This window comes from Octopus sinensis, linkage group LG2 (assembly GCF_006345805.1).
Source record: "Octopus sinensis linkage group LG2, ASM634580v1, whole genome shotgun sequence".
Lineage (NCBI taxonomy): Eukaryota > Metazoa > Mollusca > Cephalopoda > Octopoda > Octopodidae > Octopus > Octopus sinensis.
In genome coordinates this window covers 32,578,638-32,650,726 of record NC_042998.1, presented here as the reverse complement: position 1 = coordinate 32,650,726, position 72,089 = coordinate 32,578,638, and the positions used below count along the sequence as shown (strand labels likewise).

Genomic DNA, 72,089 nt, shown 5'->3' with positions numbered 1-72,089 from the left:
GTAGATAAATTTTAGTTACCTGCCAAACTAAATGATAGAAATTCTAAAATCGTCTTTGTAAAGTTCATCCAATATTTTGCACAAAAAACATTATTTAATCAATAATGTATTCTTTTACAGTATTTTCCTTTGTATTTCTATTTTCTTTTTTTTTCACAAAACAACAACAACATCATCATCATCATCATCGTTTAACATCCGTTTTCCGTGCTAGCATGGGTTGGACGGTTCAACCGGGGTCTGGGAGGCCAGGAGGCTGCACCAGGCTCCAGTCTGATCTGGCAGTGTTTCTATACCTGGATGCCCTTCCTAACGCCAACCACTCCGTGAGTGTAGTGGGTGCTTTTCACGTGCCACCGGCACAGGTGCCAGGGGAAGCTGGCAACGGTCATGATTGGTTGGTGCTTTTTACGTGCCACTGGCACAGAAACCAGTCAAGGCGCCACTGGGCTTGGCCACGTTCGGATGGTGCTTTTTACGTGCCACTAGCACAGAAACCAGTCGAGGTGCCGCTGGCCTTGACCACGTTTGGATGGTGCTTTTTACGTGCCACTGGCACAGGTATCACAACTACAATTTCCATTTGATATTTATTTTGACGTTGATGTACGGCAGGTCATCTGCCACCAGCAAAGAAGCCAGTCAAGGTGGCGCTGGCATCGGCTACATTCGGATGTTGCTTAAAAAATAAGAATTTCAATGAGAAAGTTTTGATTTCTTTGCAGTATAGAAAGTCGTATGGACATTTCTTGTATACATTTCTGAATCTTGTATCCAGGCTGAATATTCTCTTTTATGCGTTCCATTTCTGATTCTAGAACGGAGCATTCTTCTCAGTCTTCAACACCCAAAAACGTGTGCAGATTTTGATTTCTGATAGCATTCTATGTGCCAAAGATTAATTCTGACCGGACATGCTTTGAGAAGGCTTGATATAACAATGGCTATCCTTATGAATCATGGAAATAGAGCCCCAGGGAGAGCTTTGCAAGACACGTTCATTTCTCAATGTAGATGCCATGCTGGATTTCATGAAACTGCTGAACCTGCCATGGGTAAGATCCAATGGTGAAGCAGATTGTTTTGTGTTAGATGTATTACCTCATTCTATGTTTCCACCATGGTCGACTTTCCAATTCTGTCATGCTCAACTTTGCCATTCATCCTTTCGGAATCGATAAATTAAGTACCAGTTGCGTACTGGGGTTGATCTAACCAACTGGTCGCTTCCCCCAAAATTTCAGGCCTTGTACCTAGAGTAGAAACTTTCATGTAGTGAGTTATTTTATGTGGGAACAGAATAAGATGTGAAATGTTGATGCTGAAGAGGAGAAAAAAAAACAGGGTGATGACAAGAAGAAGGTTATCTTTAGTTTAGAAACCTATTTCTTTACTACCCACAAGGGGCTACAAACAGAGGAGACAAACAAGGACAGACAAACAGATTAAGTCGATTATATCGACCCCAGTGTGTAACTGGTACTTATTTAATCCACCCCGAAAGGATGAAAGGCAAAGTCGACCTCAGCGGAATTTGAACTCAGAACGTAGCGGCAGACGATATACCGCTGAGCATTTCGCCTGGCGTGCTAACGATTCTGCTACCAATAATTCATTTATTCTTTGCACTCTGTTCTAAGATATTTTGACATCCTCCTCTTCTTTTTCGTCCTATTTTCAATTATTTGCTGTATTCACAATTTCCATTCTTGTTATTTCTCCTTAGATAAGAAGTCTGATCTTCCCTGTGTAAAACTGCATTGATCTTAGTTCTCTTTCAGCTAATATTAACACTTTTTACTCCAAGTGTGTTATTAGAGCATTTGAACGGCAAAGAAAATAATCCCAGTACAAATCATGCAATTAATATTAAATGGAAAGCAATGCTCGTCTGTGTGTGCCTGTCTGAAGAGAGTGATGACTGTCTGTTGTTAATTTCCTGTTGTGTTCTGGTGTTTCTCTTGCTTTGCTTGTCGCTTGCTGTGTCATGCTGACTCTGCCTGGGAATTAATATAAAGGTAGAAGTTTCTGTGTCAGAATACTAAACCAATTAAAAATTCATTCAATGAGCAGGTAATTTGGCTGATCAAACGATGCGGCTGAAAAATCAGGTTCAGAGATTCTTCACTGGCCAAAACTTTGAAGTCACTGTCAGCAGTATTCTTGATTAAGAATAATAAATTTGTACTCTACACAAATATATAATGCCTCAGATTAATGTAAAATTGTTTTTATAATTAAACATAAAAACAAACATAGGTGCAGGAGTGACTGTGTGGTAAGTAGCTTGCTTGCCAACCACATGGTTCCAGCTTCAGTCCCACTGTGTGGCACCTTGGACAAGTGTCATCTACTATAGCCTCAGGCCAACTAAGCCTTGTGAGTGGATTTGATAGACGAAAACTGAAAGAAGCCCATCATATATATATATGTCTGTGTATGTTTGTGTGTCTGTGTTTGTCCCCCTAACACCGCTTGGCAACTGATGCTGGTGTGTTTACGTCCCTGTCACTTAGTGGTTTGGTAAGAGAGACCGCTAGAATAAGTACTAGGCTTACAAAGAATAAGTCCTGGGGTCGATTTGCTCGACCTAAGGTGGTGCTCCAGCATGGCCGCAGTCTGAAACAAATAAAAGAATATATATAGGCGCAGGAGTGGCTGTGTGGTAAGTAGCTTGCTAACCAACCACATGGTTCCGAGTTCAGTCCCACTGCGTGGCACCTTGGGCAAGTGTCTTCTACTATAGCCCCGGGCCAACCAATGCCTTGTGAGTGGATTTGGTAGATGGAAACTGAAAGAAGCCTGTCCTATATATGTATACATATATATATGTATGTGTTTGTGTGCCTGTGTTTGTCCCCCTAGCATTGCTTGACAACCGATGCTGGTGTGTTTACATCCCCGTCACTTAGCGGTTCGGCAAAAAGAGACCGATAGAATAAGTACTGGGCTTACAAAAAAGAATAAGTCCCGGGGTCGAGTTGCTCGACTAAAGGCGGTGCTCCAGCATGGCCACAGTCAAATGACTGAAACAAGTAAAAGAGAAAAAAAGAGAAAAGAGAATTGTTATAATGGGGCCCCTTGTCCACGTGTATGCTATTGTCAGCACTGTAATATTCTGGTGTAGCACTGGGTCTCCTGCTGGTTGGTTTTTGCATGTGAAACCTTTCCAGTGATTCTTTCTGGGACATTCTTACCACTTATCCATAATATTGGAGCTATGATCTGTCAATTCAGAGAAGCAGGGATTCTACTTGGAGAGCCCCTCTCATCTCTGAGCTATGCACTCTATTGAGAAAAAGTGAATGTCATTAGTATCAAAGTTGTAATCTGTCAATTCAAAGAGGTAGTGACTCTACTTGGAGAGCCCCTATTGAGAAATGTTACTCCAAAGACCCTTCAGAGGAACCCTATTTCTACAGCTTTTATTCACAATTGTATTCTTTCAGTTATTACCCAAGATACCTGACCACAAGTAAAGGTAGGCACAAGCACCAAATTGAAGATTTGGTTCTTACACCTACCTCCCCTCTTCAGATGAGTAAATGCTGAATCTGGTGCATTTCTGAACCAGATACTTCAATTCTTGCACTTAATCCAGCCTCTTACCTTCCATCATTTTTGAGAATATTCCTAGGTTACTTAAACTTTCCCACCTGCTTCAGTGGATCTCCACTTCTATGTACACTCACATTGACATTTCACATCCTTTGAAGCATTCTAGCTTCATCTCTTTCAAGCCTTCACATGACTGCTGCAGTCACAGCTCATGTTTCATTTCTGTGTAGAATGGCTGTTCACACACAGGCATCATATAATCTGCCATTCGCTTGGAGGGAGAGGCCCTTTCTTACCAACAGAGATAGAAGCTCTCTGAACTTTGCCCAGCTTATTTCTATTCTAGCAGCTATGCTCTCAGAGCTTCCACCTCCACTGCTGACTTGGTTACTCAGGTAATAGAAGCTGTCTACTACCTCAATGTATCAGACCTGGCATTTGATGAAGTCTGTTTTCTGTACATTTCTAGTATTTATTGTACCTCTACATCTGCTACACATAAAGACTACTTTCTTTGTTAATATTCTTCTGATATTGCTGCACCTCTTATGTGTGGTTGGAGGGTAGGAGACAGAAAAAATCTTAATGAGAATAAATTGAAGCGTTGACAGCAGGGCGTGGATTTAGTTATCGGCAGGACTTAACAGATCAGATTCCTGGCTTTGAACTACCAGGATGTCATGCAGAGGATCTTGAATAAGATAATGGATGAGACTCTAATATTCCTAGTTAGATGGAAACTACAGGATCACATGGAGCAGTGCTCTGTGGCTCCTATAGTGTGTGCATCCAAAACCCCTGAAAAGGGGCATACTATGGGACAACCTAGATGAGATGATGTAGCACTTCTGAATCCAGCCTTGCCCTCTGCCACATTCCCAAGAAGATCTTTGTGCTTCAGTCACTCCTCTGGCTGCTGGGTTGCTTTTCACTTACCCTCAACTATTACACACATGCACATGCATACACACACATATATGCATGCACATACACACATGCATGCACACAGACACTCACACATGCACGTACACACACATGCATGCACACACACACACACACACACACAGTGAGGAGGATGATGGTAATTTCTGGATGTATTCCTGTATTTTTCTCAGGATTTCACCTCACATCAGAACTAACTCTACCGAGATTTAGAGAAATATTTCAAACAAAAACACATCATACATTAAACTGATGTAAAGCAATGGAACCAGAATACACTATCTTCATATCTACCTGAACGGTTGCTTTTGCATCAATATATTTCGAAACTTCTTTTATTCTTATCACATATCACAATCAATTGTCTCAATATTCCACCCAGGAAATTTTATGCCGTCAATAATTCAACGAGTCTTTCAAGTCTTTCACAGAACCAAGATAAATATATTATGCCATTCTCCATTCACTTATTAACCATAATTTCATTATTTGTTGTTATTTGCATTATAATATACGACTCTTGTTATTAATAACTTTTTTCATAAATCAGTGACGAAGCTTGTTAAAATGCATGGCTAAATCAGAAATCTTGAAATGCTGTCACAATGACTGTAGCGGCTGCACTGAAAGCAGAATGAGCTGCTATCATCCAAACACCATGAATTTCATAAAACAGAACAATGTAGATCCATCAACACCATTTCCATAATCAATGCTGTTGTTATTATTGATGGCAGCAATAATCTTTAACAGTCATATTAATCTTTGACAGTAAATATTAGTTTATTTATCCTAAGCTTCTATAAATTAGATGAACCTATAAAGAATTCCCAAGACACCATTACATTATATATCCTCTATGAGTTGTGATTCCCTATTAGATTCTTCCCCACACAACTAAAGATCAGACTTGCTTCACACTGTAGTCCATGTTTAATAATTTCAGAGTTACCTCCCCCGCCTCTTCTAATCAGAATTAGTCATTTAGTGAGTTGTTCTCATCAATAAAAGCAGAATTCTAATCAACTAACATGCCTTAGCTTGCTACATTAACCCTTTTGTTACCAACCCAGCTGAAACTGGCTCTGGCTCTGTAGTACGAATGTCTTGTTTTCAAAAGTTCTGAATTAAAATCTTCCACCAAACCTTAGTCACAATTTATGTTCCTAACACTAGCTTAATGATAACTAAGTTATTTTACTAAATTCTTTGTTATATTTAAAATTAAGTGAAAGAAACACAGAACATCTCAAAATAAATATGGTAAAAAAAGGGTTAAGAAGAAAAATGCTCAGCAGAACACATAAGAGAAGGAGACATCAATATAGTCACTCTATATGCTAGAAATAATAGCCTAAATTTCCTTCAATCCACATCCTTCCAACTGGTTCTAATGTACATCTGCCCAAATGTAGAGGTGTGTATAACGCTTTTGATATTAACCCAGATGAAACTGCCTCTGGTTCTGTAGTACAAATGTCTTGTTTTGAAAAGTTCTGAATTAAAATCTTCCACCAAACCTTAGTCACAATTATGCTTCTAACACTAGCTCAATGATAACTAAGTTATTTTACTAAATTCTTTGTTACATTTAAAGTAATTGAAAGAAACACAGCGCATCTCAATAGAAATATGGTAACAAAAGGGTTAAGATTACTGGCGCTCACTTTTACTATTAAGTTTTCATTTCATTAGCATCCCAAGGTTTCTCCCTGTCATTTTATAAAACTCCAAGCTTTCTTTACCCAACTAATTTATTAATTACTTTACCCCAACACTCATCCATTCTCATCACATGAGGGTTTTATCATACTTAAAAGAACCAGTGTAAATAATAATTATATAATGAAGACAATTAAAAAAACATCACTTTAGAAATGAGATTATTTGGTTTACTCCCACCAATGCAACTCATTAATATTCAATTATCAAACTAAAAAGATATTTTAGACTTCACAATTTATTATCCTCATCTAAATGCCTAATTATTATTATTATTATTATTATTATTGACTGAGAGAGCAGCTCATGCCATCAAAGTGACACTGGGGTACAAATATATGAAGCCCAGTATATCCATCACGACTACCCATCTGATAAAGGTACACCAGGCACATGCATCACAACCATATGTGTGTGACAAGGTGATCTCAAATCAAGATAAAAAGCACATGACCTTGCAGGTGAGGCCCAGTTAGAATTTTCTTCAGGTCGAATAGCCCATCTCTCTCAAAAGGTCCCTGAATAAGGATTGTTTAAGTATGTTGAACAAAAGACAAATGTTTCCAGAGGTGAATTATTCAAACCCCAAAGAATTTCTCTCAACCCATGGTTATGATGCTCCCCACACTACTTCTGCCCATGATCAAAGATGCACATATTGTCAACCACTAAAGGACATGCTCAACTGGTTATGGTCAAACAACTGACAAGCAAATCTGTTTTCATCGACCACAACTGCCTAACTTCCCAAGCTATATCTTTCGACTTTTCTTTTTTCCTTATCACATACCTTGTTCTCAGCTGGGCATGCTATATCTATTATTATTATTATTATTGTCATTGCCTTTGCACAGCTTCTAACACTGGAGCTGTTCTATAGTGTTAGCTGTTCACTACCAGCGAACTAAGGTGACACTTCTTATTTTTCGAGCATCTTCCAGAGTATTTGAGCTATTCCAAGCAGTGCTGTTTTCTGCAAGTGCTCCACCCTTTTTGCAGCTCCTATTTGTTCCATGTACTTCTCAAGATTTTTACTCACTGTTCCCAGGGCTCCGACAATTATTGATACCACTACCACCTTTTTCATCGACCACAACTGCTTAACTTCCCAAGCTAACCTGTCATATCTCTCGACTTTTCTTTCTTCCTTATCGCATACCTTGTTGTCAGCTGGGCATGCTATATCTATGATCTAACATAGTTTGTTTATTATTATTATTATTATTATTATTATTATTATTATTATTATTATTGTCATTTACTTTTAAACTGCATGTTTGATGCAATCACTTGCCGGGGCACACCCAGTGCCCTAGGGCAAGTGAAGGTTAAGAGTTGTTGAAATATAGCTGAAAGCTTGGGGAGGGGAAGTAGAGAAATATCTCCATGTAATACAACACAAACATTTACATTGATAGGGTTTTTCTAAGGATGTGGGCAGTACTTGTTAGCACAATCTTTTGGATTTCCTTGAGACATGGTTCTCCATGGATATTGTCTAGGTGTTTCTGACATCCCTTTTTTATCATACCTAGGGCACCTACAATAACAGGAACAGTTTTTGTTTTAAGATTCCACATCTTTTGTATTTCGATTTCCAGGTCCTTATATTTACTAAGTTTGTCGAATTCCTTTACAGATATATTGTTATCAGTGGGGACGCTTACCTCTATTAGTCTGCAGGTATTTTCTTCCCTGTCTTTAACAATTATGTCTGGTCGATTAGCCTTGATCGTTCTGTCAGTGTTGACTGGAAAATCCCAGAGGATGGTGACATTTTTACCTTCAACAACTGGCTGAGGATGATGTTCTTACCAGTTAGCAGGAGTGCCGAATTTGTAGTGTTTACATATCTTCCAATGTATATACTCTCCTACCCTATCGTGGCGATTTTTGTATTCGTTTGGTGTCAGCACAGGACATCTGGAAACGAGATGGTCTATTGTTTCGTCAAATGTGTCACAGAATCTGCATTTAGGGTCAGTACCGTTTCGGAGAACGCTAGCCTGGTAATTTCTGGTAAACAAGCTTTGATCTTGTGCTGCCAGTATGAAGCCTTCAGTTTCTGCTTTCAATCCTGAACTCTTCAGCCACTGATGGGTTGTTGCTTGGTCTACATCAGTATTTTGGCTTCGGAGAATATATTATCCATGCAGGGGCTTCTGGCTCCACCGCCTCTCAATTTGATTCTGCCCGTTCTTTTTTGCAGTCTGCTTGATTCGCTTTGCTTGTTTGATAGTAGTGGTTTCCAGTTCTTTATTTGATTCAAGGTTAATGTCTAGTTCCCTTTCAAACTTATAAGCTTCCTTGACAATAGAATGCAGCTTTTTGCTGCTTTCGTGTTCACACACAAGTCGCAGCATCCAGTCCTTTGTCCTAGATAGGTACCTGTTCATTCCTATAGTGGAGGTCTTATAGCACAGCTCTAATTGCATCATTCCTCCTCTCCCCCCGCTGCTTCTAGGTAGGTACAGGTGGTCTACATCTGCCTTAGGGTGGTGCATGTTCTTGGATGTCAGTAATTTTCTTGTCTTCCTGTCCAAGCGTTGGAGTTCCGTAAGGTTCCAGTTAATGATGTTAAAACTGTACTGGACTACTGGAAGTGCCAGGGTGTTAATGGCCTCAATGCAATTTTTGGAGTTGAGTTCAGTCTTCAGTACAAGCCTTATTCTCCTATAGCATTCCTTTCTTATTTTTTCCTTCATAGTAGCATGATGTATACCATCTCCTTCGTTGATTCCTAGGTATCTGTAACTTTCTTGTGGGTCAAGTTCCTTGATGGTAGTGTCAATATCTAATTTAACAGAATCTGTTTGCCTGAGCTTGCCTCTTACAAAAGTTGCTTTAGCACACTTATCAAGGCCAAAATCCATTCTGATATCATTGCTAAACTCTTTAACAGTTGTTAGCAGCCCTTCTAGGTCATGGTCATTCCTGGCAAACAGCTTTAGGTCGTCCATATAGAAAAGGTGGTTTATTGACCTACTAAAAACTTTGTACCCATATCTGGTATTATCCAATTTCTTTGAGAGTGGGATCAGTGCCATGCAAAAAAGTAATGGAGAGAAGGATTATTATTATTATTATTATTACTATTTTTTTTCTTCTTTCAAATTTTCTTCCATTTCTTGCCGAGTGTCTTCCCGACTCCTAGGGCAAAGAAACTCATAGTGTATATTGGTAGGCCATTAAACCAAACTCAGTAGTACGTTCATTTTTTTTTTTTTTTTTTTTTTTTAAAGTTAAATTAAAATACATGAGCAGCAACAGTTCTCACATCGACAATGCTCTTCTCAATACGTGTGATGTACCAGTTAAGACAATCTTTTGCACTTCTTGCAGGGATGGTAAGCCAGGGATCATTCTCGTATAATTTTCGGTTCCCTTCTTGATCATTCCTAGTGCTCCTTTGGAGTTGAGTTCAGTCTTCAGTACAAGCCTTATTCTCCTATAGCATTCCTTTCTTATTTTTTCCTTCATAGTAGCATGATGTATACCATCTCCTTCGTTGATTCCTAGGTATCTGTAACTTTCTTGTGGGTCAAGTTCCTTGATGGTAGTGTCAATATCTAATTTATTATTATTATTATATTATTATTATTATTATTATTATTATTATTATTATTATTTATTATTATTATTATTATTATTTATTATTGTTATTATTATTTATTATTATTGTTATTAACATGAAGTGGGCTGGCACAAGTGTTAGCACACCGAGGAGTATTTTGTCTGTCTTTATGTTCTGAGTTCAAATTCCACCTAAGTCGACTTTGCCTTTCATCCTTTTGGGGCAGATGAATTAAGTACCAGTCAAGCAATGGGACTGAGGGAATCGATTTGTTCCATTCCCCAAAATTTAAGGCCCGGTACCTACAGCACAAAGGATTATTATATTAATGTGCAGAATGAGGTACTAAATAAAGAAAATATGATTTGCTTAGCATATAATTAAAATATATTGAAATTATTTTTATTTGTAATCTTAATAGCAATTTCCGTTTGCTAAATAGCATATTACTTCCAGTATGTATTTCCCCAAGGCCGTTTGTGCTCACACTACAAAGTTATGGCTAACATTTGGCAAATCTTTCAATTCTCTTTTATAACCATGCTTTCTGGCTATTAAGCATCTTCACCTGATATCAACAGCAGTGTAAAAGTTTCATTAAGATTTCACCAGACTCAACACGGATAAGATTTTTACTGTCTTTTGTTGACTAATTTCCCAAGTGATTTCACTGAAGCATGCAGGAAGATATTGCGGTAATTACATGGGCTGGTTGCTGGATCAATCCCCTTTGGATGGGTGGAGGAAATGGGGGAATGGTAAGGAATTCTGAAGATTTGTACAGCTTACTTGAAGGAGGCAGCAGAACTACTAACTCAAAGTAAAGCGGATAATGAATGGATTACCAAGATTAAAAGAATAATAAAGAACTATTCTCCTATAATAATATGTCTATTTGTAAGCTAAATTTTCCAGTTGAATCTCTTTCCTTTACAGAACCTATCCAATGGTATGACTAGTATACTTGAAACTTTTTCACTGATACAAAGCAGTTTTAAGAGATTATTCTAATTATACTAAAGCTAAAAATAATGTATGTTCATAATTTAACCATTTGCTCAATTCCTCGTAGGATTTTCCTATCAATCATATTCTTTTATATTGCATGTTTGTATGGAATTGAATACATTTAGAGAGAAATTTTCTATGTCATTTATTCAGTGTTTAAAAATAGTTTTGTATGTATGTATGTATGTATGTATGCATGTATGTAAGTATGTATGTATTTATATATATATATATATATTTGTTTATATATATATCATATATATATATATATATATATATATATATATATATATATATATATATATATATATATGTATATATGTATATATATATATATATATATATATTATATATATATGGATATGTATATTTATATATGTATATATATATATGTGTATATATGTATATATATATATGTATGTATATATATATAGGTATGTATATATACATATATGTATATATTATATATATATGGATATGTATATTTATATATGTATATATATATATATGTGTATATATGTATATATATATATATATGTATGTATATATATATAGGTATGTATATATACATATATGTATATATACATATGTTTATGTATGTGTGCATATATATATATATTTGTTTATATATATATCATATATATATATATATATTTGCATATATATATATATATGATGATGATGATGATGATATATACACACACATGTATATATACATATCCATATGTTTATATATGTGTATATATATATGTATGTATATATGTATATATTTATGTAGATGCTATCTATATGTAAACATGTATATGTATGTGTGTGCATGTATGTATATGCATGAAAGTGTGTGTGTGTACATATATATGCATATATATATGTGTGTGTGCATGTGTATTTGTGTATGCTTGTGAGTGTGTGTACGTCTGTCTGTGCATGTGTGTTCACGCGCTCCATAAGCTAATCATTTGGGAATTTCTCAAGGCAAAAGATTGCAAAATAGCTTGAAATTGTGAATATAAAGTGGCTGTTTTTCAGAACAAATATTATTTTGCAATTTTCTAAATCTAGATCTATTTGAACATATTAGCTCCATAATTTGATAAAAATAATTATTAGGTCAATTTAGAATTAGGCATTGGGGAAAGATTCAGTTAGAAATTCTGGTGGTTTTAGTGAAAGATTAAAAAAATAATCTATAATCATCATCATCATCATCATCCAGTGTTTTAAATCCAAGTTTTGTCCCCATTAATGAGGATAGGGGCAGATATAGTTCAATGCCATAGCAACTGAGGTAGGCAGGTGCAGCCCACCCCAACCTTTGGGTTGGTTGGTACCCATTCTCCTTTGTTATCATGAGGCTTTTTGGGAGCTGGAATTTCTACGGGGAGCATGCCCTTGCTTACCCTCAACTTCGGTTTCTAGACATGAGTGGTCCCGAGACTAAAGCCTCTACCACAAATTTTAAGAAATGTGATGGAAAACTAGCTCAGGAAGGCGGGAACGCTTCTCCCTGAGACCCCTTTTGAAGCCCCACTACCTATAATCATCATCATCATCATCTTTTAACGTCCGCTTTCTATGCTGGCATGGGTTAGACGGTTTGACTGAGGGCCAGTGAACCAGAAGGCTGCACCAGGCTCCAATCTGATCTGGCAATGCTTCTACAGTTGGATGCCCTTCCTAACACCAACCACTTCAAGAGTGTAGTGGGTGTTTTTACGTGCCACCAGCACGAGGGCCAGTCTGGTGGCACTGGCAACAACCATGCTCGAATTGTGCTTTTTTTATGTGCCACCATCATGGGATCCAGTCAGCAGCCCTGGCAACAATCACACTTGGATGGTGCTTCTAACGTTCCACTGGCATGGGTGCCAATCAGGCGGTACTGTCATCAGCCATGACACCAATTTCACTTGCCTCAACAGGTCCACGCAAGCATAGTTTATTGTCCAATGATTGAAGGGAACTCTTAAATGGGCTGGTTATACAGCATTTGCATAGGCCGCAGTCATGGAAAATAGAAATGGGGCCATAAAGGCTTATGACAAGGTTCTTAATCAGTCCACCACAAGGAGTACCATATTGTACTACAGATTTTCAAAGACATAATCAAAGCTGTTACAAAATTCATTCAAATGCTTAAGTATCTTCAAAACTTGGTATCCATAATTTAGTTATACATAAGTATAACACAAGTATGGCTAAGCACAAGCATGGCTGTGTTGTAATAAGTTTGCTTCCAATTCCATATCATTCTGAGTTCAATCTCACTCTGTGGCACCTTGGCCCAGGGTCTTCTGCTATAGACTCAGGCTAAACAAAGTCTTGTGAGTGGATTTGGAAGACGGAAACTGAAACAAGTCCATCTCATTTTCTTTTATTCTTTTACTTGTTTCAGTTATTTGAGTGTGGCCATGCTGGAGCACCGCCTTTAGTTGGACAAATCGACCCCAGGTCTTATTCTTTGTAAGCCTAGTACTTATTCTATAGGTCTCTTTTGTTGAACTACTAAGTCACTGAGATGTAAACACACCAGCATCTCCTTCTGCCTGGGTTATCATATATCTCCTCTACAGCAACATACTGTTTTTGTCCTCGTTTTTGAACTCTCCTTCTCTCCCCCTTCCCTCTCTTTCTTTCTCTCTCTCTCTCTCTCTCTCTCTGACTGGGATAACCATACTCTTTACTCTTTTACTTGTTTCAGTCATTTGACTGTGGCCATGCTGGAGCACTGCCTTTAGTCGAGCAAATCGACCCCAGGACTTATTCTTTGTAAGCCTAGTACTTATTCTATCGGTCTTTGCTGAACTGCTAAGTTACGAGGATGTAAACACACCAGCATTGGTTGTCAAGCGATGTTGGGGGAACAAACACACAAACATACTCACACACACACAAACACACACACACACACACACACACACACATACACACACACAAACACACACACACACATACATATATATATACATATATATGACGGGCTTCTTTCAGTTTCCGTCTACCAAATCCACTCACAAGGCTTTGGTCGGCCAGGGGCTATAGTAGAAGACACTTGCCCAAGGTGCCACGCAGTGGGACTGAACCCGGAACCATGTGGTTGGTAAACAAGCTACTTACCACACAGCCACTCCTGCGTCTGTTTCACTCCCAACAACAAAACACCTGTTTCGGTCCCTCTGTCACACTCTAGCCTCTCATCACCTGGCACAAGGCCACCTACCCCAATATTCACCCCACTTCTCAAACGATCTTTGTCCACAAGTTACTGGTGACCCCAACCAGTACTGGCACATCCAGTCCACACTGTAAATTGGCTGGAGTTTGGAAGGCCACTGAGCTGTAAAACCTCTCCCAAAGCCTGGTGCAGTCTTCTCCTTGGCCAATCACTGTCAAACCATCGAACCCATACCAGCTTGTTGCTCTTTCTGTTGCCAATACTTACCTGTTTTCAAGCAAGGTAATATTTCCCATGACCAGACATGTTCAAACGGAAAGCTAGGAATGAATGACACTGTTTGTTTGACGACAGCGACTCACATTTACAATTGTCACATGACATCAAGATAAGGAGACATAAACATGCACACACACACACATACACACACACACATGTATATGTACACAATGTGCAACTTTCACTTTCTTTTTATAAAATCCTCTCTTATGGCATTGGTCAGTTCAAGACAATAGCGTGAGACACTTGCCCAAGCTGTATGTATGTGTGTATGTATGTGTGTGTGTGCATGCATATGTATATGTTTGTGTGTGTGTGTTGTTGTACATGTGAGTGCATGTGTATGTGTGTAGCAGTGTGCATAGCAGAGTGTGGTGGTGGTGTGTGGCTTAGTGATTAGGCTATAGAAGTTATGATCTTGAGATTGTAGTTTCAATTCCTGGACCAGGCTTAGGAATAAGCACTGGGGTAATTTGCTCAATTAAAACATTGAAGGCAGTGGCCCAGAGGGCTGCAGTCCAATGACTGAAACAAGTTATGATCTTGAGATTGTAGTTTCAATTCCTGGACTGGGCTTAAGAATAAGCACTGGGGTGATTTGTTTAATTAAAACATTGAAGGCAGTGGCCTAGAGGGCTGCCGTCCAATGACTGAAAGAAGTAAAAGAACATTTGTTTTAAAACTTAAAATAACAGAAAAAGCTTTTAATCATTGCTGTTTAATGTAATGTGAGGGAGATGAAGCTACTATGTCTAGCAGACCAACTTGCAACACAGAGGTTTCTTTGTTGCATCATGACTCTACATGTATCCTGTTAATATGCATTGCATATTGGTAATGCTAATTGCTCATCAGAATCATTCTATACCATACTGGTACATGGACATAAAATTAAATTTCTAATCCTCTTAATTGTGTTAGCTCCAAAATAATTATTAAAGATACTTTAATTGCAATTTGGTGAATTTTAATTTGAAATCGTATTTGAAATATAGTTCTATTAGTAATACTGTCTATATAATTGATTGTTGAGCTTCTGCAAAGGTCAGAATTCTGAGATTGGTATTTGAAAATGATAAGAACCAATGATTTTTGGGAATTGAAATTTATATGGATCACTAACTCTTCCATTTGTAATTTAAGGAAATAACATTTGAAAAATTAAAAAATTAACCTCTATTTTTGTCACTATATTACTGTAGAAACTAGGTTATGCCATACTAAATTAGGAAATAGAGAGATGGAAAATAAATCTGTTCATACCAAATAATGTGACATCACTTCTGCTTCTCTAACAGAAACTGGCCATTTTTAAGTGTTCATATTTAAGATGGAACCATTCATCATAGAAGTTTTTCTGTTATGTTCCAATAAACAGCTCAAAAGAATTATTTTACTGGATCCTTTTAAATTCTAGATTTTCAAAACTGAAATAGACAATGTTTCATGCCGGTGGCACATAAAAAGCACCATTCGAACGTGGTTGATGTCAGTGCTACCTGACTGGTTCCCATGCTGGTAGCACATAAAAAGCACCATTTGAGCATGGTCGATGCCAGTGCTGCCTGACTCGCCCTCGTGCCGGTGGCACATAAAAAAAACACCCACTAGACTCTCAGAGTGGTTGGTGTAAGGAAGGGCATCCAGCTGTAGAAACATTGCCAGATCAGATTGGAGCCTGGTGCAGCCTTCTGGCTTGCCAGTCCTCAGTCAAACCATCCAACTCATGCCTACATGGAAAATGGATGTTAAACAATGATGATGGTAATGGTGATAGTGATAATGATAATGAATATATTCTATATCTCTAAAATATTTTGCATACTGTTTATATTAGTTGGATTGCTGTCCTCATCTTGATTGTTACTTTCACTATGTTTTGGTTGTTGTTCACTCCAGCCGTCTTCAGGTGTACTGTGTCGAACTTGGTTGAATTGGAATTTAAAGCCTAACCCGACAAAGACAGAATGTGAAGAGTGTGCTCCTGCAGGTCAAAGGATTAGGTCTGAAATTCTGATGCAACAACCGAGCTCAACACAAGTCACTTGAAGAAGGCTTGAACTTACAACACCCAACATGAGGGTCACCAGTCTGACTAAAATAAACAGTATAGTTCTATATTTAAGAGATGAGGAATTATTTACATTGTTTACATTTGATGGATATTTGTCCTCATCTTGTTTGTTGTTAACACAACGTTTCGGCTGATATACCTGACTTCATTTAAGAGTCAACTGGCAATTGAATAGTTCAAAAAGTTTCATTTAAATCTTCTCCAATTGCTAGCCACATTTCCTGATAGACACTTGCTCCGGAGGTGAGACACTTGCAGAAAAAGGCCTTGCAGACATCCTCCAAATCAAATGAGAAAAATAAACTTACAATTCTGTGAAGAATTCTTCTTTTTTTTTTTTTTTTTAAATTTAAATCCTTTGAAATCCCATTTCTGGCACCATGTAGTATAATGAAGCTTGGCAATATTCGTTGATAAATAGAAAGACAATTCAACGTGAGGTAAAACACATCCGGTTATTAGCAAAGCATATACAGTAATGGCTTCCTACTGTTAGGGGCCCGAATGTGTTCTTTTTAAACTAGAAAGTTCCCATTATGGTAGGGGACTAATGAAAGGGAGATAACACCACAAGTAGATTGGATAGAGAGGAACTGAAAAGGGGACGAAATATCTTATAGGTTTTGTTACAATTCATTACATTCTGAGTTCAGATTTAAGCAAGGTTAAATTTGCCTTCCATCCTTTATGAGTTGATAAAAATCAAGTACCAGTCCAGGGCGGTGGGTTGGCGGAATTGTTAGTGCCAGGTGAGATGCCTTCCACAATTTGTTCTCTCAGAAGTCTGAGTTCTTGGCCGATAGACTTATTAACCACCTTACAAACAATATCTCTGAGCACCCTTTCAAACTCCATCTGTTTAACACTCGTGAACATGTTTACAAAGTCAGAAAACAGCACAGCTCCCATGACTTTCGGAAACATTTTTTCATGCTAAGAGTTGCTGAAACATGGAACAAACTGCCAGCATCAGTTGTTAGTTGTCGGAGCACTGCATCCTTCAAAACTTCTATGCTTCCTGAGATCCGCCAACACTACACCTGATTTTCTCCCTTCCATACACATGCAAGTATGTATCTGACTCATACACTGTTCACTTTCCAGACATTTGTACATTACTGCATATGCTTTATATGCACTTTTGACAAGTTGTGGTGCACCTGAGCACTGTATACAATAATTTCATCATTATTATTATTATTATTATTATTATTATTTATCATCTAGCATTAAATCACCATCTGACTACTTAGTGTCTTTCGCAGAGTTCTTGCAGTTACACAAATTTGGGCCAAGTTTCTGGTCTGAAAATAATCCGCTTCTGTCCTCCCCTTAATCCCAGAAGACACAAGATAAAATAGGGAGATGATTGTTTCCCTTATCAACCTGATGAAGTAATAAAAATAAAAACAAAGTAAGTGATCAAATTTTGATGGCGTTGGTGAATTAGCTGGTTTCTTTTATTAGCACCATGTTACCACAGTAATTGTAATAGTCAGTCGCAAGTAGGTAAGCTACACGAGAGATAGCTGCAAGTAAGAGACAGACAGTTCTGATGATTTACTGATTATAATTTGGATGAGAAATTGATACAGAAAATGGAATTTGGTTGAAAGGATGATAAGAAAGCATCTAAAACCAAAATCTGCTCAAGCAATAATACTGTTAATGTAGAAAGACCTTAATGTCAAAGTGAGTTAGCAGAAGATTATGTAACCTGTCTGCTTAAATGTTCTCAGCAGTATCTATCTTACATTAAGTATTTCTTAATTGGACATGAAGTTTGAGGCATATAAAGTTAGTTTATATAACGTAGTCGAATTTTAACATGAACTAACATGAAAGTATGTTTCCTCACAGATGTTATAAGTGTCCCTTATAAGTCATTGATATTCATTCAAGAAGATAAATGGGATCAAAAGCGCTTTCATGTTAGGGTTCCATTTCCATTGGTCCTTTCACCATATTTTGGGGACTTTATAAAAAGGAATGCAACGTAATTTTTTAATAATTTTCCTCTTTTGATAATTGATAAACATAGGTGTAGGAGTGGCTCTGTGGTAATTAGCTTGCTTACCAACCACATGGTTCTGGGTTCAGTCCCACTGCGTTGCACTTTGGACAAGTGTCTTCTACTATAGCCTCTGGCTGACCAAAGCCTTGTGAGTGGATTTGGTAGATAGAAACTGAGAGAAGCCCGTCGTGTGTATATATATATATATAAAGTATAAATTAGAGATAAAACCACTATTATGCAACTCAAACAGTGATAGACATAAACCAATACATAAATAACAAATAATAGATATATATTTCGGAATGGTCATATTGCCAGTTTAGCCAATAAAAACACACGCACTATATATTTGGTGTTATTTTGCTTCAGTGATATTTATTTTTTACATTCATCTTAATCTTATTTCGGCCAAAGTTCTTTCGTCACGACTTCACATAAAAAATCTTGCACAACAAATATTTAAATAGATATATATATTTCATTTATTTATTTATTTTATTTTATTATATAACTTATAGCTTGACAACCGATGATGGTGTGTTTACAACCCCGTAACTTAGTGGTTCGACAATAGAGACCAATAGAATAAGTACTAGGCATACAAAGAATAAGTTCTGGGGTCGATTTGCTCAACTAAAGGCGGTGCTCCAGCATGGCCACAATCAAATGACTGAAACAAATAAAAGAGTAAAAGAGATGAGTATCATTTTGCTTCAAAATTTTTGCTCAGGAATTATGCCAACTTTTGGGGAATGATATATTTAAAAAAAATTCTATAACAAATATTGTATTAAAAAAAATGAGATTGTGTAATAAAAATTAAAAATAACAGTTTAGTAGAAAATGCTAATCCTGAAAGATTCAATATATTTCTTTCCTGTCTTCTGTTTAAAGCATGTTCCAATTTCAGAATCTTGTAGAGATTGATGGAACTAACCAACTGATTGCTTCTCATTTGTACAACTCTCCTCAAAGAAAATGCTAATACAATGAACGGTACAAAGGTGAAATCTCTTAAATTGATTTTTAGGAATGATTGATCTATCAATCAATGCCGTTATTTTAATTTTTTAATTTTCTTGAAAATAAATAAATAAATGTCCTGAATAGAAATAACTTAGGATTTTTAAAGCTTAAAATTTAATCTTTTGTTGCTATGGTGATAGAAATTTTGAGAAAAGACTGATTTGATCTGAAGCGTCAAGATGACAAACTGCAAAAGTGAAACACAAATAAGAAAATACATGATGGGTTAAAAGAATTTTTTTATTTTCAAAACGACCAAGACATATAATTGGAAATTATTTAAAACATTTAAATAATCAATTTAAAAAGGTGGGTCATCAGTTTGAAGCGAATAATATATTTATTCAAAATTTTGCTGTCGATATGTCTAGAAAGAAATTTATGAGAGAAAAAAACAAACAACAACCAAAGTCATCAAATTAAAAAAATTTTTTAATTGCAGGAGTGGCTGTGTGGTAAGAAGCTTGCTTCCCAACCACATAGTTCCCAGTTCAGTCTCACTGTGTGGCACTTTGGGCAAGTGTCACTATAGCTGCGGTCTGATCAAAGCTTTATGAGTGGATTTGGTAGACACAAACAGAAAGAAGCCCATTGTATATATATATGTGTGTGTGTATTTCTGTCTGTTTGTCCCCCCCCCCCACACACCAATCACTTGAGAACTGGTGTTGGCATGATTGCATCCCTGTAACTTAGCAGTTTGACAAAAGAGACCAATAGAATAAGTACTAGGTTTACGAAGAATAAGTCCTGGGGTCGATTTGTTCATTTGACTTAAGGTGGTGCTCCAGCATGGCCACAGTCAAATGACTGAAACAAGTAAAAGGAAAGAAAAAAGAATTGTGTTGTGGTCTTGTGTTGGTCATGACCTGGCATTATAAAGCATAGGAGAGGCTGTGTGAACGTGTGTGTGTGTGTTAGAGCAGAAAGTGTGTATAAGGGAGAGAGAGGAGGAAATGGATGAGAAGTAGCTATTCAGCAGTTTGTGACTTAAGAGTGTAAGCAAGTGTAAACATGACATAATCGAATGCTGTGGTATTGACTTAACAAGATATATGTATGATAATCCACTTAATGGCATAATGGAATGTAAGATGTGCTGATGTGATTTTCAGGAAACCTTTTATCATGTGTGTGAATATAAGGTGAATGCAAGTAAAGTGAAATGTTTGATGTATACATATGAACATATATCAGCATGTGTGTGGGTGAAGTTGAGTAAAATTTAATCAATTATTCTCACCTGTGGGAGTAACTATTCATTGTGTTTTATTTTGTCTTGCAATCTCCTTATTAAGAATAACACCTTGTCAAAGATATTTTGTAATACTTTTAACTTCTATTTAGTCATTAACCCACTGAAAAGGCACCAACTGATTGTGGCCATTGCCAGCCTCCCCTGGCACCTGTGCTGATGGCACGTAAAAAGCACCCACTACACTCATGGAGTGGTTGGCATTAAGAAGGGCATCCAGGTGTACAAGCACTGCCAGATCAGACTGGAGCCTGGTGCAGCCTCCTGGTTTCCTAAATTCCGGTCGAACCTCCAACCCATGCGAGCATGGAAAAACCTGATGATGATGATGAAGGCTGCAAGTCAGACAAAATGCTTGGTGGCATTTTGTCTGTCTTTGTGTTCTGAGTTCAAATTCCACCAAGGCTGATCTTGCCTTTCATCCTTTTTGTGGGGGAGGGGGGGTCAATAAATTAAGTACCAGTTGCATACTGAAGTCGATTTAATCAACTGGTCCCATCCCCAATAATTTCGGGCTTTGTGCCTAGAGTGGAGAAGAACATTTGTTTCTTACAAGGTGGCAAGCTGGCAGAAACATTAGCACACCAGGTGAAATGCTCAGTGGCATTTCATCTGTCTTTACATTCTGAGTTCAAATTCCACTGAGGTCGACTTTGCCATTCATCCTTTTGAGGGTGATGAAATAAGTACCAATTACACACTGGGTCAATATAATCGACTAGCCCTTTTCCTCAAAAGTTTTCAAGGCCTTGTGCCGAGGGTAGAAATAATTATTTATGGTGATTAAGGTAGCAAGCTGGCAGAATTGTTAGCACACTGGGCAAAATACTTAGCGGTATTTCATTGGCCATTATGTTCTGAGTTCAAATTCCTCCAAGGTCGACTTTGCCATTCATCTTTTCGGGGTCGGTAAATTAAGTACCAGTTATGCACTGGAGTCAATGTAATCAACTTAATCCCTTTGTCTGTCCTTGTTTGTCCCCTTAAAGTTTAGCCTCCTGTGAGCAATAAAGAAATGAATATAGAAATCAAATTTACTTGAACAAACTCATGATGAACAAGTGCCAACAACAATTTAGTTGACTGACACTGATGTCACCCAAGTTTCTTTAAGCAATAATAATGTGGCAGAGAATTCCAAACGAATTCTATTTGTGCTGCTTACCATTTAACAGCCACATTATTCATGTGAAAGCAGAAATCCAAGTATTATGAACCATTTTTTCTTTTTCTTCTATTTTAGGCTCAAGGCCCGAAATTTTGGGGAGGAGGGGCAGTCGATTAGATAGACCCCAGTACACAACTGGTACTTAATTTATTGACCCTGAAAGGATGAAAGGCAAAGTCGACTTAAGTGGAATTTGAACTCAGAACACGAAGATAGACGAAATACCTATTTCTTTACTACCCACAAGGAGCTAAACACAGAGGGGACAATCAAGGACAGGCAAATGGATTAAGTCGATTACATCGACCTCAGTGTGTAACTGGTACTTAGTTTATTGACCCCGAAAGGATGAAAGGCAAAGTCGACCTCAGCGGAATTTGAACTCAGAACATAGTGGCAGACGAAATACCACTAAACATTTCGCCCGTCGTGCTAACGTTTCTGCCAGCTCACCGCCTAAGTATTATGAACTTTTAGAATCATATCGATGAACAAATGCTCCATAAGTGACATAATTAATGAGGTATGTAAGATGTCCGTCATTGTGTTCAACTGAAGAATTCCTTGCCTTAATGAAAATCAGAACAACAATATAACAATGAATATAAGAAGAGTATGGCAATTCAATTTATTTGATATACAACTCACCCCAGAATTGATCTGCAAACATTCTAAAATGTGCTGGACTTGTGGTTTGTTCTTAAGATTTCAATTACGAAAAGTGTGGTAAAGCAGGAATCATTACGGTTGTTTAATAGCATCAACACTTGATAACTTGTCTCCTAATATTTGACTTCATTGAGCCATTTTCTTCAAGTCTTCTTAAGAACCAACACAAGACACGAAGGATGTAGATGAGGGAATTAATTTAACAAATGAATAAAACTTAATCTTCGTAAGTACTTTGCATAGATGCAGGTGTTGAAAGGATTTTGAGGGTCTCTTAGTAGGACTTTGACTCAGATATAGGTTGGTGAATAAAACATTTGTTAATTACACTGAAATAATATTTACAAATGTTAGGAAGAGCAGCATTCAGCCCTAGAAAGCCTGTCAAAGAGGACAATGAAGCCTGGTGATGCTCTCCAGCTTCCCAGCTTTTGTCAAACCATTCCAAAGCATGCTAGCATGGAAAGCGGATGTTAAATGAGGATGATGATGATGATGACAACAATGATGATGATGATAATGATGATGACGACGATGATGACGCCGCCGACGATGATGATGATGATGATGATGACGACGACGACGATGATGATGATGATGATGACGATGATGATGATGACAATGATGACGATGACGATGATGACGATGACGACGATGATGATGATGATGATGATGATGATGACGATGATGATGATGATGATGACAATGATGACAACGACGACGATAATGATGATCATGATACCTATTTACAAGATGGAATGGTCTCGTCATCATCATCATCGTTTAACGTCCCCTTTCCATGCTAGCATGGGTTGGCCGGTTCAACTGGGATCTGGGAAGCTCGAAGGCTGCACCAGGTCCAGTCAGATCTAGCAGTGTTTCTACAGCTGGATGCCCTTCCTAACGCCAACCACTCCGTGAGTGTAGTAGGTGCTTTTTACGTGCCACCGACACAGGTGCCAGACGAGGCTGGCGAACGGCCACGATCGGATGGTGCTTTTTACGTGCCACCGGCACGGAGGCGAAGCAAGGCTGGCAATGGCCACGATCGGATGGTGTTTGTTACGTGCCACTGGCACGGAGGCCAGGCAATGCGGGGCTGGCTATGGCTACATTCAGATGGTTCTCTTACGTGCCACTAGCACTGGTATCACAGCTACAATTTCCATTGATGTTGATCGATTTCGATTTTGATTTTCACTTGCCTCAACAGGTCTTCACAAGTAGAGTTTTGTGTCACAAGAAGGAAGGTATGCACAGGTGGACTGACTACGTCCCAGGTAGAGGCTATGGGTTATGACCTCACTTGTCCTGCCAGGTCTTCTCACACACAGCATACTTCCAAAGGTCTTGGTTTCTGGTCATTTCCTTGGTGAGACCTCAAGAGCGAAGGTCATGCTTCACCACCTCATCTCAGGTTTTCCTGGGTCTACCTCTTCCACAGGTTCCCTCAACTGCTAGGGTAGGCACTTTTTCACACAACTATCTTCATCCATTCTTACCACATGTCCATACCAGCGTATACGTCTCTCTTGCACACCACATCTGATGCTTTATAGGCCCAACTTTTCTCGCAAGGTAATTACACTGTCGGGTAGGAACACTGACATTACACATCCATCGGAGCATACTGGCTTCATTTCTTGCAAGCTTACGCATATCCTCAGCAGTCACGGTCCATGTTTCACTGCCATGTAGCATGGCTGTTCGTACACATGCGTCATACAATCTGCCTTTTACTCTGAGCGAGAGGCCTTTTGTCACCAGCAGAGGTAAGAGCTCTCTGAACTTTGCCCAGGCTATTCTTACTCTAGCAGTTACACTTTCAGCACACCCGCCCCTGCTACTGACTTGATCACCTAGGTAACGGAAACTATCAACTATTTCTAGTTTTTCTCCCTGGAATGTGGCGGAAGATGGTCTCTGCGCATTTTCAGTGTTTATTGCTCCTGAGCATCTGCCACATACAAAAACTATCTTCCTAGTTAGCCTTCCTTTGACATTGCTGCACCTCTTATGTGTCCATAGCTTACACTTGGTGCATCTTATAGAGTTCCTACCTACGCCTTTTCTACAGATCAAGCAGGGCCATCTTCCTGAAGGCATATGTGATTTGTCTACCTTCCTACTTATTAGGACTTTGGTTTTAGCTAGGTTGACTCTAAGGCCCTTCGATTCAAATCCTTGCTTCCACATCTGAAACTTCTCCTCCAGTTCTGATAGTGACTCAGCAATTAGGTAGTCAGGAACATAATTTTCCATCCAAAATGGTGTAATTGTTGGTCGTCGGACAGAAATGAATCGAGTCGTTTAGTATTTTTAAGCGTAGCATTTTAATATTCCCGTAGGTTGACACATGTCTATCTTGTGCAGCCAATAAATATCCGTAACATCTTTGGACAGATGTTCATGACATATTTTATTGTATATTGAAATTATAGCCTTTTGTGCAATAAGATTAGTCAAGCAGAGCAATATAACTCTGCTTTGCAACCTTCATCATCTCCATCATCATTATCATCGTCCGCATCATCCTCTTCCTCATCACCATCATCCCCATCATCATTGTCATCATCAATATCATTGTCAACATCACCGTCATCACCAACATCATCATCACCATCATCTTCATCATCTTCCTCATTACCATCATCATCATCGTCATCATCAATATCATCATCATCATCATCATCGTCATCATCATCAGCATCATCATCATCATCATCATCTACCATCATCTTCATCATCATCATCTACTTTTCATGCTGGTATATGTGGTACAGGTTGCCATGGTGAAAACCAGCACCACTAAGACAAGTTGATGGATCGTATCTCACATTTCCTTCTTAACTTGATCCCTGTCATTGGATATCCATCCTAACACCGACAACTTTACAGGGTCTACTGATTGCCCGTTTTTTTTCTTTTCTCTTTTAGCACCAACACCAGAGAGATGTCATGTCTTTAATGGAAGTGTAGGGTCTTTACACTTTACGGAGTGTACAGAGCAGGCATTTCATAGTCTCAGCACTAGGGAAGCAACCATGACCTTCACTAACACAACTTCTTGGCTAAAGGGACCTCGTGATCCCCACCACTTGACCCCCTCGCCAGCCGATATACAGAGTGAGAGGTAAGAGGAAAATGATAATGAAATTATTGAATATAGCGCACAGGTGCATTACAATTCATCAAAGGTGCATGTAAAGTGCATAGGGTTATGTATAAAGGTGAGGAAAGTGAACAGTGTAGGAGTCATGATAGACATGTGTGCATGCGTATGGAGGAGTGGGTGGATATTGGGTTTAGTGTTTGGTGAATTTCGGGAAGCCTGGAGGTTTTAAAGGATGCAATGGAGACATAAAAGCTAAAAGCATGAATAATGGTGATGAAAGAGATGAGGGATGGGGAAATGATTGATAAGGGTGCTCAGTATTCTGAAATAAATATGTATTCCAGATAACATGACCAAGGGGATAGGGCAATGAGAGTAGGTTAACATGACCAAAAGGATAGGGCAATGAAAGTAGGTTAACCTGACCAAAAGGATAGAGCAATGAGAGTAGCTTAACATGAACAAGAGAACAGGGCAATGAGCGTAGGTTAACATGAACAAGAGGACAGGGCAATGACAGTAGGTTAACATGAACAAGAGGACAGGGCAATGAGAGTAGGTTAACATGATCAAGAGGACAGGGCAATGACAGTAGGTTAACATGACCAAGGGGATAGGTTAACATGAACAAGAGGACAGGGCAATGAGAGTAGGTTAATATGAACAAGAGGACAGGGCAATGACAGTAGGTTAACATGACCAAGGGGATAGGGCAATGAGAGTAGGTTAACATGACCAAAAAGATTGGGCAATGAAAGTAGGTTAACCTGACCAAAAGGATAGAGCAATGAGAGTAGCTTAACATGAACAAGAGAACAGGGCAATGAGCGTAGGTTAACATGAACAAGAAGACAGGGCAATGAGAGTAGGTTAACATGAACAAGAGGACAGGGCAATGAGAGTAGGTTAACATGAACAAGAGGACAGGGCAATGACAGTAGGTTAACATGAAGAAAAGGACCGGGCAATGACAGTAGGTTAACATGAACAAGAAGACAGGGCAATGAGAGTAGGTTAACATGAACAAGAGGACAGGGCAATGAGAGTAGGTTAACATGAACAAGAGGACAGGGCAATGAGAGTAGGTTAACATGAACAAGAGGACAGGGCAATGAGAGTAGGTTAACATGAACAAGAGGACAGGGCAATGACAGTAGGTTAACATGAACAAGAGGACAGGGCAATGACAGTAGATTAACATGAACAAGAGGACAGGGCAATGACAGTAGGTTAACATGAACAAGAGGACAGGGCAATGACAGTAGGTTAACATGAACAAGAGGACAGGGCAATGACAGTAGGTTAACATGACCAAGAGGACAGGGCAATGACAGTAGGTTAACATGACCAAAAGGACAAGGCAATGAGAGTAGGTTAACATGAACAAGTAGATAGGGCAATGAGAATAGGTTAACATGAACAAGAGGACAGGGCAATGCCAGTAGGTTAACATGACCAAAAGGACAAGGCAATGAGAGTAGGTTAACATGAACAAGTAGATAGGGCAATGAGAATAGGTTAACATGAACAAGAGGACAGGGCAATGCCAGTAGGTTAACATGACCAAAAGGACAAGGCAATGAGAGTAGGTTAACATGAACAAGAGGACAGGGCAATGACAGTAGGTTAACATGACCAAAAGGACAAGGCAATGAGAGTAGGTTAACATGAACAAGAGGACAGGGCAATGACAGTAGGTTAACATGACCAAAAGGACAAGGCAATGAGAGTAGGTTAACATGACTGAAACAAGTAAAAGTGTAAATAAATTGAACAACCCTGTATTTACCTATCTTTATGCTTCCGTGGTTAGTCTAGGGCCTCATTTTATAACTTTTTCACTTGGTTATTGCATAGCAAATGAGCAGAGACATTGTGAGGTTGAAAGCAACCTTAAGACTTTCTGAAGATATGACAACATCTCTAGCGCAGGTGCCCAGTACACTGTATAAAATGGCCAGTGATAGTAAAAGCATCTAGCCATAGAAACCAGATCATGGAAGGTGTTCATCTCTTACTTGTGTAGAACAGGACTCTGAACAAAAACTATCTCAGACTGTGATACCTACTTCAGCCCATGCCAGCATCAAAAGTAGATGCTAAGTGATGATAATGATAACTCTACCTGTCTAACACCTGTGGACATGTTTACAAAGTCAGAAAACAGCACAGCTCCCTTAACTTTCAGAAACATTTTTTCATGCTAAGAGTTGCTGAAGTATGGAACAAACTGCCGGCATCAGTTGTTACTTGTTGGAGCACTGCATCCTTCAAAACTTCCATGCTTCCTGAGATTCGCCAACACCACATCTCATTTTCTCCCTCCACACACACGCAAGCATGTATCTGACTCATACACTGTTCACTTCCCAGACATTTGCACATTACTGCATATGATTTATATGTACTTTTGACAAGTTGTAGTGCACCTGAGCACTGTATACAATCATTTCATTATTATTTTTTTTTTATGATGCTAGTGATAGTTATGATGATGATAACTTCAAGGCAATTTTTTGGCAAGTGAAATAATTTAGAATAATTTTGAAATATTGACATTTATTTTATCATCAAATATAAATATTAAAAATATCATATATTAAATATTTCACATTTTCATCATTTACAAACGGAATGAAAATTCATTTTGCCACGTTTCAAAATTAGTCTGTTGGATATTGAATCATAAATAAAAAATTTTAATACCTGAACTTTTAGAGAATAATAAAGTTGGCTATGCATCATGTATGTACTTTATAATTTGTATTCATGTTATGTTATTCTGTTGAAGATAAAATCTTAAGAATGATAAAACACATTTTAGAAATAGTTTTGCTGTTTTGTATGTCAGAATAATACTTTGGTTTCAAGAAGCAGATTTTCCCAAAACTAGTTTCCTTCATATTTACTTAAACCACACTAAACTTTAAAAACTCATACTTGATATTTCATACAATTAAGAAAACACAATAAATATTCATTAAAATCCATTATGAATTTGTTCTGAATAACTTAGAAAAATAAACTATTCAGAAACTAAAAAGATACTTACTAACTGTTCACGTATTCTTCAAGATTAATCTTATGCAGCTTCGTTAGATTCATAAATATAAAAGATAATAATGAAAGATGATAATTAGGATGAATTTAATATAGATTTGTCACTTCTTCAGTCTTGAAAGTCTCCATAAAACAACCATTTGCTATCTGAATATACGTACAAACAGAATTATTTACTTTCCAGTTTTATGCAAATTTCATACCACATAATTTGATGCCATTTCAGTTTTTATTCCATTTGAAAGATTGCTTTTTTTTTTTTTTCTATTTTTTGTTAACCATCATTTGAACTTTACAAAATATACTCTTTACTCTTTTCCTTGTTTCAGTCATTTTGACTGTGGCCATGCTGGAGCACCACCTTTAGTCGAGCAAATCGACCCCAGGACTTACTCTTTGTAAGCTTAGTACTTATTCTATCGGTCTTTCTTGCCGAACCGCTAAGTTATGGGGACGTAAACACACCAGCATCAGTTGTCAAGCGATGTTTGGGACATACAGGCACACAAACATATACACACACATGCATATATATATATATATATATATACGACGGGCTTATATATGACGGGTTTCTTTCAGTATCCGTCTACCAAATCCACTCACAAGGCTTTGGTCGGCCCGAGGCTATAGTAGAAGATATTTGCCCAATGTGCCACACAGTGGGACTGAACCCAGAACCATGTGGCTGGTAAGCAAGCTACTTACCACACAGCCACTCTAAGAAAGAAAGAAAAATAGACAAAATAATTTTTATTTGTTTCTTTTTCAGGCAAAATTATTTAAATGTACTTTTATTGTGGTCTTCAACCATTCCATGAAGATATTTCTAATAACAATATTCTTCCTGTCTTTCGATGAATTTTTACTATCACCAAGAATTATAATTGGTATATGGAATACACCTTCAAAAATAGATTTTTCACAAATTTTCTCTACAAATTTTCTCAACATCAATGGAAATTGTAGCTGTGATACCAGTGCCGGTGGCGTGTAAGAGAACCATCTGAACGTGGCCATTGCCAGCGCCGCCCCTACTGGCCTCCGTGCCAGTGGCACGTAAAAAGCACCATCTGATTGTGGCCGTTGCCAGCCTCGTCTGGCCCCTGTGCCAGTGGCATGTAAAAAGCACCATCCGATCGTGGCCGTTTGCCAGCCTTGTCTGGCCCCTGTGCCAGTGACATGTAAAAAGCACCATCCGATCATGGCCCTTTGCCAGCCTCATCTGGCACCTGTGCAGGTGGAACGTAAAAAGCACCCACTACACTCACGGAGTGGTTGGCATTAGGAAGGGCATCCAGCTGTAGAAACACTGTGAGATCAGACTGGGCCTGGCGCAGCCTTCTAGCTTCCCAGACCCCAGTTGAACCATCCAACCCATGCTAACATGGAAAATGGATGTTAAACGATGATGATGATTTATCTACTGAATACTCATGCCTGCATTCCTTTAAGAAGATGAATTTCCATTTTTGCATGAACATTTTATTACTCGTTGTTTGGGGCAAAAAAATAATGGTTTGCAGGTTGGACTTGAAACAAGTTGCTGCTGTTTCATACTGAACAACAAATGTACTTTTATACTTCTACTTAAACTACAATTTCTGTAGAAATTAAAAACTACTCAGCCATGTTTGTTTGGTATGACATATTTATTTATTTACTACCCACAAGTGGCTAAACACAGAGGGTACAAACAAGGACAGACAAACGGATTAAGTCGATTACATCGACCCCAGTGCATAACTGGTACTTAATTTATCGACCCCGAAAGGATGAAAGGCAAAGTCGACCTCGGCGGAATTTGAACTCAGAATGTAACGGCAGACGATATACGGCTATGCATTTCACCCGGCGTGCTACCGGTTCTGCCAGCTCGCGACATATGTTGAGGTCCAATTTGCCTTTATGTCAATGTTAAAAAATAATAATCATTCCATAACTAAATAATTATTTTTACTCTATTATTCCTGCAGTGTTTACACACATACATGTATATGCATGGGCAAGCATGGCTGAGCAGTCAAGATATTCACTTCACAGCCGCATGGTTCCGGGTTCAGTTCCATTGTGTGCTATCCTTGACAATTGTTCTCAACTATAGCTCTGGGTTATTTAGCAGATGGTAACTGACAACAAAGTTCTTCCCCTTATGTATGTGTTTCAGTTACCTTGTCTTGACATGTTCTAAATGCAAGCAGAGCATCACTGTCATACAAGCTGTGTTGCTTGTTCTCAGTTTCTGATGAGCTCAACCAATCAACACTGGCTGTCTTATTATGGTTTATGGAGTAAACTTCATCGAAAGTGAGCAAGTTTACCCATAAAATATCTTGATTGAATGTTCTGGAAAATTTAGCTTATAGTTATAAAAAACTGACAAATATAACTTTAGATGAGAGCACTTAGCATTTCTTATGAAATTACATCACTCTACTCAGTGAACTAGTCTTTCGCTCTCTTTCCCTTTTGCTTACTCAACATGCTGCTGTCATATTCAGCAAAAGATATCAACCCTGAATTGTAGTTTTGAATCAAACACATTAATGATATGCGGTATTTTTAACTCCTACTTCATCTCTGAACTGCTTTCATAATATTATCCTGCATGTTGTATTGCTGAAGCATCCTAACTATATTGTTTGTTGTTTGATGAACACGGTTGCATCAAATTACATGTACATGTGCAAATATAAATGATGTGGGTTAATAGATGAAAACACAAATATAACTTGGTCGTTCTTATCTTCTCACACATCATACCTAATACTGTGATCTATCATCAAAGAATTTATGACTAAACACCTCACCAAAAATTGGTATGATAATATTTCTAGCTTGAATAGAACTGTTATCAAATATGAGAATCTTACTTTTAAGGATTTCTCAAAGAGATGGATCAAAGGAACTGTTTCAAAAGAAACTTCTTACTCAAGGCAAGATTGATTATTGGAACCAGCTTGCCAGGCACACATAGTCACAGCTTTTGCTAATGGTAAGTGCAAGATTATTGCTTTTAGTGAATTCTCAAAGACAGGAGCTCAGAAGTGATCCATGTAGAAGAGAGAGCATTGTTGTTTAATCACAGACCGGTTCTGATAATTATTTTACTTTATGTTATAAGAATTTATTCACCAATTAAAATTTTTGTTAGAAACTTTAAGATGTATGAAATAAATTGTTTTAACCTCTTCCCTGGCAACTTTTTGTGAAGAAAATGTTTCATTTTTAGACAAACTCCCATCTGATATATCAAAGCTTCTAATATCTTGTGAGCTCAACATCTGGGCATAATTTGTAAGAAATACAAAAGCAATCAAAATCTGAGAAATGCAGAGAATTGACGTATAAACTCGTTTGTGGCTGTTTTTGAAATTATGTTTTGGACAAAGGCGGTGAGCTGGCAGAAACGTTAGCGCGCCAGGCGAAATGCATAGCCGTATTTCATCTGTCGTTACGCTCCGAGTTCAAATTCCACCGAGGTCAACTTTGCCTCTCATCCTTTCGGGGTCGATAAATTAAGTACCAGTTACGCACTGGGGTCGATGTAATCGACTTAATCCGTTTGTCTGTCCTTGTTTGTCCCCTCTGTGTTTAGCTCCTTGTGGGTAGTAAAGAAATATATATATATATGTTTTGGACAAATTTACTCATCATGCCTTGAAAAAGACAAATTGAGTGAAGATTAGTTAACCCCTATTTCTCAGGTAGGGGGTTAACAGTTTAACACAAGGTAGATATAGCCCGGTTCTCCATCAGTGATGTCAATGAATGTTCAAGTTGATTCTATCAACTGAACAGCCTGCTCATGAAATTAACATGCAAGTGGCTGGGTACTCCATAAACATACATGTCCTTAACACAGTTCTCAGGGAGGTTCGGCATGTCACAGACTATGACAAGGCCAGCTCTTTGAATTAGGGCTAGCAGTCATTTTTGCCAGCTGAGTAGACAAGAACAATGAGAAATACAGTGTCTCACTGACGGACACAATAAACACCACCAGGAACTGAACTCACGACTTTATAGTTGAGAACCCAAAACCCTAACCACAAGGCCATGTACCTTCTCATGAAATAGATAACTCTATAAATTATAACATTCAGAATATCTGACTAAAAAAAAAAAACGTTTTATATTTAAGAGATGAGAAATTATGTTCATTATCTACATTTGATGGATAACATAAAAAAATACCTTAGGAATGAGAACCCAGGTTTCAAATTTCCTTAAGACACCTGATGAAGGCTGGTGGTTATATCAGCCGAAACGTTGTGTTAAGAACAAACAAGATGAGGACAAACATCTGTCAAATGTAAATAATGTACATAATTCCTCATCTCTTGAATATAGAACTGTATTATCTAAAACATCTTATCATTAACAATTAATGATAATCTAGTAGACAATTACCATCTGCAATTTGACAAAAAGCAATAAAACATACTTCAAATGTAATCTTTATGTTCTACAGTTAGTCCTTCATTAACTAATCACCTGTGTAGTCTCTGTTCTATCAAACTCTTTGTTTACTAAACATTATCGTTGCTAGTAACGTCGGCATCTTTACTCATATGAATATCACCATGAGCACCATTATAGTTCTTATCACTATTATTATTATTATTATTATTATTATTATTATTATTATTATTATTATCATTGCCTTTGCACAGCTTCTAATGCTGGAGATATACTACGGTGTCAGCTGTTCACTACCAGTGAACTAAGGTAACACCTCTTATTTTGTGAGCACCTTCCGGAGTATTCGGGCAGTTCCAAGCAGTGGTGTTTTCTGCAATTCCTCCACCCTTATTGCAGCCCCTATTTGTTCCACGTACTTCTTGAGATTTTTGCTCACTGTTCCCAGAGTTCTGACAATTATTGGTACTACTGCTACCTTTTTCATCGACCACAACTGCTTAACTTCCCAAGCTAACCTGTCATATCTCTCGACTTTTCTTTCTTCCTTATCGCATACCTTGTTGTCAGCTGGGCATGCTATATCTAGGAACCAGCATAGTTTGCTTTCTTTCTCAATTAAGACTATGTCCAGCTTCCTATTCTCTATCTCATGGTTGCACTGAATCATAAAATCTCAGAGAATCTTTGCATTTCTATTTTCGATGATGCCTTCAGGTTTGTGGTCATTGCATTCTGTGTTCAAATTCCACCGAGGTTGACTTTGCCTTTCGTCCTTTCAGGGGTTGATTAAATAAGTACCAGTTATGCACTGGGGTTGATGTAATCGACTAACCCCCTCCCCACAAATTTCAGGCCTTGTGCCTATAATAGAAAAGATTATTATTGTTATTATTATTATTATTATTATTATTATTATTATTATTATTATTATTAGTTAAAGGTGACGAGCTGGCAGAACTGTTAGCACGATGGGCAAAATGCTTAATGGCATTTTGTCTGCTGCTATGCTCCAAGTTCAAATTCCAATGAAGTTGACTTTGCTTTTCATCCTTTTGGAGTCGGTAAATTAAGTACCAGTAAAGCACTGGGGTTGATACAATAGACTAGCCCCCTCCCTCAAAATTTCAGGCCTTGCGCCTATAGTAGGATGGATTATTGTTATTAGTTCTTTTCAGGATAAGAACTTGATCATTGGTTCATAAAAATCTAGTTTTTTATAAAAGCAAATTGAATCTTTATAAAAAAAAAAGGGTGCAAAATTGATATTATGTATATGATAATTTCTAAATAACCAGTAAATAATAAGAGCACTCAGAGCACAAACCTCCACCAAAGCAACACCAACGTCCTTTCAACGATTAGCTGGAGATGATTTTTAAAATGAGATTATCTGAAATAAACTTGACTGCTCTCACAAATGAGAATACTAAAAATTGAACCTGACCACACTCAAAAATTAAGTATAAAAACCGAAAATATAATCCAGAATCTTTGTCCAGTACCTGATTGATCCTCATATCTAATCAGATTGTGCCAGTCACAAGGTCAAGCATCCCCGAGAGTTTCATCCAAATCCATCCAGTGGTTCTTGAGATATCTTGTCCACAGATAAACAAACAAACAAACATGACTGAAAACAATACCTCCACCTTTGCTAAGGTGAAGGTAACTAGGTTGTATTGTAGCCTGATAATTGCTAATACACATGTTAGGTAGTTTCTAGAAGAAAATATGAAATTAATGCATTCTTCAAGATACTTTTACTGACTTCCAGATGCTGTCACTGATTCTGAGGACAGCAAACTGAAAAATCTTCCCTAATTATACATGATCTAGCTGACATGTTATCACTATAGTAACGTTGCTTTATAGCTATACACACTCAATCAGAAAACAGCCGAAATCTTGGAAAATGATTGAACACCAATTTTCTCCATAACACTAAGGCATCAATTAGATATAAAGAAATAATTGTCAGTTCTTCGAAAAGTACTTTCCTATTCACAATGCAGAAATTTCTCACTACTGCCATAGGATGATAGCTTCAAAAAGTAGCAAACAGTAGCTTGGAAATCTGTTTGATCAGCGTTGGCAATGAGGTTGACTCTACATTTCAATTTTCAGAATATATAATACATTTGCAGTTATACATCATATTTATTTCTTTGTTGCCCACAGGGGGCTAAACATAGAGGGAACAAACAAGGACAGACAAAAGTATTATGTTGATCACATTGACCCCCTGTGCATAACTGGTTCTTATTTAATCGACCCCGAAAGGATGAAAAGCAAGTCGACCTTGACGGAATTTGAACTCAGAACGTAACAGCAGACGAAATACCTATTTCTTTACTAACCACAAGGGGCTAAATACAGAGAGGACAAACAAGGACAGACAAACGGATTAATTCAATTACATCAACCGCAGTGTGTAACTGGTACTTATTTAATTGACCCCGAAAGGACGAAAGGCAAAGTTGACCTCGGCAGAATTTGAACTCAGAATGTAACAGCAGATAAAATACTGTTAAACATTTCACCTGGCGTGCTAACGATTCTGCCAGCTCACCTCTCTATGTATGAAAATATATTTATTTCTTTGTTGCCCACAGGGGGCTAAACATAGAGGGGACAAACAAGGATAGACAAAAGGATTAAGTTGATTACATCAACCACTGTGTGTAACTGCTACTTATTTAATCGACCCTGAAAGGATGAAAAACAAGTTGACCTTGATGAAATTTGAACTCAGAATGTAATGGCAGACAAAATATTGTTAAGCATTTCACCTGGTGTGCTAACAATTCTGCCAGCTCACTGCCCTTTGTATGAAAATAAATTTATTTCTTTATTGCCCACAGGGGGCTGATACTTATTTAATCAACCCCGAAAAAATGAAAGGCAAGTCGACCTCAGCGGAATTTGAACTCAGAATGTAACGGCAGGCAAAATACTGTTAAGCATTTTGCCTGGCATGCTAACGATTCTGCCAGCTCACCACACTATGTATGAAAATTATATTAGTTGACTGCTGTTGTTATAACTGCTGTACAAAGGAATCCAAGTTCTATAAAGTTTATTTCTCTTTTGATGCAGAAAATGCTTTAAACCTGAACAGCTGCTGATCATGTTCAACCGTTTAGCATTTAAACTGACCATCTCTGGCCCAAATATTCTACCTGTTTTATGTTCAAACCAGCTGAATCTGACCTCTCACATCAATCCAACAAAATCCCTCTCAAGAAACTTCAAAGCTACAAGATCATGAATAATTAATTCAAAACAACGTTAAGTAAATAACCATTAGATTGGAAAGAGTAATCTAAGAACTAAATGATCGTTGTGATTTTAGTTTTGATCACATGACTTAGATTGTCTCGATTGCTGTTATTTACCTGCAGTGCAACTGCACAGAGTTCTGTTCTGTTTACGGCACAACATGTTCAGTGTTGGTTTTTAGTTAGTTGAGAATGTAACAACTCGCTGCATAAAAATGTTATTGCGTTGAAGTTTGGTTTTGCTTACAATTTAACAATCTTTGTTTGTATTGTATATTACAGTATTTTTAGTGGATTAAAACCTTTTAATTCCAGTTTGGGTTTGAAACAAGCGTTAGGATAGAATTTTGGTGTACACTGGATTATTTTACATTTCAGAACTAAGTTCAAGACAAATCTTCAAGTTTGATTTAAAAGTAAGATTTCATTATTATTCAAATTATAATAAATATAGGTGCATGAGTGGCTGTGTGGTAAGGTGGCAAGCTGGCAGAAATGTTAGCACACCAGGCAAAATGCTTAATGGTATTTCGTCTGCCATTACATTCTGAGTTCAAATTCCGCCGAGGTTAACTTTGCCTTTCATCCTTTCGGGGTCAATAAATTAAGTACCAGTTATGCACTGGAGTTGATGTAATTGACTTAATCCCTTTGTCTGTCTTTGCTTGTCCCCTTGTGGTTCGGCAAAAGAGACCAATAGAATAAGTACTAGGCTTACAAAGAATAAGTCCTAGGGTCAATTTGGTGAAACAAGTCCTGGCGTCAATTTGACTGAAACAAGTAAAAGAATAAAAGAAAGAATATATAGTGAGAATTTACTAAAAAAAAACAAAAGACGAAGACGGGTGTGTAAACAACAAACAGATGTATTAGTTTTACACTCAGGAAGTGAGAAAGTGTTTTACGTTTCGAGCCTATGCTCTTCGACAGAAAGGAACACAGGAATAAACAGTGAGAGAAAATAATATATGTATGTATGTATCTGTGTGTGTGTGGGTTTGTGTCCATATACTCATATGAATATATTGTGTGGGTATATTTTATTTCTAACTGTGAAAATTTGAAAACCATTGTGCAAACTCTGTGCAAATATATCAAATTTTTAACTTGTAACTTTTCTCCAATTCTAAAATTTTGAAAATGATTTCTTAATATTTTTCCCTTCTAACATTCTCAGCTTTCAATTTGCTGCATTCTAAAAACGGGGGAGAAAAAAAAAAAGCTTTGTGTTTGAGTGAAAATGTTTTTGTATCACTATTAAGAACAGTTACCACCTACAAAATAACAATAATAATAATAATAATAATAATAATAATAATAATAACAATAATAATAAAATTAAAAAATATTCTTATTCTGAAACATTTTCCATGAAGTATATTGAATAGAAAAGAAATGATTCTTGCTTTAAAATGCTTACCAAAAAACAGTTACTTTTGAGATTTGAAAGGGGCATTCTACTCTAGGAAATTGTCCTGGTATTCAATAATGGCAGCATTTTCAGAACCATTGGATGATAATAGTTTACAGAAGAATCAATATGATGCAGTTATTTGGGAAATGTATGCAAGTCTGATGTTATGCTAGAAGAAAAAAGTTTAAAAGAACATTTTACGTAACATCAGAAACAACTTACAAAGACATACTGATCATTGCTGTAATTTGAAAGTGATGTGAAGCTGCTTGGTCACCAATGTTGAGGCGGTTGCTTGGTGGTGTGTGTTGTATTATTGAAGACCATTGTCATGTGGTCTAGCTGGCTCCATCATCATTTAACGTCTTTTTTTTATGCTTGTATTGGTTGGATGCAGATCCAGATTTAGATCCTAAGCACTTGAAAGGTTTTGGTGCCATGAAGTATATGTAAATGGTTCAAAATGTAAACAATAATAAACCATAAAATAAATTTTCATTTTTCAAAATGAGATAAAACTGACAGAATAATGGAAAATAATGTTTATTTTTGTATGCTTCCACTATATTTATATTTGAAAAGTTTTCTCCGTCGTTCTTTTAATTTAATTGCAAAGTCTTTGATGATATCATTAAAATTAATTTTACATAAAACTTCTGCTTTTATACTTAGTAGAGATAAGGCAATAACGAATATTATTTTAGCAAGTTTAAAGTGATTTCTTTTGTGCTGTAAACTATTTTCATTTCTCTGGTGACCGTGTCCCTTGATGCCGTAAGCACGTGCTTATTTTCTTAATGGTTAATCTAGGGCTGGTTGGATGGTTTGACCGGATCTGGCCAGCTGAAGTGCTGCCCAGGTTCCATGCCTGTTTTGGCCTGGTTACTACTGCTGGATACCCTTCCTAATGCCAACCACTTTACAGAGTGTACTGGGTACTATCACGCAGCACTGGTGAAGGTGCACTCATGTGGAACTAGCACAGGTACTTCTTAAAGCAACTCACAAACTTTTAGCATATTTATTGCAGGACATGACTTACTGCCTTGCCTGTTTGCGAAAGAAAGGTGCTGATAATATAACTGCAAACTGGGAGGAGAGAGCTGTGCTATTTTTCACAAAAGCTTAGCTGTAGTGCATCATGTGTGAGTGTCCAAAGTTGTTCTTAATCAAAGTGGTCAGTCTGAGTGCTTGAGGTTGTCTGGTCTTAGTGTCTGCTTTTTGTGAGTGCCCATGGTGGTCTACATGAATGCCTGAAGTCATCTGGTCTTAGCAGTCTGCCAAGGTTGTCCGGTTGAGTTCTGTGCCAAATGGTTTTTATGAGTTGAAAAGGGGTCAAAGTTTAGAGCATCTAAGGATACATATGTTACAGTTTCACGCTGACTTATCAATCACGTGAAACTGTGGTGGCTCACTGGTGACTTGGGGTTCAAATCCCTACAAAAGCTTGAATCCCAATTAACTGAAGCAATTAAATATAACTGTAAATTTTAAGTATGAAGCATAAATGTAGTATTTACAAACGTTGAATTATCTTCTATTTATCTTCAAACAGAAGCTATTATTTACATTATTTACATTTGACAATATTTGTCCTCGTTTTGTTTGTTGTTAACACAATGTTACAGCTGATATACCCTGCAGCCTTCATCAGGTGTTTTGGGGAAATTTGGAACCTGGGTTCTCATTCCTGGCATAGTGGTTAAGAGCTCAGGTTACTAACCCCATGATGATGATAATAACAATAATAATGATAATTATAATAATAATAATAATAATAGCATCGAAAAATACCTTAGGAATGAGAACCCAGGTTCAAAATTTCTCCAAGACACCTGATGAAGGCTGCAGGGTATATCAGTTGAAATGTTGTGTGAACAACAAACAAGATGAAGACAAATATCCATCAAATGTAAATAATGTACATAATTCCTCATCTCTTATATACAGAACAGTTTTTTTCAGATTCCTACATTTCAGATGTCGGAGATTACGAATATGCAAAACACAAAAAAATTAACCCCACCACCATCACCCACCACTCACTCCCATTTGAAATTTTAAACTTTTTTGAAATTTTTTTTCCCCTATGTTTTAGATGACAGAGATTCCGGATATGCAAGAAACCATATTTTGAAACTTTTAAATTTAATAAGCATATAGATAGATGTATAAAGAGATAGATAGATATGAATGTCTTCTTGGGGCTAAAAACAACAGTAACACCGTCCTCTATAGGACCACCACATTTAGTTGACAAATATATTTTATGAATAAATGGATAGGGATAGATTGACAGACAAATAAATGAATGGATGAAAAAGTTCAAAATTTAAAATTGGGGAGGGGGGAAATTTGAGCCCCTTATTAAACTTTATAACATTAATTATTAAATATCAATGTTTGTTTCTCATGAAATGGCTCACATGGGGATGTGGTGTGTATTTAATTTACATTAAATTATTATTTATGATTATTTAAGGCAAACACAAGTAAAATGCGAATTCTTTTCATTTTAATGTTTTTGTTTGTATTTAATTTCGATTTGCATGTTTGTCAATTCACTATGATCTCTGTAAAGTAAACAAAATCAAAAATTTTAATTTGGGGGTTGGGGAAGAGGGAAGAATTAAAACAAATTTTTTTTTCTTTTGCATATTCATAACTTCCGATATAGAAAACGTAGGAATCCAAAAAATGTTTTTTAAAAAAATGCATTTTTCAAGGTGAAACTGCATTAGTCCCCTAACTTCCCCTTTATACATGTCCTGAAAATTCTACACAGCCTTGGCTTTGTTGTCTCATTTTATTTAACATATACAAGACCCACATCAGACTCCTCACTCGTTTTATTATCGAACCAAAAGTTTAACTATGGTCTTTCCATAGCACTTACATAGCGTTACCTGCCACCTTGGCTCTTCTGAATACCAATACCTCTCATATATATATTAATATATATATTACTGATAATAATATGACAAGAAAAGAATGAATGAGACCTCAATATTATATAAAATAGGGGAATTTATATATAAATATGTGACAATTAGTTGGTTGTCATAATAAAACTCAGAGTTTCGGATACTGGGGCTGAAGTCTGCTCCAGCATCTCATCAGTTATTAAGACAAAACGTTTTGTCTTAATAACTGATGAGATGCTGGAGCAGACTTCAGCCCCAGTATCCGAAACTCTGAGTTTTATTATGACAACCAACTAATTGTCCCATATTTATATATATATATACAACAGGCTTCTTTCAGTTTTTGTCTACCAAATCCACACACAAGACTTTGGTCAGTCTGAGGTTATTGTAGAAGACACTTGCCCAAGGTGCCACACAGTGTGACTGAACCCAGAACCATGTGGTTGGGAAGAAAGCTTCTTACCACACAGCTGGATTTTAAAATTTTGGCACAAGACCAGCAACCTTGGTAGAAGAGAGCAAGTCTATTACATTGAACACTCTGCTAAACAGATAATTATTTTATTAATTCCAAAGGGATAAAAGGCAAGGTCGACCTCACCAGGATTTGAACTCAGAACATAAAGCCAAAATGAAAGACAGCTAAGCATTTTGTTGAGCATGCTAAAGATTCTGTTAAATTACCACCTTCTTACCAATAATGGTATTGTAGAGCATAATAATATTAATAACTTAGACTAACGTTCCAAATTCATTTGTTCTAAGCTTGTATGGTGTGATTTTTGTCAGCTTCATACAGCATGGAATATTGTATTCTGCATATTAAAAAAAAAATTAATCAGACAATTCCATCACAAAATATTCTTATAATAATAATAATAGGCGAGATAAAAAAAATTCTCTTTATTGTATTCCCAGGTTTCATTAATAAAATAAATGTTAACAAGCCAAGGTTATATATCATTTAGCAATGTAACTATCGTGTTCTTCAAAGATGTGCAGAGTGAGAGACAATTGGTGTGTGGTGTAGAACGGCAGAGCTCTAGTAAATGTCTCTCTACAGAAACGGCTCAGAAATTTGCTGACGCCAAAACAGGACTGTTATGTATGAAAAAGGATTCATACATTTGGTTATTTTAACAAGTGCATTTATCCGCATCCCCCCCACCATTGCATGCTCTACATCAGTGGTTCTCAAGCATTTTTGTATCTATTAGTCACCCTCATACTTTGTTCCTCTCTTTTTCTCACTCCCTCTTTCTTTCTCACATTTCTTGGCCCTCTCTTTCCTTAACTCCCACTTTTTCCTCCTTGTTTATCTCCCCTGTACTTTTCCCTTTGACTCTGATTTTTTTTTTCTAATCCTTCAATCCAGCTGCCTCCTACTCCTCTCTCCTCCTTCTACATGACCCGTGTCCGGCCAGCCATGATCTTTCTTTCTTGCCCTGAGTGCCGACCACCAACACCTCTTATGTCCATCTCCTATGTTCCTCCTTTTAGGCTTTCACTTAATACCTGCCAGCTCAATTTGATTCGTTCTCAGTCGAAAGATACCTCTTGTTATATTCATGTTGTTTGTATTTGTAATTGTGCACCATGTTGGTTTTTGTCTTTGTTGCTGTACACATTCACTAGCTTTCTTACAAAAAGAATCTAATGCTCTTAGCTGAGACGTTTTGGGGAGCAACCAGATCGAACTGTCTTAAGTGTAACTGCCCAAAACAGTACGGACTTCTGGTATACTTGACTGAGAAAAGAAGGCCACAAATGACCTGTTTTTTTGCATGTATTTCTAATTGTTGCTTCTCCTGTCCACCTTTGTATTGTCTTTCTGTCCAAATGTTTTATTGTTCTCTATTGCATTTTTGTTCCATTTTATATATATATATATATATATATATATATATATATATACATATACATACATATATATATATAGGGAAAGTTTACCAAAAAAACAAAAGACAAAGACAGGTGGTGTACAAAACAAACAGATGTTTTAGTATAACGCTCAGGAATAGAAAAAGTATTTTACATTTCGAGCCTACGCTCTTCTACAGAAAGGGACACAGAAAAAAACAAGGAGAGAATAAAAGGAGAGAAAAAAATGTGTGTAGCGGCTAACGATGTGTATATATGTATGTATATAACAGACTTCTTTCAGTTTCTGTCTACCATATTCATTTGCAAAGCTTTGATAGGGTCTGACACTGAAGTAGAAACTCTTGCTGAAGGTGCCATCCAGTAGGAATGAACCTAGAATCATGTACTTGGGAAGCAAACTTCTTACCACATAGCCATGCCTGAGCTTATGTATATATTCTTCCACCAATTCCACTCCCAAGTTATTGATCCACCTGAAATTAAAGTCGAAGCTATTAGCTTAAGGTGTTGCCAAGTGAAATCAAAATTAGAACCAGGTAATGCAAAGCAACCTCTGTAACCGAATACTCAGATTTGCACCCACACAACTCAGGACAAATACTCTGCTTCATCACATAATCAATTTCCTTAACTAAATTTTGCAGATCTAATTACATAGTAAATCATGAGATTCAAATACCTGAATATACCCTCTAACCCTACTGTAATCGATAGTATTAGTTATTATCGCATATTCAAGAAATTATTTAATAAAATATTCACCAAATAGAATTCTCTTCTTGTTTACAACTTTTATATTACAAAGAATTGTTATTTCTTATTCATTAATTCGTTGCTATTTTGAAGGTTAAATTCATTCTTTTCTTTGAGTGATTTCAGAAACTATTGCCAGTAGTTAAGATACTATTTGAACTTTCACAAAAACCTTTTCATCATATCTTTAAGGATTTATGTAATCAGAGGAATAGAATTTAACCGTTTTGTTTGTATTAACACACAGCTTTATATAGCAATGCTTCTTTTCAACTATTTTCTCTATATTTTCTCTATATTAGCTAAACTCTGAGTTGAAGTTTTGGATTACTGCTTACATCGTTGTAAGTTCAAATCTTACTGAAATCATTGGTATGTTTGGCATTAAAGCTTGGTGTTAATGCTGCAATAATTGTTTGATTAGGGCGGCAAGCTGGCAGAAACGTTAGCACGCCGGGCGAAATGCTCAGCAGTATTTCGTCTGTCACTACGTTCTGAGGTCAAATTCCGCCGAGGTTGACTTTGCTTTTCATCCTTTTGGGGTCAATTAAATAAGTACCAGTTACACACTGGGGTTGATGTAATCAACTTGATCCGTTTGTCTGTTCTTGTTTGTCCCCTCTGTGTTTAGCCCCTTGTGGGTAGTAAAGAAATAGGTAGTTCATCTGCCTTTACGTTCTGAGTTAAAATTCCGCCAAGGTCAACTTTTCTTTCATCCTTTTGGGGTCGATTAAATAAGTACCAGTTACGCACTGGGGTCGATATAATCAACTTGATCCATTTGTCTGTCCTTGTTTGTCCTCTCTGTGTTTAGCCCCTTGTGGGTAGTAAAGAAATATATTGTTTGATTAGAATTATCCAAGTTATCAAAGGAACCCTAAATTAAATAACATTGCCTAGCCAACAATTATCTAAATATTTAATTATGAAAAACTTTTATATTAATCTACCAGAATATAAGTTCCTGCAAAACAGTATAAAATATGTTAAAGTAGGTCATATTTATCTCAATCTTCTACTGAGACTTATTTCTTATTTTAAGTGCTATCCTTTTTTTTTTCTTTTGTTGTTGTTGATTCTCAGTACAAAAGTTTTATTTTGAAAATAGTAAAGATTGTTTGCCAACATAATATGGCAGTCCTGGTTTAGGACGAATGTTGCTGTAATTTAGCCCCAGGAGACATCATCTCCAGCTGGCTATATGGTACGATCTGTGTCCTTATATTTTCAAACAAGGGAATCTAGCACCCCAACTCAGCTCAAAACAATGTCTGTGTATCACAATTTCTGGGTTTTGAGCTGTGTGGGGGTGCTAGATTCCCTTGTTTGAAAATATAAGGACACAGATTGTGTCGTATAGCCAGCTGGAGATGATGTCTCCTGGGGCTAAATTACAGCAACATTTGAGATTATTTTGGATTATTGTTTTTGGCCCTTTCAGGGAAAAATATTTCAAAATTTGCAGTTGAACTTTTATCGTTGTAAATTGAATTGTGCTATATTATCAGGATAAAGACATGTAAAGCACAAAGTAAAAATAAATCTAAAAAGCTTGTGATGAAAGTATGAAATATAAAATCATTATTGAATTTTACTAACGAATGTTTAGAGTTTTTGATTCCATTTGAAAAAATTTATACCAAACATTTATCTTAGTTCACAGTCTGACTGCGGCTATAGCATGACATATAGGAATTGTACTTTAAAATATTTGACATTTAGTTCTATCAATATATATTTCAAAATTGGAAACAAAGAACGACAAATCAGCAGACAACACTCTATAAACTACAGAAATTTTAAAAAATCAAGGAATTTTTTATTGTGAATGTGAGAAATATTTTATAGCATACTAAAATATCTTATCTAATAAATTTGCCCGGTGCATATATAAAGTAAAAAATGGTAAAAAAAAAAGACGTTTACAGCACGAGATCTATTTTGCTTTTTAAAGGTTAAATAATTCATAATTAATCAAAATATCACATTTGTCCTAAAAACATAATTGCAATAAATGGCATAGGATTACATTGGACTATTACAGAGTAAAATTTTTAAAGTTTACTTCAGTTTTATTTCTCAAAACTGTGAATAATTTACATTATTTACATTTGACAGATATTTGTCCTCATCTTGTTTGTGGTTAACACTTTTCGGCTGACAAACCCTCCAGCCTTCATCAGATGTCTTGGGGAAATTTTGAATCTGGGTTTTCACTCCTAAGATATTTTTCAATGTTATTATTATCATTATTATTATTATTATTATTATTATTATTATTATTATTATTATTATTATTATTATTATTAACTACTACTATGCCATATGCCCATGGGTATATGGCGTAGTGGTTAAGAGCATGGGCTACTAACCCCAAGATTCTCTTTCTCTTTTATTCTTTTACTTGTTTCAGTCATTTTACTGCAGACATGCTGGAGCACTGCTTTTAGTTGAACAGATCGACCCCCACTCCAGGACTTATTCTTTGCAAGCCTAGTACTTTTTCTATTGGCATCTTTTGCTGAGCTGCTAAGTTATGGGAACATAAACACACCATGATGATAAGAAGACAAACATAAATACACACACACACACACACACACATATATATGTCATATATATATATATATATATATATATATATATCACAGGCTTCTTTCAGTTTCTGTCTACCAAATCCACTCACAAAGCTTTGGACAGCCTCAGACTATAGCAGAAGACACTTGCCTAAAGTGCCACACAGTGGAACTGAACACAGAACCATATGGTTGGGAAACAAGCTTCTTACCATACAGCCACTCCTGTGCCCATATATATACATGTATGTATGTATATTATAAATGAAAAACATTCATTTATATTGAATATGCTAGGAAAGAAAAAAGCAAACAAATAAACACAGACAATGCATCATAATTTCACAAAAGTATCAATCAGAGAATACCATTATCAAAGCTAAGAATATGAAGAGTATGTACTAAAGAATGGTTAGAATGTACTGCTTGGAAATTATTTTAGATTATATTAAAAGATGAAATGCAAAGAGAGATTGAAAGAGACAGTGTGAGAGAGAGAAAACAAGACTGGGGTGGAGGGGGTGATACAGCTGGGATTTTTCTTTTACCTAATAAAATGTTTCTGCATGGCATTGGAATATTGGAAGAGTTTTCTATTCAATCCATCTGGCAAATGAGCTGTTTATTTTGGTTTGCGTTGCTTGTGTATATATATTTTCGATCCTCAATAAATGAAATTAAAATGTCTGTTTTGTCTTGGCTTCAAAGCAATAAACATCAAATATCAAGATGAAGATATGACAGCAATAGTGAATAAAAACAAAACACTATTATCATTTGTAGTAGTAGTAATAGTGGTGGTGGTGGTGGTAGTAGTAGTAGTAGTGGTGGTGGTGGTGGTGGTAGTAGTAGTAGTAGCAGTAGTAGTTGTAGTAGTGGTGGTGGTGGTAGTAGTTGTAATAGTAGTAGTAGCTGTAGTAGTTGTGGTGGTGGTAATAGTAGTAGTAGCAGTAGTTGTAGTAGTAGTAGTGGTGGTGGTGGTAGTAGTAGTAGTAGTAGTAGTAGTAGTAGTAGTGGTAGTAGTAGTAGTAGTAGTAGTAGTAATAGTAGTAGTAGTGGTGGTGGTGGTAGTAGTAGTAGTGGTGGTGGTGGTAGTAGTAGTGGTGGTAGTGGTGGTAGTAGCAGTATTAGTAGTAGTAGTAGTAGTCTTATGGTCGTGTCTTTTTTATGTGTCTAACCTGCAGTTCTCTATATTCTTAACTATGGAAGTGTTCTCGTTTTGTCATTATTGCTTTTTATCGTTTTCTGCATTTTTAATTTCATTAAAAGTACTTTGTGTAACACGAGTACCACCTAGTGAAACTAGTGTCAGATTAAGCAAGCCAGCGAGGGAGACTGTAGGCGGTTGCTTGAGATGCTAAAAATTGTGACTAGAGCGCCCTCAAAATCACACCTCATCAGCTTAAAAATGGTAGGACTCAGAGGGAAAATACTCCTATGTACAGTATGCTGCAAAAAGTTCAATGATCATTGCTAGAGAGATTTACATCTTAGGTTTGCTTTGTAAGGGCAGACCTGTGGTTAAACAACTTCTATGTATGTCCTGCAAAGCTGGTCACACATATAGATAATGGAAGCTATCTACTACCTCCAGTTTGCCACGCAGGCAGTTGATGGAGTCTATTTTCTGCACATTCAAGGCGGCAAGCTGGCAGAACTGTTAGCATGCCGGGCGAAATGCATAGCCGTATTTTGTCTGCCGCTACGTTCTGAGTTCAAATTCCGCCGAGGTCGACTTTGCCTTTCATCCTTTCGGGGTCGATAAATAAAGTACCAGTTACGCACTGGGGGTCGATGTAATCGACTTAAATTCGTTTGTCTGTCCTTGCTTATCCCCTCTGTGTTTAGCCCCTTGTGGGTAATAAAGAAACATATTTTCTGCACATTTTCAGCATTTATTGTACCTGTGGATCTTCCACTAATAAAAGGTAGTTTACCTGTAAAAATTCCTCTGAAATTCCTGCACCTCTTATGAGTCCACAGCTTACACTGGGTACATCTTATGGAGTTTCTACCTATGCCTTTCCTAGGGATCAAACAGGGCCATCTATCTGAAGGGATTTGTAATTTGCCTGCCATCCAACTTACTAAGACTTTGGCTTTTGCTAGGTTAACTCTAATGCAAGAATTTATATTTCAAACAATTAAAGAAAATGAAGCCACAGAGCACATAATTAATTAATTAATTAATTTGATTAATGATACAAAAATGATATGATGCAATCTTCAATTTCATGTTGCTAAAAATTTCATAAATTTCAAAGTATTTCACATCAACTTTTCAAAGTCCATCTGGTTGATTAGATTAGTAAGAATAGTCTCATCAATAATACGTATGGATTATCTTATTGAGGGAAACTACTCAACAATGAGTTAAGACTGATATACATTTCTTTTTTGATAAGCTTATTTTACCAAGACAAAATGAATAAAGAACTTTGCTTAAAAGGACATAATTCTATGCTGGAATCTATTTTTGACGTAAAATCTTTGTATCAATAAATAGTAACCATTCATCATCAGTGACACTAATATTTTGCCCTCATTGACATCTCTGCACACTTTTAACATAAGCTTATATATGCGTGTGTGTATATATATATATATATATATATATATATATATAGTGTGTGTGTATATGTATACATATATACATATGTATATGCATATATATATAAGATATATCTATATATATAAATATATATATGTATGCATATATATATACATATATATATGTATATATATATATATGTGTGTGTGTGTATATATATATAGCTAACAATCACTCTGAAAGTGACCGTGCTTTACCAGTAAGTTACCAGGTATAAACCATTCGTTTTATTATCCATATATATACACAACATATATATATACACATATATGTACACACATACATATATATATATGTACACACATATATATAGACATCCACTCACACATATATATATAGACACACACACACACACATATATAATACATATATGTATACACATATCATCATCATCATCATCATCATTTAGCGTCCGTTTTCCATGCTAGCATGGGTTGGACGGTTCTACTGGGGTCTGTGAAGCCAGAAGGCTTCATCAGGCCCAGTCAAATCTGGCAGTGTTTCTACGGCTGGATGCCCTTCCTAACGCCAACCACTCCGTGAGTGTAGTGGGTGCTTTTTACGTGCCACCCGCACTGGTGCCAGACAGAGCTGGCAAACGGCCACGAACGGATGGTGCTTTTTATGTGCCACCGGCACGAGGGCCAGGCGAGGCTGGCAACGGACACGAAACGGGGCGGTGCTGGCAACGGTCGCGAAACGGAAAGTTCTCTTACATGCCACCGGCACTGGTAACACATCTGCAATTTCCATTGATCGATTTCCATTGATCGATTTCGATTCTGATCCTCACTTGCCTCAATGGGTCTTCACAAGCAGAGTTTCGACATGCCACCGGCACTGGTAGCACATCCGCAATTTCCATTGATCGATTTCGATTCTGATCCTCACTTGCCTCAACACGTCTTCACAAGTAGAGTTTTGTGTCCCAAGAAGGGAAGGTATGCATACGTAGGCTGGCTCCATCCCATGTAGAAGGCCACGGGTTGTGGACTCACTTGTCCTGCCGGGTCTTCTCGCGCACAGCACACTTCCAGAGGTCTCGGTCTCTAGTCATTTCCTCAGTGAGACCTAAAGTTCGAAGGTCGTGCTTCACCACCTCGTCCCAGGTTTTCCTGGGTCTGCCTCTTCCACAGGTTCCCTCAACCGCTAGGGTGTGGCACTTTTTCACACAACTATCTTCATCCATTCTCGCCACATGACCATACCAGCGCAAACGTCTCTCTTGCACACCACAACTGATGCTTCTTAGGTCCAGCTTTTCTCTCAAGGTACTTACACTCTGCCGAGTGTGAGTACCGGCATTACACATCCATCGGAGCATACTGGCTTCATTTCTAGCGAGCTTACGCATATCCTCAGCAGTCACAGCCCATGTTTCACTGCCATGTAGCATGGCTGTTCGTACACACGCATCATACAGTCTGCCTTTCACTCTGTGCGAGAGGCCTTTTGTCACCAGCAGAGGTAAGAGCTCTCTGAACTTTGCCCAAGCTATTCTTACTCTAGCAGTTACACTTTCAGCACACCCACCCCCGCTGCTGACTTGGTCACCTAGGTAACGGAAACTATCAACTATTTCTAGTTTTTCTCCCTGGAAAGTGACGGAAGTTGGTCTCAGAGCATTTTCAGTGTTTATTGTTCCTGAGCATCTGCCACATACAAAAACCATCTTCCTAGTTAGCCTTCCTTTGACATTGCTGCATCTCTTATGTGTCCATAGCTTACACTTGGTGCATCTTATAGAGTTTCTACCTACACCTTTTCTACAGATCGAGCAGGGCCATCTACCTGAAGGTGTTTGTGATTTGTCTACCTTCCTACTGATTACGACTTTGGTTTTAGCTAGATTGACTCTGAGGCCCTTCGATTCTAATCCTTGTTTCCACACCTGAAACTTCTCCTCCAGTTCTGATAGCGACTCAGCAATTAGAGCAAGGTCATCAGCATAGAGGAGCTCCCAAGGGCATCCTGTCTTGAATTCCTCCGTTATTGCCTGGAGGACTATGATAAATAGGAGGGGGCTGAGTACTGAGCCTTGGTGGACCCTACCTCTACCCGGAATTCTTCACTGTACTCATTTCCAACCCTCACCCTACTAGCGGCGTCCCTATACATGGCCCGCACAGCTCTCACTAACCATTCATCTATCCCTAGTTTTCTCATTGCCCACCAGATAAGGGATCGGGGGACCCTGTCGAAGGCTTTCTCCATGTCAACAAAAGCCAGGTACAGGGGCTTATCTTTGGCTAGGTATTTCTCCTGCAGCTGCCTTACCAGGAATATAGCATCAGTAGTACTTTTCCCTGGCACAAACCCAAACTGCATCTCATCTAAACTAACTCTCTCTCTAATTAGTTGGGCTATGACCCTCTCCGTAACCTTCATCACCTGGTCCAACAGCTTGATACCTCTGTAGTTATTTGTATCTAGGGCATCACCTTTACCTTTGTAGCAGTTGACTATTATACTGCTACACCAGTCATTGGGTATGACCCCTTTGTGTATCACCTGATTAACTATATGGGTGACTAGGCTATAGCCGACACTACCAGACATTTTGAGCATCTCTGCAGTGATTCCTGATGGGCCTGGGGCTTTCCCTGTCTTCATGCTTCTAATTGCCTTAGCTACCACAGAACTATCAACTCGGATAGCTGGTCCCTCTGTTGGGTCAACATTCGGCAGACTCTCTTTATCCCATTCATTTTCTTCATTCAGCAACCTTTCATAGTGGCATCTCCAAACCTCTCTCTTTGCATCCTCATTTAGCGCAAGTGAACCATCTTCCATGCGAACACACTTCTCTCCTACCACATCACGATTTTCTCTCACACACTGTCTTGCAACACGAAACACCTCCAGTCTTTGGTCCTCACGGCGCAGAACATTGGCAAATTTTTTCTTATCTGCTTCCCCTCTGGCTAAATAAACCTGTCTCCTAGCTTCTCTTTTGGCAGTCTGATACAATTCCCTGCTACCCCCATTTTTCCAGACCTTCCAAGCCTGTCTCTTTTCTCTAATAGCCCTGTCTACAATATTGTTCCACCACCACGTTATTCTAGGTCGAGAGGGGACTTTGCACCAGCCACAGATCTGGTCAGTGGCTCTCAGCAGGTTGTCCCTTAGAAACGTCCAGCTGTCTTCTACCCCCTGTGATGCTCTATCCCCTTCTACTTCGTCAGAGGCTTCAAGTAATATGTCCCTAAATCTCTGTCCATTTGCAGGATCTTTAAGCTTCCAGATCCTTCTTCTCCATATTTGTCGTCTTCTGGTTGTCCTCCTAGTCCTGATCCTAAAGTCACTAACTACCAGTCTATGTTGTGGGGTACATTCTTCACCTGGGAAGGTTTTGGCATTTATAAGCAGCCATCTCTCCCTTTGCCTTGTAAGGATGTAGTCAATTTGGCTGGTATGTTGGCCCGATTGGTAAGTGACTAGGTGGCTGGTAGGTTTCCTGAAGTTAGTGTTGCAAATCATAAGATTATTTGCATCGCAGAACTCCAGCAGCCTGGTTCCCTCCTCGTTGCGGGAGCCATAGCCATAGCCTCCATGTACGCCATGGAAGCCCCCAGCATGTCGTCCAACGTGACCATTGAAGTCACCAGCCACAAAGATAAGGTCTCTGTCGTTCGTCAATGAGGTAGTCTGCAGTAGAGTGTCATAGAATCGGTCTTTCTGTCCATCGGGTAGCCCCGACTGAGGAGCATAGGCTGATATAATGGTTGCTAAACTATGATGAAGCACTAATCTAATCTTAAGTATTCTGTCACTTACTCTGATTACCTCAATTACTTTATCTACCCATTTCTCAGCGATAAGTATACCCACGCCACCAACCCCGTCAGTGTTCCCTGCCCAGAAAATCTTGTACCTGCGTTCCTTGCCTGTGAGGAACCTAGCTGATCCTCCTCTCCACCTTATTTCTTGCATGCAACATATATCCACACATCTCCGTTCAAGCATCTCGACTATCTCACCAGACCTACCTTTCAGAGTGCCAACGTTGAGGGTGCCAACCCTGAGGGTGTGGAAGGCATGGGCTCTAGAGACCCTGGGACGGTGGACAGTAGCTTCGTGTACCTGAAAAGAAAGCTCGCATTTGGCAGAATTCATGTGCAAGAAATGAAGTAGTAAAGTAGCCTTCAGTACAACCTGCATAACGCTAGCCTTTCATATTTTGCACTGTATGAACATTACCTTACATAGGTCGAGACTAGGGGTAGGGAGGGGTATGGATGGTGAGAGCATTTGCAGTCTTCATGGGAAGCAACCCCGGAATGGAAGAGAATAGGAACTTCCGGCATGCGTGGTGGGGGTGGGAGGGCGGGTGCACCGTAGCTGAGTAAAGAGGTTCTGTTAATCGTGAGCTAGCAAATGGGTTTGTATGAATCGGGAGACAATACTAATTGAAAAATCAGAGTGGCTATGAACCTGGAGACAAGTCTAAACGAAAAAAAAATGTTTGAGCTAGACAGGGTAATGAGGGAATACTGAAAGAATGAGTGACAATACAATGAGATGGAAATTGAAGAATAGAGAAAGAATAAGGATAAGTGCAAGAAAGAAGGTAGTCGTAGCGAGGTTGGACGATTCACTTAACTTTTAGCCATTCATGATCTGTGCGTATTCTTTAGATATTTTGAAGCGAGTGGGGTTAACGATAAATGCGATGGCTCTTTTATGTATGGCGATGATGGTTTTGGGGAGGGGGGGGGGCATAGAGGACCATGGCGATGATGGTTATGGGAAGGGGGGACATAGCGAGAGAGAGATACGGTTAGTTAGAGAGAGAGGTCAAGGGACACGTGACAATAAGCGGTGTGAGGGAATTTGACTGGGGACGGCATTGTCGATAAATAAACATTAGATAAATAGGTTTGAAAATCAGAAAAATCAGAGGGAATATCATTATTGATAGCTAATATAACACCGTAGCTGAGTAAAGAGGTTCTGTTAATCGTGAGCTAGCAAATGGGTTTGTATGAATCGGGAGACAATACTAATTGAAAAATCAGAGTGGCTATGAACCTGGAGACAAGTCTAAACGAAAAAAAAATGTTTGAGCTAGACAGGGTAATGAGGGAATACTGAAAGAATGAGTGACAATACAATGAGATGGAAATTGAAGAATAGAGAAAGAATAAGGATAAGTGCAAGAAAGAAGGTAGTCGTAGCGAGGTTGGACGATTCACTTAACTTTTAGCCATTCATGATCTGTGCGTATTCTTTAGATATTTTGAAGCGAGTGGGGTTAACGATAAATGCGATGGCTCTTTTATGTATGGCGATGATGGTTTTAGGGAGGGGGGGGGGCATATATATACATAAATTTATATATACATATATATGCATATATATATAAATATACATATATATGTATATACTTACAAACATATATATATCTATATATAGATATATATAAATATTTATATACATACATATATACATATTGATTTATATATATATATATATATACATATATATATATATATATCTATATATATATATATATATCTATATAATATATATATATATATATATATATATATATATATATAGACTATTATTTTATCGATGAGATTAGCAGATATATTTTTCTGCAAATTCCATTTTGGACCAGTGACATTCCAGTAAATCTTTAACACTACACTGCACACAGGCTTCGGTTATAAATATTTTCAGTTGAAATCTTTTCGTATGTCTGTATTAGTTTATTGAAACAGGTGATCTATTGTAAACTATATTGTCTTGGTATCTGAATTAAAATTTATAGGTTGCTCGCTGTCGGCAATTAAAATGCCTCTGGTGATATTTCTTTATTGTATTTATTTCTCTCTACGTAATTAATTATATATAATTTATCTAAAGTAATTAAAAGATGAGTAATGATTGTCAGCGCTAGAGAAATATATTACATATATATGTGAGGCTGAAGATGCAGTTGGACAGTTGGTATACGGGGATGCTTAGAATGGCGCTCAATGTCTCCTGAAAGTCTCATACAACAAACACTGACTTATATCAGGGATTACCTTAAGTAGCGTTGAAGATACGGCATAGAAGGATGAGGCTAGCTGGACACTGCATCAGACATACCGATGAAATTGCTAACAAGCTAGTGCTCTGGCAACCACCGGAAGGAAGAAGGAAGACAACCTATATCGACAATTTGCTGGAAGATACTTGTAGGAGGAATTTCAACCATGTTTCATGGTCTGCTACCACAACAGCTTTATAGGATCCAGTTAGCTCAAGACATCATCAGGAGGAACCACATCCGGTTTCGGCCCCTATTCCTTTACCGTTTTGATGTGCTGGGACCCCCCTTTCGGAGGTGTCTTCACCTCTGGTGTTGGGTGCTTGTCTTCTTTCTTCTGTTCCATGGCCTCTTCGATGTAGCATCAACGAGTGTCAACGGGTGACTGACTGTCTTGTCAAATTTCCCTTAAAATACCTGCTGCTAGGCTCCAGCAGGCAGCCCCAGCAAGTTGTCACGTGACACTGTCTAAACTTTAACTGGCCAATGATGGCGCATAGTCTTAGCCCACACATTCTCTAAACGAGACCATCACCTGTCAATCAGCGAAGCTAATTCAGTGTCAGCTTGTCTCACCTAGTGATGCACAGGAGCTGAAGATCATTATGGGAGATCGAGATGAATGGGAAAAACGTGTGGAAACAGTTTTGGGGCATCCGATGGGACAACCTAGATGAGATGAGATATATGTGGATGTAACCCCATGTACATACAATCAGAATGAAATCAAAGAAAATATTAAGGAATTTTGCAGAAAATTGTGGCTTTCAGAAGCACTCAATGTGTGATCACATTTTGAATTTCCTTTATAAAGCTATACACAAGTAAAAAGTTAGCTCAAACCTCAGCACCATTGAATGGGAGAACTTAATTGAATTGCAAAATGATAATGAATTGATGATTAAAGAAGCCAGTAAAGGAAGTATTGTAGTTCTGATGAACACAGAATGTTACAGAAACCTAATACTATCCATGCTAGTAAATGATTCCTACTACAAAATAGTTGACAATTATAAACTGCAGAAAATAATGAAAAATCTTTTATCCATATTTGGAAAAGGTCTGACAGAAAAGATAATGACAAATTATAAACCTAGTCTTTTCTGCCTCCTCCTCATCATCATCGTTTAACATCCGCTTTCCATGCTGGCATGGGTTGAACGATTTGACTGAGGACTGGCGAACCAGATGGCTGCACCAGGCTCCAATCTGATCTGGCAGAGTTTCTACAGCTGGATGCCCTTCCTAACGCCAACCACTCTGAGAGTGTAGTGGGTGCTTTTATGTGCCACCGGCACAAGGGCCAGTCAGGTGGTACTGGCAATGGCCATGCTCAAGTGGTGTTTTTTACGTGCCACCTGCACAGGAGCCAGTCCAGCGGCACTGGCAATGACCTCACTCGCATGTTTTTCATGTGCCACCAGCACAAGTGCCAATAAGGTGATGCTGGTAACGATCACTTTTGAATGGTACTTTTTACATACCAGTGGTACGGAAGCCAGTCAGCTGCTCTGGCAGCAATCACGTTTGGATGGTGCTCTTAGTGCTCCAATGGCACGGGTGCCAGTCAATTTACCAAAAATTCACAGGTTCCAGATTATTAAAGAAACCTGCAAAAAATCATCATTTATGTCCATTCACCTCAAAATTTAAAACTGAGAGCCATTATAGCTGGCTCATCATGTGAAACCCACCACTTAAGCATCTTTCTTGACATCCCTTCTGAAATATATCAAAAGCTTTGTTAGAAAAGATCTGGATATGCTAAACCACCCCCAAAAAGTCAATGATGTGACAGTCATGATATCCTTCAATGTTGTGAGCCTATATTCTAATATACCCTCAACAATAGTTTGAAAGCAATTGAATTCTGGTTAGAAACCTATCCAGAAGAACTACCAGAGTGCATCAATGAGGAATTTGTAATCGAAGCATCAAAATTTATTCTCCAGGACAATTACTTCTTGTTTGCTACCAATTATTACAGACAAAAGAATAGGAAAGCATTGTGAACAAAATCAGCTTCGGTTCTTGCTATTCAAGTAATGGGGAACATGTCCCAACCTACTGGGAGGTATAGAATTCCTCTTTAAACTAGGACAAGTTTCAGAATTAAGACTGAGTTTACCCGTGCATATGAAAGCATAATGTATGTCATAACTTGTTCAGAATGTGGACACAACTATATATAAAGAGAGAGAGAGAGAGATACATATATATATTTATATATATGCATACAGGAGTGGCTGTGTGGTAAGTAGCTTGCTTACCAACCACATGGTTCCGGGTTCAGTTTCAATGCATGGCACCTTGGGCAAGTGTCTTCTACTATAGCCTTGAGCCAACCAAAGCCTTGTGAGTGGATTTGGAAGATGGAAACTGAAAAAAGCCCGTTGATGCTCTCAGTGTCGGGGGTTGACCTGCTTTCTCTTCTGCGGGTCTTACAAATAGCAAAGGACCACGTTTCGGACTTCTCCCACTACAGAGGCACGATCTTGCGAGCTCTGGGACAAAGACCACTTCGCTCAACAAACAAACAGAAAGAGCAAGGCCCAGTGTAGCAGGAGCAATATCAGTTCTCCTTTGTTGAATTTATAAAGTGCTTCTTGAATAATGATGGAGTATAAAGTGCTTCTTGAATAATGATGATCCAATTTGTTACTGCCTCTCAAGCAATGCTAATCTTTTCTTTCCATGATTTAAGTGAAACCAAGTTCTTTTCCAAGTTACTTACATATGCTGCTGGTGATTATTAGAAGCACTTTTGTATGTGCATGCAATGTAGATATTGTAATTACCTAAATAAGAAATAAATTAATTTCAGCTCTGTGCTTGTTGGTGGAGGTGTGTGGCTTAGTGGTTAGGGTGTCAGCATCATGATCATAAGATTGTGGTTTCAATTCCTGGACCGGGTGACGCGTTGTGTTCTTGAGCAAAACACTTCATTTCACGTTGCTCCAGTCCACTCAGCTGGCAAAAATAAGTAATGCTGCGATGGACTGGCGTCCTGTCCAGCTGGGGATCACATACGCCATTGAAACCAGGAAACTGGGCCCAGGAGCCTGGCTAGGCTTGAAAAGGGCACATAAATAAATAATAAATGTGCTTGTTGAGCTGTTATTGGGATGACACGCAGCCACCTGACTCCAACTCAATGACCCATGCATCAATAATACCCAAAACACTGACCTCTGGCCTGCCGGTATGTTTGATAATGATGATGATGATGATGATGATGGTGATGGTGATGATTATTACTTAAGAAATGCATAGCTATTCATAACCTTTGAAGTTTCTTCTTTGAATGAATCTTTGTGAGTTATGATATTGAGAGACAAAATATTTTGTCTTTTCTGTAATTTTCCACATTTTCCAAATTATCAATATTACAAAAGCAAAGCAATTAACAGACACTTTTAAGAGTGCAAAATTCAATTTTATATTCATTACCGTAAATACTGTTCTGTCACACACCTTGTGTCTTTTAATTTGAATGTGCAATATTCTTGAAAATAATGCTTGTTGATTTCACAGAAACATTTCTTTTAGGCTGGCAGTTTGTAAATACACATTTATTAAAGATCTGATATCAAGCAAACAACCATTAGCCTTTAGTTTTTAAACTGACCAGATCCAGCCTCTCATACCTACGTTACAATGTCATTCTCAAAATGGATGGTGATGTCATCAATCTTTCAAAGTTGCAAGATAATGCAAGATTCATTGAAGACAGTGTGAATCAGTAAGCATTACGTATGACAGAGTAATCTGAATGCTTAATCCTTTCATTACCATATTTCTGTTGAGATGCTCTGTGTTTCTTTCAATTAATTTTAAATATAACAAAGAATTTAGTAAAATAACTTAGCTATCATTCAACTAGTGTTAGGGACATAAATTGTGACTAAGATTTGGTGGAAGATTTTAAGTCAGAACTTTTGAAAACAAGACATTTGTACTACAGAGCCTGAGGCGGTTTCAGTCAGGTTGGTACTAAAAGGGTTAAATGCTAAAGTGTTAATCCCTCAACCTGCACAAAGGCACCTCCTTCAGTACTTTTCCATCTCCCAGCTGAGGGCTCATTGTCTTGCAATTTACTTGGTGCCACAAACAAAGCACCAATGCTAATGCCACATCCAGAACACCCAGTGCACTCCTTAACTCTTTTGTTACCATATTTCTGTTGAGATGCTCCATGTTTCTTTCAATTAATTTTAAATATAACAAAGAAGTTAGTAAAATAACTTAGTTATCATTGAGCTTGTGTTAGGAACATAAATTGTGACTAAGGTTTGGTGGAAGATTTTAATTCAGAACTTATAAAAACAAGACATTTGTTCTACAGAGCCAGAGGTGGTTTTAGCTGGGTTAATATCAAAAGGGTTATACACACCTCTACATTTGGGCAGATTAGAACTAGTTGGAAGGGTGTGGATTGAAGGAATTTTAGGCTATTATTTCTAGCATATAAAGTGATCACATTGATGTCTCCTTTTCGTATGTCTTCTGTTGATTATTTTTCTTCTTAACCCTTTTGTTACCATATTTCTATGGAGATGCTCTATGTGTTTCTTTCAATTAATTTTAAATATAACAAAGAATTTAGTAAAATAACTTAGTTATCATTCAACTAGTTTTAGGAACATAAATTGTGACTAAGGTTTGGTGGATAGATTTTAATTCAAAACTTATGAAAACAAGACATTTGTACTCAGAGCCAGAACCGGTTTCAGGCAGGTTGGTATCAAAAGGGTTAAGAATTGTTTTTTTATTATATATTTTAACCCTTTTGTTACCATATTTCTGTTGAGATGCTCTGTGTTTCTTTCAGTTAATTTTAAATATAACAAAGAATTTAGCAAAATAACTTAGTTATCATTAAGCTAGGATTAGGAACGTAAATTATGACTAAGGTTTGGTGGAAGATTTTAATTCAAAACTTATGAAAACAAGACATTTGTACTCAGAGCCAGAACCTGTTTCATTCGGGTTGGTAATGAAAGGGTTAAAGGTTAAATTACTGGATCTTGAATGGAAATATAAGATTCATTTTCTTCTCTAAACCATTATGAGTTCTTGTTATTAAATTGTTGTACATTAATTCCCAAAGATTTTCACATCATCTTGTTCAGGGAAGTAGCTAATCAGTAGCTGGAATTTTGCCATTAATGTACATTAAACGGTTAATCTAGCAAGCAACCCAAGAATTTTGACTGTGTATACATTCCCTGTGTCATGAAGAAATTGTATTTGCATTCCATACGCCAATTATTGTCCAAAGGTACCATCTTGGAGAAAGAGAATGTAAGTCATAAATTAAATGAAGCAAAGCATTTACAATATTTGCTACAAATTAATTACAGTCATTAATTAATGTAATATCAAATTGCATTGATATTTAATTTAACCATTCAGAATGTGGATTTATTGCCCATTTTCTGTCTTAGAGTTATGTTCATACTCCAAATTCCTGGAGACACTTTCGAGTTGAGAATACAATGTAAATGCCAATATTGCAATTATAAGACTTGAAGAGAATTCAATAACATTCATCATTGTTGTCATTGTCATTTGATATCCATTCTTCCGTTCTTGCAAGGGTCAGAAGGAATTGGTTGAGGCAGATTTTCTACAACTGAAACCCTTCCTGTTGTCAACATTCACCTGTTTCCAAGCAAGGTAATATTTCCCACTGATCCAGACATGATTCTCACAGAAGGCTTGCATGATAATGATGATGATGCTCGTTTACAAACACCATCTAGTGATGTCTAGAAAAGTATACACACTAGCACATGCATGCACACACACATACACACGCGCACATGATAAGCTTCTCTCCTTTCCATTTACCAAATTTATTTGGAACCACAAAAAACACCATTTGAGCGTGGCTGTTGCAAGTACCGCCTGACTGGCCCTCATTCCAGTGGCACGTTAAAAAACACCCACTACACTCTCGGAGTGGTTGGCATTAGGAAGGGCATCCAGCTGTAGAAACTCTGCCAGATCAGATTGGAGCCTGGTGCAGCCATCTGGTTCGCCAGCCCTCAGTCATATCATCCAACCCATGCTAGCATGGAAAGCAGACATTTTAATCGATGATGATGATGAGGATGATGATGATGATTGAACAAATCATAAATGTTAATGAAGAATTAAACTGTAGAAATGTAATTGCCAAATTATTCCAATTATTCCAAATTGCTGGGGAGATTGTCAGAGTCACAAATTATGCCAAATCTATTGTTTTTAAAGCTGTAACCAATTTGAAGAAAAGCCAGGATGTTCAGACAGCTGATTACATTGACCCTAGTACATGACTGGTACTTTTTATCAATCCCTAAAAGACAAAAAGCAAGTTGAGCACATCAAAATTTGAACGAAGATTGTAAAGAGCTGGAAGAAATGCGTTTTGTTTGACGCACCAGCAGTACTGCCAGCTTGTCACCTTTCTGTATGAATAATTAATGTAAGCAGGAGTGGCTGTATGGTATGTAGCTTGCTTACCAACCACATGGTTCCAGGTTCAGTCCCAGTGTGAAATGTTGGGCAAGTGTCTTCTACTATGGTCTCAGACCGACCAAAGCCTTGTGAGTGGATTTGGTAGACGGAAACTGAAAGAAGCCCATCGTAAATGTGTGTGTGTCTTTGTTCCACCCACCCCCGTCATCGCTTGACAACCGATGTTGGTGTGTTTACATCCCTGTAACTTAGCGTTTCAGCAATAGTGACCAATAGGATAAGTACTAGGCTTACGAAGAATAAGTCCTGGGGTCGATTTCTTAAACTAAAGGTGGTGCCCCAGCATGGCCAGAGTCAAATGACTGAGACAAATAAAAGAATAATAGAACAAAAAAAATAATAGATACTTCTTTCTTATTTTGATGACCATTCTTCCACTTCACTGCCGTGAATCCAATGGTCTTGCAATTATAATCTTTTTGGTTAAATGTGTAACTGAGATCATTTCTTGTGAAGATTGTAATTCTTTTCATGTCCAGAGCATAGATTCTCCTACCAATTGGTTGCTAAGAAACCTCGATGTAAATGAGAATGCTGGAAACTGTGCACAAAGATGCTGTCAGCAATTTGAGCGTTTGCCATGAGTTCAACAAAGTAATTGGTATACAATTAGGTATACAATAAGGCGGCGAGCTGGCAGAAACGTTAGCATGCCGGGCGAAATGCATAGCCGTATTTCGTCTGTCGTTACGTTCTGAGTTCAAATTCCGCCGAGGTCGACTTTGCCTTTCATCCTTTCGGGGTCGATAAATTAAGTACCAGTTACGCACTGGGGTCGATGTAATCGACTTAATACCTATGTCTGTCCTTGTTTGTCCCCTCTGTCTTTAGTCCCTTGTGGGTAATAAAGAAATAGGTATACAATTAGGTATCTAGCATCTTGTCCTCTCTTTGTTAGAGTCCATCATATTATAAGAAAGGTAGGCATTTAAACAAGCCTTCTGAGAGAACCCTCTTTATAAGAATGATGTAGTTTTTTATAGCTGAATCTGGAGGGAGATTCTGAGCAGGAATGAGAATAGGATTCTTATACAGTGTACTCAATAGGAAGTATGAGTGCATAGGAGATACAATGTGATCACAGACTGGCTGATTGAGCAAAAAAGCCAATTTCTATGCAGCAGATGCACAGTAGAAAATAGTATGAACATCATCATCATCGTCATCATCATCATTAGTTACGGTTTGTTTTCCATACTGGTATGGGTTGGACTGTTTGACCAGAGCTGGCAAGCTGAAGAGCTGGACCAGGCACCAGTCTGATTTGGCCTGGTTTCTATGGCGACATGCCCTTCCTAATGCCAACCTATTTCTTTATTACCCACAAGGGGCTAAACATACAGGGGACAAACAAGGACAGACATAGGTATTAAGTCGATTACATCGACCCCAGTGCGTAACTGGTACTTAATTTATCGACCCCGAAAGGATGAAAGGCAAAGTCGACCTCAGCGGAATTTGAACTCACAACGTAGCGACAGACGAAATACGGCTATGCATTTCGCCCAGCGTGCTAACGTTTCTGCCAGCTCGCCGCCTAATGCCAACCACTTTACTGAGTGGGCTGGGTGTTGGGTGCATTTCATGTAGCCCCAGTGCAGAGGCATTTTAAATAACCCAGTACCGGTGCTTTTTGCATAGCCCCACACAGGTGGTTTTTACTCAGTGCTTTTCTTTCAAATTTTTAGAGAGTTCTCAAGAAATAGGCAATTCCTTATATTCTTTAGTACTCGAAGCACAAGGCCCGAAATTTTGGGGGGAAGGGTCCAATCGATTACACAACTGGTACTTAATTTACCGACCCCAAAAGAATGAAAAGCAAAGTCTACCTCGGGGGATTTGAACTCAGAACATAAAGACAGACAAAATACCTATTTCTTTACTACCCACAAGAGGCTATACACAGAGAGGACGGACAAACGGATTAAGTCGATTATATCGACCCCAGTGCATAACTGGTACTTATTTAATCGACCCCGTAAGGATGAAAGGCAAAGTCGACCTCTGCAGAATTTGAACTCAGAACGTAACAGCAGTAAAAAGTAAGGGTGTTCTGAAAACATAATGGCCAACTTGAATTACATTGCGGGCCACTTTAATCACAGAAAGTTTTTGAGGGCCCCCATGTGTACTTTATGCACGAGTGGCTGTGTGGTAAGTAACTTGCGTGGCACCTTGGGCAAGTGTCTTCTACTATAGCCTCGAGCCGACCAAAACCTTGTGAGTGGATTTGGTAAACGGAAACTGAAAGAAGCCCGTCGTATATATGTATATATATATATATATGTATGTGTATGTGTTTGTATGTGTGTGTTTGTCCCCGCCAACATCGCATGACAACCGATGCTGGTGTGTTTACATCTCCGTAACTTAGCGGTTCGGCAAAAGAGACCAATAGAATAAGTACTAGGCTTAGAAAGAATAAGTCCTGGGGTCGATTTGCTCGACTAAAAGGTGGTGCTCCAGCATGGCCACAGTCAAATGACTGAAACAAGTAAAAGAGTAAAAGAGTAAAAGAGTATACTTTTCATTTATTTAATATTATAAAATTGTAGGCATTTGCTTTATTGTCATTTAGAAATTATCGTTAAAAAAAAAGAACAGTAGTATCATTCTTTTTTTACTTTGCATTACAATCTTTAATTTTTGAGAAAATTTTTAAAATGTTTGTTTAAGCAAACCCATTTCAAGAAAGTATCAAGCTGGCAACAAGATAAAAGTCTGCAGGATGCATGCAGCCCGTGGGCCTCAGGTTGGCCAGCCCTGGCTTAGACCAAGATGTGAAGAAGTTCATGAGAGTATTACCTCTGCTGGTACTCTCTTTTACTCTCTTTTACTTGTTTCAGTCATTTGACTGTGGCCATGCTAGAGCACCGCCTTTAGTTAAGCAAATCGACCCCAGGACTTATTCTTTGTAAGCCTAGTACTTATTCTATCGGTCTGCTCATTATTATATTAGGAGATTTATATCATATATAGTGTTGTGAAGTATTCAAGAACGATGTCTGAAGAATGCCAAACCTTTAATTTAATACCACACTGAAGTTTGGCTTCATCCCACCAAATTTTACAGCTTTCTTACTATATGAATTAAAATATGCCAAACTGTAAACAATAGCTGATCTCAGTTTTTTTTATTATCTGCATAAACCTTTCACATTATGATAAAATTTTATCAAAATTATTTAGTGTTTTTACTTGTATTTATTAAGATTTTTATCTTTCATAAATAGCAACCTTTAATACAAAACTTCTACATGAGGAAAAGCTGGAATGGTTAGATGTATAACTGAGACAGTGTGTCCTCGTGATCATTTTCATGTCTAATCACAACTCTGTTTTATGTCTTGTTTATTGGGTTAGTGCAGCCCCTTTTTGCTTTTCTTTGTGTCCTTTCTTATTTATTAATATACCTACTCATTGCAACTATTTCTTACACTATTTTTTTACCTAAAAATCACTTGGGTTTTAATCAATAGTTTTCATTGCATGCTCTCTAGCTGTTACGGACAACATGCAATTATAGACACTTGTACATAGGCTTCTTAATCACTACAATACATCAGTTTCCAGGGAGTTTTTTTTTTTATGAAAAGAGGTTGCTAACACCTCATCCAACACTTCTCTATTTCTAGAGAATTTGATCTGGTACGTAAGAGGTCTCCTACAACCGTTCTATGAGAGCAATATTACAGATTCTGAGAGGGAGAGAGAAAGAATTGAATGCTGTGTTCGGCTAATATTTTATTTTTTCACTCTGAAAAAATGGAAGACAATTTTCATTCTGGTTCTCTTCCTTCTCTTCATATTCTTCATTTTGGTTCTCTTCATTCTCTTCATTTACTTCGTTCTGATTCTGCCATCTTTATTCTGGTTCTCTTCATTCAAAACCCATTCGGTTTTGAACTCAGAATGAAAAATCTAAAAAAAAAAGGCCTGAATAAAGTATTCTAATGATTTTGCTACTTCATTGCTGTACATAAACAGACCATTTTCTTCATATTAGTATGTGTTGCTTTCTTCATATTGGTGTGTGTCTGCAACTTAATAAAATACTTACCATTACACAGTACCCCACCACCAATGTGGAACAGCTCCAAAATAGACTTGTAGGATTCAGTGGTCATCGGAGCCTGAACGTTCATACAGACCACCACTGAATCACATAACATTGTTGGTTGTCATTGCATTCACCATTTGTCTGAAGTGTTTCATAAAAGGATAGTAAGCCTTTGCTACAGAGAAGAGAACATCATTTTCTGGAACAGTTTTTACCATAATTAAGGAAAATTAACTCCGTTTTTCACGAAATGACTTCAGTGTTTTGTAAAATGGGCTGGCACCAAACGGTATATTTTTGCAAGAAAGTGAGCCATTTTCTGTGAAAATAACATTTTTTTTGTTGTGTCTGGGGTGAGTCATTTTCTTTATGTGTCTTACAATGTAACACACTCACTGGTAAAATTTCCACTTACTTCATATTTTTATTCTCCTAAAATTTTCGTTGCGTCTTACAACCTTTTCAATAGTGTTTACTTGCAAACCATTATTTGCAAACCAAATCCAAAAACGAAGCATTTTTTTTCCTAGAATGAAAACAAGTTTTCTGCAAAATGGCTTGTTATTTATAGTAAATACGTTATTTATTTCTTTTATTTTAAAGGAAGAACATCTATTTTTTAGTACAATAATTATGTTTCTTTCTCTATATAGCATGAGATCCTATCTTTCTGAAGAAACCAGCAAAAGTCAGCAAGCCTGGTGGGATTCCACTTATATCGAGTTTCCATTTGACTTATATCTTGGTGGAATCTCTACCATGTTCATCGCTGGCGTCTGCTGCATTCTGAGGAGATAAAGCTAGATGTGAATGCAAATAGTGAACTTTTAACGACATATTACACCCTAATGACTTGTACAAATCAATCAATTTTTCTACAAGTGCTTCATAGTTGGCTGCTCTGTAATTCCCAAGCAGACCATAACATACGTTTCTGAAACTTTGCCTTGCATCCAATTCCAGTGCATTTAAGGTATTTTCAAAATTATCATCTATCAAAAGTTGCCAAATTTTGGGGACTTACAAACACCCCTTCTTTGATTTTTGCATGGCTTAGTTCGGGAAACTTAGTTCTCAAGTACAAAAATGGTGGCTTTTCTAGATTTAACTTCTTAAACCGTTTGATAAGGCCTAACTTAATATGCAGTGGCAGCAAAATTATTTTCTCCTTAGGGGCTAGAGGTTCACATATAATGTTATGTGATCCTATTTCTGATTCATTTCTCAATGGTCATTCACTACGGATGAAATGCTCTTCCCAAGCACGGCTGTCCCGTTAAGTATTTATAGGTATTTTATGGCTTTTTTCCTCTGAAAATCTGAAAAATAAGAAAATAAAAATTATAAAAATACCCTAATATGAAAAAACTGAATTACCATAAACTAGAGCAGGGGTGGGCGAACTTTTTTGATCGCGGGCCGCACAGTGCGTCTTTGGAACCTTGACGGGCCTCATTTATAAAAATCAAGTGAAAATATTTTTAAAGGCGGTTATAGACCTATAAACACACAATTGATTGAAAGGAAATTTTGTGAAATATTCCTCTCGGTGGGCCGCATGAAAACCTATGGCTGGCCGCAGGCCGTAGTTTACCCACCCCTGAACTAGAGTCATTCTGTGAGAAACGGTTGCCATTTTCCTGATCTATGCATAAAACTGCACAAGAAAATGTTATTCTCATCTCTGTAGTCAAAATAATGGTCATTTTGGTTGTCATTGCGTTCACTATGTGTCTGAAATGTTTCATAAAAGGACAATGAGCCAAGAATCGAACTCTACCCCTCTATATCTAATAGTGAACCTAGTGTTTCTGAGATCCTCATACCATCACTCTGTCATGTCAGCAGCTGTATGAAGCACCAGCTCTACATTTCCCCCTAATCTTGGTTTTCGTCTTACAGCCCGACACATACATCAATAAGCCCTATCCTGTCTGATGGAGCACTCATCTTACCACAAATTCACCAGAGTTTCCTTCAACTCTTTCAAGGGCATTTGGAAGCCTCTTATTTTTACATGCTACCTGCAAGGGAGCCAGTCTGGCAGCACTGGCAATGACCACGCTGGAATGTTGTTTTTCACGTGCCACTGGCACATGTGTCAGTGAGGCGATGCTGGCAACGATCACACTTGAAAGGTGCTTTTTACATGCCACTGGCACAGGAGCCAATTTGTGGCCTTGGCAACGATTATGCTTGGATGTGCTTTTAACATTCGACTGGCACGAGTGCTAATCAGGCAGTACTGTCTTCGGTCACATCAGCGATTTTGATTTTGATTTCACATGTCTCAACAGGTCTTCACAAGCAAAAGTTTATTGTCCAATGAATGAGGTGTACTCATAAGTGGGCTGGTTAAACCCCACGCTCGAAGGTTCTGGAAAATCAATATTGCATCTCAATATTTCTATATCAGAACAATATTTTTTCTCAAAGACAAAGTATCAATATCTACAAGCATACACACAGTCACACACCCATGTTGAGATTTAAACACACAATCTTCAGACACAACTTTGAAATGTTAAATTGTCCATGATGCAAGTATTCTTTTTTTCTTTTTTGCCCACAAGGAGCTAAACATAGAGGCGACAAACAAGGACAGACAAAGGGATTAAGTCGATTACATCGAATCCAGTGTGTAACTGGTACTTAATTTATCAACCCTGAAAGGATGAAAGGCAAAGTCGACTTCAATGCAAGTATTCTGCTCTCTGAACTGACTTCATTAAAAAGAAGTGAAATTAAAGCTAATTATCCACCTAATGGTTTCTATGATTCAGGTTTGAACACCAGTTCTTTAATTTCAGTTTACTTAGGAATCAGACTCCATTTATCAGAATAGTTCTTACAATATCAAGAAAGTAATATATTTTCATGTGAATTAATCATTCTACCCATGCACTATAATCATAGACAAGTGTTGGTTTCACCAAAATTTTAGAGGATCACCAAGCAGTTATCCATATAATCCAGTTGTCAGGATAAAGGACTTTCAAAAATCTATCCTATGTGATATCTGATCAGCTCAGCCTACCATGTGTCTATGACCATGGTTTATTACAATGTGAGTTCATGCAATATTTTTACCAAGAAGCATAGTCACAGAATGAATGTTGTATCTGCAGCTGTGTTGCCAGTCATTTTTAGCGCAATGATATTTCTTCGGGTTACTATATAACTTTATACGATGTCGCTTCACCTTTTGAAATGTAAATGACTTATGTTGAACTGAGATACTAAATAGCAAGGACACCAATCACTATAAATTTGATTAGAATTTACAATATTAATTTTCCAAAAATTTGTTTATTATTATATACTGTCTACAGTACTAAATAAAAACTGGTCATAAAAAAAGCTCTCGTTACTTAAGATATATGGAATGAAACTGGAAAGAAAAATATAACAAAATGAATTCCATCTCTACTTTTATTCAAACCATTATTTGAACAAAAAATACCAACATTGTTGAAGGAATTAACATTGGATGGGAAAATAATAAATCTATTAGATCAATCAATAAATCAAGATTCATAAACTAAAAGCACTTCTCCTGTAAATGGAACCTACATAAAAGCTATCTCACTCGCTTGTCCCTTCTCTCATTTCTCCCATAAATATGCAGCTTGTGTACTAAAAGGAAATGATAGATTTTGTGAAGAACCATAGAAGGGACGTAAAATCTAGCTCTGGGATGTGTTAGGCTGTGTTGAGAATCCTTTAGTATTTAATTCGTTTAACAGATGTCATCATTGTCCTTGATAAAACCATGGACATCACAATATCTACTTTATAATACAGTTCAATATTCAAGAGATGAGGAATTATGTACATTATTTACATTATATACATTATTTACATTTGACGGATATTTGTCCTCATCTTGTTTGTTGATAACACAGCATTTTGGCTGATATACCCTCCAGCTTTCTTCAGGTGTCTTGGGGAAATTTCAAACCTGGGTTCTCATTCCTAAGGTATTTTTCGATGTTATTATGCCCACAGGCATATGGCATAGTGGTTAGAGTGCAGGCTACTAACCCCAAGATTTCGAGTTCGATTCCAGGCAGTAACCTGAATAATAATAATAATGATAATAACATTGAAAAATACCTTAGGAATGAGAACCTAGGTTTGAAATTCCCCCAAGACACCTGATGAAGGCTGGAGGGTATATCAGCCAAAACGCTGTGTTAACAACAAACAAGATGAGGACAAATATCCGTCAAATGTAAATAATGTACATTATAATAGTCATACACTGTATGCAGCATCTGTATTCAGTATAATATGAGGTCATACATCATTAAATTTATCTTGTACTTAAATATAAACAATAGGAGAGGCCACTATGTGGATCCCTTGGATGCTAAAAATAGACGTCGAACCGTCATACCACAAAATATGCATTCTCAAATTAGCAAGATGCAAGATGCTTATGAGCTTCACAAATGAAAAGAAATAAACCATGGTCCTTAAGTATACTGATCACTGGTTGAAATTGATATTATTTGATAATTTTAATTTCTATTCTTATTATGTATCTTTTACACTTTGAGAGTATATACTTGGTATTTTTTTATCAGAAAATATTTTAGTATATATTTTGCAGAATACAACCTGCAGACTAAACAGATGTTTCTCAGTATTTGGTATAAACAATAAAGAGTTTTAGTTCAAACTAGCAGTATTGCCTGGCGTTGCTCGGGTTTGTAAAGGAAATAACTATATAAGCATTTTTAGAGATGTAAAGTATAATAGCCATCTCAATATGGCTAACCACAAGGGGGTGGGCGTTACTGTAGCTTTTTACGTTCTGAGATTTAATAATAAATTTTTAGAGAGTTACCTGCCTTATATATGCCAAAAATGCATTAAAAATGGGAAAAATTGATGGTAAATTGTTTTTAAAATCGTAGACTCATCGTAGATGCGCGCTAATACCCAGAAGGGCTCGATATGAATCACGACTATAAGATACCCAGTTTTGGTTAAACTGCACCTAAATCGTAGGAGACAGACAGCACACAACCTCTCTTTTATATATAAAGATTTCATCCTGTTTTTATCTGCATAGCTCAGCCAGTAAAGCATCAAGCTTTTGTAGCTTGATAACTGAAGGCATCTAAAGGTTGTGGGCAGAGCAAATAAGAGTAAAGAAGCCAAGAAGAGCATTACTATCATGTTGGCTATAACTAGGATAAGATTAATTATTCTCTTACACACTCTATGTGGATTAATCCATCTACCTATTTTTCTCTCAATAATATGCTCATATGATTAGCCCCATGCCAAAAATATGCTCATACAACTAACTCAATACTATTACTGGAGAATTTGTACCTGTTCCCTGACTGTAAAGAGTTGCTGAGTCTCCCTTCTATCTTAATTCTTGTACAACACATCTCACATCAACTCTGACATCGTTAACATCTCTTCAGATCTACCTTCCTTCAGGCCAGATGGTGACAGGTTTGAAGTTTTAAGCTAGCAGAAACGTTAGCACGCCGGGCGAAATGCGTAGCCGTATTTCGTCTGCCGTTACGTTCTGAGTTCAAATTCCGCCGAGGTTGACTTTGCCTTTCATCCTTTCGGGGTCGATTAAATAAGTACCAGTTACGCACTGGGGTCGATATAATCGATTTAATCCATCTGTCTGTCCTTGTTTGTCCCCTCTGCATTTAGCCCCTTGTGGGTAGTAAAGAAATAGGTTTGAAGTTTTAGTTTAATCACTTGCAAACAACTTGCACATGCAAGTGCTACCACTCGAGAACTTCACATACCAGAAGCCAGCAAGTGTATGGGGTCATCAGGAGAGAATGCTCACCGTTTTGCGGCCTACCTCTCGACGGCATGAATGCACACAAGTGCCCCTCACTGATATGAAGCCCCATTTGCTAGATCAACTGGTTATTAAATATGGCTCAATATTCTCCTAGCCATTGCTCATCGTCTCTTTTAACCAAATCCAGTGGCTAGCCTTTCCCACTGTGGTTTGGATATCTGTCAGGGTGGTATTTATCTTACGATGAGTTAGGCATAACGATAACAACAGTCCTCTTACACAGTGTCCAACAAAGCCTCTACATGCCCGATGGTGACAGGTCTAAAGTTTTAGTTAAAAAATGGAGAGGAAAGTTTCTGGTTAGATGTCTATTTTATTCTTTTGATAGAAAGAGAGCAAGTGCAATAGTCTGATGACAGTCGCAGAGTTCCCACAAACACCCAGATACTCCAGCTTGGCCATCCTGCTGCTAACACGGTCAGCACTAATCGTTTAAATGCAATTCGGGTTTTACAATGTATTTATGTCTGTTATGATTTTTGGCATAGTTTTATTAGCTGTTTGTTTTTCCTACCACAAACCAATTTGCAGTAAGGACCAAATACATTTTATTATATCATCCACACTAGAATGGTTGTCTTCTGATAAGCCCAAAGTATTTCCTTTACACAGTATCAGCATTTTTATTTTAAAATCTAGAGTTACTGGTTTTCTCTACACACTTATGTTCAACATGATACATATACTGGTTGCTCTGTTCTGACTTGCAGTGTCCACATTTCTTTCACACAGATTTTTATTCAAAGGTAATTTTCTCAAAGAATGGTTGAAGCAAAGTAGGCTCTCTATAAACAGATCTGCTTCTTCCTATGCTTATGTATTTGTGTGTGTATATGAATTTGTGTGTGTAAGTGTGTGTGTGTGTGTGTGTTTGTTTCCTTTTGTTTTATAGTAATTTGTGTATCAACAAAACAAATAATATTTGCCACTGGCTTGGAGAAAAAATATAAACTCTTTAAATTCCACAAATAAAATCAATAACCATGCTACGTTTGAGGAAAATAAAAAAAAAAACGTGTTGTGGTGAAATAGGAGACTGAATTGCTTAATTAGAGATAAAAATATATTATCCTACTTACAAACTTGCAGATCACAAGACAATAATT

General features: G+C 37.6%; 1 long non-coding RNA gene across 1 annotated transcript; it reads left to right on the top strand.

Annotated features, from left to right (window-relative positions):
* The first annotated feature begins 24,421 nt into the window (after nucleotides 1–24,421).
* Nucleotides 24,422–47,988, top strand: LOC118762261. Its single transcript, XR_004998015.1, has 3 exons — nucleotides 24,422–24,487; nucleotides 29,918–29,919; nucleotides 47,876–47,988. It is a non-coding gene; the product is annotated as an uncharacterized LOC118762261 (long non-coding RNA).
* The last annotated feature ends 24,101 nt before the right edge of the window (nucleotides 47,989–72,089 follow it).